This window comes from Phragmites australis, chromosome 2 (genome assembly GCF_958298935.1).
Source record: "Phragmites australis chromosome 2, lpPhrAust1.1, whole genome shotgun sequence".
NCBI lineage: Eukaryota > Viridiplantae > Streptophyta > Magnoliopsida > Poales > Poaceae > Phragmites > Phragmites australis.
Genome location: NC_084922.1, coordinates 6,676,414 through 6,746,670, shown reverse-complemented (window position 1 = coordinate 6,746,670; position 70,257 = coordinate 6,676,414). Strand labels below are relative to the sequence as shown.

Here is a 70,257-nt window from a genome sequence, read left to right as displayed (position 1 = left end):
CGTTCCATCTTCGGTTACCGGCAAGCTATCCTTAGAAAACAAAATAGCTGGCAAGGTATGTATCTCGTCCAACCTTCAGCCTTGACGCCTATTGTTGTTTCAAATCTCCGTAGTGATGTATTCTCTTTCACATCGATGTTCTTTTATCAGTTAACTGGTAGTAATTTAATTGGATGCTTGTTCATGCCTGCATCCTACGCTGGTATACTTTCTTGAATTCCAATGTCTTAGTGCAATAATTGTATTGTGTTAACCCAGATTGCCAGATTGTTGGATTGAACTCTGGATGTTGCCTGCTAGGTTATTGATGAAGTTTCTGAGGGAACTTCGCTCTTGTTTTGTTCAAGCTGCATGTTAAACAGTTAAAGTGGCTGCTTCGAATGTGGAGTCATTTGAAATACATGCGTCTAATTTTTGGGAGCAGCCATTTTTCATGTTTCACTTCATGATTTATTTGTGGGATTGGAAACTCATGGTGCTTGAAGCTGTGCCTTATTTGAGTTAGTAGCTATAGTGTGGCTCTATGTCCGGTGAGATTTAAGTTCTGAGTTCTTCCAAAGACACCTGGCCTTTGAAATTTTAAGAATGTGCATTAAGGCATAAGCTGTATATGGTATGCCCCTGCCGTGGAGCTTTTAACATTGCATATATTAAGAAGGTAAAATATGCACACATTTCCATTTTTTTTGACTGTTATGCAAAGAAATACTGATCCCAGAGAGGGATACTAATACAAACACCATGCATGCCTTTAATCATTTCAGGTAATAACATAGGTTTACATAATAATTTCACGTATGCCTTTAATTGCATAAGTCACTTTTCCTGTTTTATAATGTGTGATTTCCGGTTTTGTAAAAGGGATTTTTCAATTACGGGCTGATTCGACGAGGTTGGGTTGGCCGGTGCGTTAAATAGCATGGCCCTATAATTATTTGAATTTATTCCACATCGTATTTCGGGTTCATGCCAAAATTGGTGTCAACATCTTATTGACAATTCTTTATAAATAAAGGCTTACTAACAACTGGTAAAACTCTCCATTTCTGATCTGATCGACACATTTACAAAATATCCGTTACACTTGCACATACTTGATGCAACTAATGTAGAATGATAGGATTTTGACTCATACATCTTATTGGCAATTCTATAAAAAGAAGATGCATACTGACAACAGATAAACCCTGGGTTTTATCTGCTCAACACATTATATTTACTAACGTGTTGTATACTTGCATATATTCATGGTAAACAAGTGCAGATTTTTAAGAAAAGAATGATAGAGCTGAAGCGTTCATCTAAGTGGTCATCTGCAGGCATCATGCCCATTTTCAGCTCTACTTACTGTTGTTGCAGATCACGGCATAGTAGTTGCCACTCCTCCATGTTCCACCACAAGGGATCTGGCAAACATGAGGTATGAATCTCTGATAGCATGCATCTCAGTGGCTGCGTCCTGTATCGTTGTCCGTTCTCTAGGTTGTTTCTTCGAGCATGATATTCCGAGAGCAATGACAGAAACCAAGCAATTCTCAACTCTACTTCTTGTAGTGCTTTCATAGGCATCTGTGTGCAGCCACATTGCCGTATCGATTATCTCCCAGATTCTCCCGGGAAGACCGTCCTCTGAAAAATTGTGCAGATCCAACGATCCTTGGAACATATCATCTGTTGGCCTCCTTCCTGTAAACATCTCAAGCAGCAATATGCCGAGGCTATAAACATCACCAAGAGTTGTGATGGAAGCGCCTTCGCCGTACTCTACAATTGTGCAAGAAATTGTATTGATCAGCATGCCATGTTTATACAATGGTTAGAAATAATCAGCAAAAACAAATACACAACAATTTCAGTTACCTGGAGCAACATAACCAATGGAGCCTCTTATTCCAATTGTGCTATTCGAATTTTGCAGAGTTTTACTTGCGCTCTCTGGAAGGATTTTTGATATGCCAAAGTCCCCAACTCGAGCACTCATGTTTTCTGCGAGAAGGATGTTGCTTGGCTTGAGATCGCAATGAATGATTGGTGGCTGACAATGGTTATGAAGATAGTCCAAAGCATCCATGATGTCGACAGCAATGTCTAGCCTTTGAGCTAGGCTGAGAGTATTGCTCAAGTTGGGCATGTCAGATTTTGGATGGAGCCAATCATTCAAGCTACCATTTGGCATGAACTCAAAAACAAGTGCTTTGAACTCCTGACCTTGTTGATTGATGCTTGAGCAACACGTGATGATCTTTACGAGACAGCGATGGCGCACCCTTCTCAGTACCTCACATTCAGCCACAAAACTTCTAGTGGATCTGGATTGTTCAAGGTTAAAAACCTTGACAGCAACAATAGTTACCTCATCTTGAAAAGTGCATTTATAGACTGCCCCAAAGCTTCCTTTACCAAGCAAATTGGCCTCTGAAAATCCGTTGGTTCCATTTGCTAATGCACGATAAGAAACTCTTTCATATTGTTCCTCAACTATTGATGGTAGGACTGGGTTCTCGTGCTTTCGTCTAAGCTTCTTATAGATCAAGTGATTGAGTGCAATAATGAAAGATAAGAATAAGAGTGCACCGGTTGTTGCCAGAGCTATTGTAAGAGACTTCGAATATCCTTTTCTGTTCTTTTCCACTGAATTTGTCTGGCATGGAGCTAAATGGAGCTCAGGTATTCCACCACAAAGCTCATTGTTTCCGGTGATTGACAAATTAGCCAATTTTTTGAAAATGCCCTCCTTTGGCACTTCTCCTTGCAGATTGTTGAAGGACAGATCCAATTCTAACAATGATGTCAAATTCTGCAGCACTGTTGGTATTGGCCCTGACAAATTGTTGTGTGCCAGATATAATTGTTGCAGGTTGCGGATAGTACCAATGCCTTCTGGAATAGTACCAGACAACTTATTCATTGATAGGTTGAGTGCAATCAAACCCTTAAGATTGTTCATGGATTGAGGTATGTTTCCCTCGAATAAGTTATTGTCCAACCAAAGTCTTTGCAGTACGGTGCACTCCCCAATACTATTAGGTATCTCACCTGACAATTGGTTTCCAGATATAGCCAGGCTGTTAAGGTTCTGCAGGCTACCCACTTCAGAAGGAAGAGGTCCTGATAGTGAATTGTATGATAAGTCTAAGTACGATGAAATGAGTGGCAGTTTGAAAATCTCTTTGGGAATCGAACCGTTCAGACGATTTAGGTACAAACCAAGGGATATCAGATTCTTCAGGTTTCCTAAGCTACAGGTTGGCATTTTGTGCAAATAGTTCAACCAAGTTTGAGAGATTCCCGATAGATGAAGGTATTAGGCCTGACAAGAAAGTGTTGTACAAACCTAACTCAGCTAAGTTTCCCAGCTTGCCGATGCTATCTGGAACCACTCCGGATATAGAAGTATCCCCGACACCGAGGAATTGGAGGCCGACCAGATTGCCAATGGCTGAGGGAATGCTCCCCGAGATCCCAGTAGACTCCAAGTGGAGGATTTGCAAGGTCGTTGAGAGATTCCCTATCGAATTTGGCAACTGCCCAGTGAAATCGGTGTCAGCGATATCTAATTCCTGGAGCTGGCTGCAGTTTGACAGCGAAGCGATGAATTCCCACCCCTCTTTGTTGTTTGCTTCTACATCGTTGCTGTACAAGAATAGAAATCGGAGAGCTCGTAGTCTCCCCAGTGCTCGAGGCACATATCCACTGAGCCTATTTTGAGAGAGTTCGACTCGTTGGAGTGTAGTGAGGTTGCAGAGCGACTCAGGGATGGATCCGGTGAACTGGTTCCAAGCAAAGCTAAGAAACAGCATGCCAGGGAAGCTGCTGCCGATGTCGACAGGAATGCTTCCACGGAGCATGTTTCCCTGGATCTGCAATGCTTCCAACGAAGACAAGTTGTATAGGGAGCGAGGGGGCTCGCCGGAGAGCTGGTTCAAGGCGAGGTCAAAACTCTTGAGGCCGGTGATGTCACCGAGGCCGCGAGGGATGGTACCCTCTAGCTGGTTGAACGAGAGGGACATGATACTAAGCGATGACAAGTTGGCCAGGGATGCCGGGATGGTACCAGTGAGGTTGTTTCTCCGCAATATGAGTATCTTGAGGCGCGTGAGCTTGTTGCCGAGCTCGGGAGGCATACGCCCGCGGAGCTGGTTGGATTGGAGGCGCATGACCACTAGGCTGGTGCAGGAGCTCAGGTTGGCAGGGAGCTCACCGGAGAAGGCGTTGAAGCTGAGGTCGAGTGCATGGAGGCGACGCAGACGGCCGAGGCTCGCGGGGATGTCCCCGATGAACCCGTTGTTGCTCAGGTTGAGAGTCCTGAGGAATGACAGGTTGCCGATGACCGGGGAGAGGACGCCTGTGAGCCCGTGGGAGGGCAGGCTCAGCGCCACCACTCGCTGGTGATGCCTGCCCCCGCACCTCACCCCCTCCCAGCTGCAGAACCAGCCGGCGCTGCTACTGTTCCACGAAGCAAGCGTGTCGCCATAGCTGCCGCTACTGACCGCCGCGGCCTTGAAGGCGAGCAGCGAGGCCTCGTCACCGGCTCGTGCGGCCGCGAGCGTCAAGATGCACACGGAGGAGGATAACAACAGCAGGAGCAGCAAGCTCACTGAGTGCATTGCCATATCGGTCGGTGTGGTACGTAGCGGGCGATCGACGATTAGTGATTGGGTGCTTAGTAATTGATTGGGTGCTTAGTAATTAAGTAGTTGCTGCATCATGTGCTATTTTTATATTGGATCCCGTGTGATCATGCGTCGCCACGACATGCATGTACGTACGTGTGATTGCCAAAGCGGTGGGGACATGGCGTTTACTCTTGACTTGGAGTCAGTCTCGGCGTGCCCTCTTCCGCTCGGCACTAGTTTTTCATTTGGCAGGAGCAAGGAGCTCCCAGTTCCATTTTCTTTTGACGAATAAATCCTTTTATTTTGATGCCATTTTCCACACGGCATTGCATGGCTCATCGTTTGGCAGGAGCAGCTAGCCTACTTGCACGACGGCTCGGAGACGTACTGGACCAGGTGCGGCGAACGCGCGCTTTTGAAGCGGACCGAGCACGCGGTCTTTTAGCTAAAACCTTGAGCGATCGGCACACCGGTTCCATGTGACCACGTTGACAGGCTACTCTTCATTTGCCACGGCCACGAAAGTCCAGCTCGGCTCCGTGATGGCAGGTTAGGAAGCTTCAGCCGAGAGTCTGGCCGGAGCTCTTCAGGAAGTAGCGGCGTAAAAACGAAACCGCGCAGCAATCCGACGCCGATCTCACTTCAATCCATGCATGGTCGCGTGCAGTCTGCGCGGCAATTGGACGTACCGAGAACGACGATGAGAGGGGTGAACATACGCCTCATAAATTTCTTTCAAAATTGATGATTTCCTTTTATTATGATCCTTCAACGGATTTTAAAACTAAATCGGAAGCAAAAACGGGAAAGAAACAAGTTACTAAGAAATTTTTTCAAGAAAGAACACGGCTCTTATGGATGTATATGAATCCTAGATTCTATTGATACTTATTCTATAGGTCATCGTCACAAAAGAAAACAATTTGAAAGAAGAAACGTTTGATCCAACAAAAGGATCACCACAAGAAGAGATTCTTCAAGATGGTAATTTAGAGGTAAGTAAAATCAAAACTCACTTGTATATATTTATATATAAATTTTATGCCTCTAGCAGCAAGAAAAACAACTTTTAAAGGTGTGAAATTTTCAGCTCATTAAACAAAAATAAAAACCACAACTAAAAAGAAAAAACTCGCAATTACGTAAGGGAGCTAAAAGATGAAAATTAGAAAGAGATGAACATAAGCATCGAAGAAGGTGTCAGCGGTATTTCTTTCGAAACTGATGATTTTCTTCTATTATAGTCATCCAACGCATCTTAAAACTAAATCGAAAGCAAAAATTGAAAAGAAATAAGTTGCTATGAAATTTTTTCAAAGAAGAACATGGCTCTTATGGATATACATGAATCCTAGATTCCATTGATACTCATTCTATAGGTCATCACCATAAAAGAAAACAACTTGAAAAAAGAAACCTTTGATCCAACAAAAAATCACCGAAAGAAGAGATTCTCTAAGTTGATAATTTAAAGGTAAGAAAATTCAAAATCCACTTGTATATATTTGTATGTAAATTTTATGCTTCTAGCAACAAGAAAAACAACTTTTCAAGGTGTGAAATTTTCAGCTCATCAAACAAAAATGAAAACCACAACTAAAAAGGAAAAACTCGTAACAAAACAAAGGAGCCAAAGAGATGAAAACTACAAGTAGATGAATACAAGCATCAGAGGAAACATGTACTTCATTTCTTCAAATATCAGCCCTCTTTGCGGCAGATTACAAGGTATTTCTCTTATAAAAAGCTACCACCTATTACAAAGACTAAACTCTCCTCTCTTCTTTCCTCTAAAACCCTAGCATATAAACTCAAGTGACTGTCTCAACTCTCCCACACAACCCTACCTCTCCATTTATAGGCCTACAAAGGTAACTTAATCCTTAAGTTTCATTGTTCCCAAAATACTCCTCTCTTCCAATAGTCTCCTACCTACCACCGGGACATTTTGATCCATTTTTCGCTCCTTTCATCGAACGGCCGTGACTTCTTCATGACTTAGCTTCGTCTCGACGCAAATTTCACGATGATGCCACGTGAACTCCATCCATTCACAGTTTTGAGATCAAATCGCGAAACTGCCTTGCACGCTTATCAAAGCGTGACTTACTGCCACTTGCTTAAGCCTTAAGCAAGCATCCCGATATCGACACGTATACTCTATTTTGTGATCTTGACCGCCGGCAAGTCTCTTCCGCTCCTGATCCCTCAGGTCGCCTTATCACTTACAGTGGCATACCTTTCGCTTGACTTTGTCAACATGTTATCTTCATCCACCTTCACACATTTTACTTGACTTCCACGTGCACAGCTAAGATCACCATTGACTCTGTCCGGCCTCTTCAATCGTCCAACACCAAGCTCCCCACTTAGCCCCGATCATCCTGCCGTTGGCCATCAAGTTGCATTTAGCACCTACACAACATAGGACAAGCAAACATAGATTAGTCAAATTCAAAATCCTGAATTGAAAGCACAACACAGAAAAATCGTGTACGCTGGATGATCCAGTGTTCACACCTCTGTGCGCCGGACCATCTGACGTGTGCTATATCCTCAACCAAGCTGTCTGCAGCCTCTGTGGACAAATTAGTCCGACGTGCTCATCATCTCATCGCTGGACCATTCGATGTGTGCATGTCAACCTTTTTACAACTCTCTGCAACAAAAAGGTCCAGTAAAGCATCCAGCGTACATGCTGCTCATCGTCGGACCATTCGAAGTGTATAACAACTCTAGACACGCTTTGCAACCCCTCTGGAAAAATTGATCCGGCATGCATAATGTCCCATCGCCGAACCATCCGGTGTGTACTTCAACTTTTGCTTCTGAGTTGAAATGCTCTGGCATGAAATCTCCCTGAACGCCGAACCATTTGGCGTGTACAAAATGTCCAACACCAGACCATCCGACGTATGCAATTTTTCTAAATTCAAAGATAAAAACACGAACTCTATTTTCTCTACAATTTTGGTTAGTCGTGATCATAATTACAATACACAGACATGTTTATGAAATCCATAAATCATCAAACCACCTCAAAGATCTTGTTAACCACTCATCACATATAAACCAAGGCATATTTTAACTTGGTTTCTTAATCTCTCTCTTGATGAGTGCATTGACAATTCTCGAAGTACAAAAGTTTTGATTTGAAAATATTAATCAAGAAAAGCTCATCGAAGTGACCAAAACTCAAGAAATAATAAAAAATATCACTTAGCATAGGAAAAATTGCATAAGCTAAAAAGAAGCAAGGACAAGTCAACTTGGGTGTGCTGGTAATTGTCGAATGTTACGGTTTAGCATAAGCATCACTAAGATTATCAAGTTAAATACAAGATCAACACACTAATACATGTTTTTTTAACGAGGTTCAACCATTTTGCCTACATCTTTAGAGCATGATCCGCGAAAATCCTCTTCAGCGTGCGCTCGCTCTCTTCTCCCTTCGCGCACCACTCTGACGGCCCAAGTTGCGGCCCTCAAGAGCCCACTCGAGACAGCCCAACTGAGCCTACTGGTGTCCCAATAACTTTTTTTAGTAATTTTTTCTCGATAATTTTTTTCAAAACTTTTGAGTCAAACTTTTTTCCTATCATTTTCCCTATCGGAAAGGTGCGCGATGAGGGCTGCTTGTGCGCGTATGAATTGGCAGCGTCCCATGGTCTGTTTGTCGTACCTTGCGGTTACATAGTGGCGTCTAATATTTATAGACACGAAAATACCCATATTCAGACATATATCTTAACATGGAACGTGAAGAAGAACCAGGTCTTTGATGGCCTCGGGGTTGACATCTTAGCCGAGGAAGGGACTTGTGTGACTGGAGGGGCACAAGAAAACCAAAATAAATTTTCCAAAACAAAAACAATAAACAAGTTGCTGACAATATCATTAGGTAAAGATACATACTAGTTCGCTTCGAAACAACACCAACAAGGGGAATCTAATGTATCATGTTACAGAAAACTTCTCCAGAATAAAGTTCACAAAGACAGAACTTAACCAAGCACACTTCGCAACCGTGGAGGCATCCAATCACTCCCAATGGTCATGCGATTCAACAAGAATAGTTATTACAAATTCACAATATATAACACAAGGAGGGCAGGAGCAGACCTCCTTTTAAGCGTCCGATTCTTATACTCACATACATGGACGTAATAGGTCTACACCGTCAATTCCGACCTTGAAAGAAGAATGCCATCAGTATCAGCATAGAGCCATTCGCCGTCGCAAATTCTTGTTCCTGCAATGGTCACAGGGACATGCTTCTCACCGACGCCCTTCTTGCTTGGCTTCATGGGGTGCGAGTTCAGAGCTCGGACACCAATGTCGCAACCGTTGATATCATCTACATCCCTGATACAACCATTAACCACAATGCCGGCCCAGCCATTGTTCTGTGCCAGCTGGGAAAGGTTGCCACCCAAAAGGGCGCGGCACATGCTCCCGCCGCCATCAACCACCAGGACCCTGCCATGACCTTTCTCCTCAAGGAATTCGCGGAGCAAAACATTGTCCTCGAAGATCTTCAATGTCACAACAGGGCCAGCAAAAACCTGCCGCCTTCCGTAGATACGGAAGACAGGCTGGAGGGCACGGAGCTCGCCATTCATGATTAACTCGGAATTACCATCACATATTTCGGCAGTGGCCAATGGCAGGGCAGCCATGTTAGCTTTAGTCCTGTTTGTCATCAGAAGAAGAAAAACATCACAGAGCAGAAGTAATCAACAGAAGAAGGCCATTCCTTACACAAAAATAACAATAAATTCTCCAACGAAATGCACCTTTAAACTTATATAAAACTAGAAGGAAGACAGATGGCAACCTGAATTATTAACGGTTGTCACATATAGATCTCAAACGAAAAAAAATGTTGAAATTGCACTTAATGAACATCAGCGAGTTTTCCCATGATTTAAAGTTTCACACTGCTACGGTGCACAACAAGAGAACCAAAATATTGATTCAAACAAAATATCAGCACAGGGAGCTTTCTTTTTATTTCTCCAACAAACAAAATATCAATAAAAGAAACATGAGGTTCAGTGTCCATGAAAAACATCAACCACCAAACTAGCCTCAACTGAGAAACACAAACATATCTGCTTCTTTAGCAGACGAAAAGGCAACTGAACAAAAAGTTTAAGCAAGCTCACTAATATGAAACATCACTCCAATATTATATGCAACATGGGCATGGACCTACCACCACTTAGGCTCTGTATCTTCCTGTAGCTCAGATTTGCATGCAGAGCTGCAATTATATAGTTCCAGCCCCAAAATCCAAAATGTGATGTTCGCCTCAGCCTAAAACCCTGAAGCTTATATCACTTTGGGAGAGTCATGGTAGGATGCAACATCTCTGTAGTATGTGGACTAGAACTAGAGATATGACTAGGTGAAAACCCATGCATTGCAGCGGAAACTGCAGGGAAAGAATTACACAGTCCAGCAGCAGGAAAGTACTGCAGGTAATGAACTACTAAGTCCAACAGCAATGGTTTTTAGCTAGAAAGGAATATTGAATAGGCTGAGCTATGTGCATATTTAGTCATGCCTTTAACTAGAAAAAGAAAACATACAATAGGTTGCTGGACCATGTGACTATGGTTCTAGTGGAGATTTTGTCAAGTAGATCATGCAGTACTAACATGGAGTCTTATCTGTTTCAAATATAAAATCCTGAACAACAAAAACAGTTGGACATGAGAACGATATGGTAGCAATTTCTGCCAAACATTGGAAAGGCAGTTGTTCTGCCTGTAGCATTTCTGTCAAACATTGAAAAAAATGAAACAGCTTGGGAGCATAGGGCCGGTGGAGAACATGTACAATCAAGCAAGAAAATGGCAACAATAAAAATAAAGAATCCATAGGCTGTTAATGCTTAATACGATTAACCTATGCAACATTCAGTACAGGCTTTCAGAAAACCAATGGCACCAGCATATACTTGTTTGGTTTAGGATTGTATGTTACGGCAAGAAAAGGATTATTGCCGTACTAATTCATATTGTCATATAGTACAACGTGAGTACAAAATGCATGACCACATCAATGTTTTGCCTAAGTGATCTGTAGCAGCAGCGGATATTTGGGGAAGATTCGGCATCAATTTGGAAACGAAATGCAAAAGCACTGAAAATGAATTATGAAATTAATCAGCAGCAGATCGGTTGGGAGTCTGGGACTGTCGTCGGGAATCGAAGGAGGCTTGAGGCCAAGTCAAGTCTTGAGGAGAAGGTAGAATCTGGGCCTGCACGAGGGGTTGGATGGAGCGGCCGGGCTCGGCTCGTGACCGCCGAAGCTTGAGCTGCTAGGCCCTGAAGTCGATTGGTGGAGCGGGCATGCACGCCTCCAGCAGTATACGCGGCCGCCGCCGGCGATAGGTGCGGCCGGAATGGACGGGAGAGCTAGCCTCCCGTACGTGTTGTCTCTGCCGCTATGAATCAACTGGGAAGCTGCGGAGGGGGGAAGATGAGAGGGAGGATCGATGGGAAGAGCAGGCATCATGGCCAAACCTCGATCGACCGCTCGGCTGGCCTCGTCGGTCGCTGGACGCCGGAGCGGTGGCGGTGGTTTATCGATTTGTACACAACTGAGACGTGCTTGTAATATCTAGTGTATCCGATGTCGTCTACCACAGATTTGGAGGGTGCGAGCGGCCTGCCGAGGATTGAGCTTTACAAGCATTAACTGCAGTTAGCGGACTTTGACTATATAAAGATACGTAGATTTTAATTTATTTTAAGCAAGTGTTCACTAAGGAATATGGGAATATTTCACACTATCATGATTTATCTCTCTAGCACGGTGTGGACGCCGTCGGCTCCACGCATGTTCTCGACGTGTTCTGCTTATCGCTGATTTTTCACAGGCGTCATTGCGTTGGAGCTGATCAAAAAATTCTGGAAGACCTGCGCGTCCCTTTGTATCAAGTTCTTTATCCGGTTAGCCACTCACAATAGATACTGGATAGCTGATCGTCTTGCATGTTGAGACCTATAACACCTGTCATGCTACCGTTCTGTGATCAGACGGATGATACTGTGCTAAAGATGGCCAAGTAGATCAGGTCAAATGGATCAGCACGAGGCACGGCTATTTTGGTCCGTTCTAGACACGGTACGGTACGACGACTAATGGGTTGGGCTGGCATGTCATGACGACTTAGGCCATACCTGGGTCAGAGCCGCGGCACGACGGGTCGGCACGGCACGATATGTTTAACTATTTATATTTTTTAGTATTTTATATAATTTGTTTATATCTAATAATATATAGGATATATGGTGCAATGGTAGTGTGTTTGACTTCCAAGTAGAAGGTCGGGTGTTCGATTTCGAGTGAAAGCAAATTTTTGTGATTTTTTCTAATTTTTCGTGGACTGTCCAACACTTGCTCACGGAGTGCGTTTTCACGAGAGAGGTATGGTTCAAGGTGCTCCAAAGAGTTGGTCTGCAAGGGTTTGTGTCGAATGGATTCATGGTTGTCTTCCAGTGCTAGTGGTGACATGCCCAGCGGAAGTTCCCAAGACTACTCGTAAGGGTCTCAATTTTTTGGTGATCTTGGTGGCTTGATCTATTTAGAAGCTTCGTAACCGTTGTGTGTTTGATGGCGACTGACCTAGGGTGACTAGGCTATTGTGAGAGATCTTCGAGGAGGCTAGACTCTGCGGAGCGATCGGGACGAAGGAGTTGCGTATTTTGTTGTTGTGAGGGTTAGGGTTAGGTCATTCTTTTTTATTCAAGTGCATATGTAACAATATGCAAACAGTATGACATTGTAATGTGACGGTTTTTTATCTTAATTAAATAATACGTGACTCTCTTGCACGTTCTAGAGAAAAAAAAATAAATTTATCTCTCTACTCCTATAATATTCTAGGCATGCGCTTACTTTGTTTTGGTTTTGATTCCAATAGCCCCCTACAAGACGCACAACAAGTCATTGCCATCCAACAAATGCCTTCTATTCATTCCAGCCATAATTCCATTGTCCCACTGTATTTCGTACGTCTAGACCTAACTTCTCTTTTTCAATATAATATATAGCTCTCGCCGATTATTTAAAAAAATAATTGCCATATGTATTGCTCATATAAGAGGTGATAATCTCCCTAAGATATATTAGTCAGTAGGGACGATTGTCCTCCAGCCAACTAGGTTTCCATTCTCGCCGCTAGTTGAGTTTTTTTTTCCCTCACACAAGATGTGTCTCTTCCTGAATATGGGAAATGGCGGCAGCAGCAGCCGCCGCCGTTCAGATGGAGGCCGCTTGTTTCTAGCCCGCCTGCATCCCATTTCAACAATTAACTATGAACTGTTGTTTAGCGTGTATTTCTAAATTGTTGAGTTAGTTTACGCATAAAATATCCGTAAGTGCTTCAAATTGTTGAAAGGCATAAAATCCCCGACAAGTATTAGATTCGTATCCGTCGATACTAGCAAAGCCTGAGCCTATGGTCTCATGTGAAAGGCAGCTGCTTTCAGTGAAGACAACTCGCTTGGTGGTAGGACAGGCCATCGCCACCGTCCTCAGGAATGAACTCAGGGCAGCAACGAGCCGGGCCGAGCAACCTTGATTTTACTCAAAAGCTAGCCCACGCCAAATGCCATTTTCCATCACCTCAGCATGGCCATGCGTCTAGAGTTGAGTTGAGTCTAATGCAAGGCCTGGCCCGTCAATTGAGTTTCGAATAATCCGGGCGTAGCCGCACCCATCGGCGCAGGCCTGCCTTGGGCTGCCCCCATCGTCTCATCACTGGCAATGCCTCGAGCGCATGCGCACAGACGCGGCACGGTATTTGCTTCGATTCTTTTATTTTTAAATCACATATCTAACCTATCATTACTCGATTTTATAGCCTCAGAAAATTAAATAATCGAAGAGAGGAAAATCTCACTTGTTCATCGGACGAGATCAAGTTCTCACCCGCTGAACAGCTGAGATTTTCGTGGCACCTCCACCGTGTGGGCCCTCTCAAAAGACCTTCGTGGCATCTCCGTCATGTGGGTCCTCCCAAAAGATCTCGTCCATTAAGGGGGCGAGATCTTGTGGGCATTTAAACTAGCATGGTCAGCTCTATTGACATCACGTCTCATTTATTTCCCGCCGAGCCGAGAGGAGAGGAGAGGTTAGGATGGGAGGGGAGAGAAGAGGGAACAATTGTGCGATGAAGTCCTGTCATAGGAAAAATGTATATTTTTTCTCTGATTTATAGATGAACAGAATGGAAGCTACAACTAAAGCTGAGAACAAGAGTGCACCTGTTGTTGCCAAAGCTATTGTTAGAGACTTTGACTGCGCTTTTCTATTCTTTTTCACAGAGTCCATGTGGCATGGAGCTAAATGAAGCTGAGGTATTCCACCACAAAGCTCATTATTTCCAGTGATTGACAAGTCAGTCAAATTTCTGAAAATGCCCTCTTTTGGCACTTCCCCTTGCAGATTGTTGAATGACAGATCTAACTTTGACAATGATGTCAAATTTTGCAGAACTGTAGGTATCGGCCCTGACAAATTGTTGTGTGCTAGATACAGTAGTTGTAGGTCATGAATACTTCCAATGGCGTCAGGAATAGAGCCAGACAACCTATTCATGGATAGGTTGAGTGCAATCAGACCCTTTATATTGTTGAGAGATTGAGGTATGCTCCCCTTGAATGAGTTATTGTCCAGCCTAAGTTGTTGAAGCACGGTGCACCCCCTATTACTATTAGGTATCTCACCAGAAAATTGGTTTCCAGATAGAACCAGGCTGTTAAGATTTCCCAAGCTACCAACTTCAGAAGGAAGGGGCCCCGATAGTGAATTGTATGTTAGGTTTAAGTAAATAGAAATTACCGGCAGTTTGAAAATCTCTCTGGGAAGCGAACCGTTCAGACGGTTCATTGATAGATCAAGTTTTAACAAATTCTTCATGTTCCCTATACTTGCTGGAATTGGTCCCTCCAGGTTGCCCTGGTGTGCATCAAGGGTAACCAACTTTGAGAGATTTCCGGTATCTGAAGGTATTTGATCTGACAAGTTTGTTTCGAACACCAGGGGTAACTAACTTTGAGATGAAGGTATTTTCCCTGACGAGTTTGTTTCCAAAGAAGGCAAGATGTACAGTGAGACGGGGGGCTCGCCGGTGAGGCTGTTAAAGGCGAGGCTGAGGAACTGGAGGCCTAGGATGCTGTCGAGACCAGGAGGGATGGTGCCCTCGAGCTGGTTGGACGAGAGGTCGAGGATACTTAGTGATGACAAGTTGGCCAGCGACATCGGAATGGTGCCGCTGAGGTTGTTGTACCACAGTTGGAGCCTCTTCAGGCGTGTTGGCTTGTCCCCGAGCTCGGCGGGAATGTTCCCGCCGAGATGGTTGGACTGAGCCTACTGGTATCCCAATAACTTTTCTCGGTAATTTTTTCTCAAAACTTTTGAGTTAAACTTTTTTCCTACCATTTTCTCTATCGGAAAGGTGTGCGAGGAGGGCTGCTTGCACGCGCGCGAATTAGCAGCATCCCATGATCTGTTTGTCGTATCTTACGGTTACATAGTGGTATCTAACATTTATATGCACGAAAATACAAATCTGAATAAAATTCAATCTCTATCCATCCAGTTTAAACCTAAGTCTATATCTGTAAATGGTCATGTGATTCAACAAGAGTAGTTATTGCAAATTCACAATATATAACACAAGGAGGGCAGGAGTAGACCTCCTCTTAAGCGTCCGATTCTTATACTCACAATCATGGACGGAATAGGTCTACACCGTCAATTCCGACCTTGAAAGAAGAATGCCATCAGTATCAGCATAGAGCCATTCGCCGTCGCAAATTCTTGTTCCTGCAATGGTCACAGGGACATGCTTCTCGCCGACGCCCTTCTTGCTTGGCTTCATGGGGTGCGAGTTCAGAGCTCGGACACCAATGTCGCAACCGTTGATATCATCTACATCCCTGATACAACCATTAACCACAATGCCGGCCCAGCCATTGTTCTGTGCCAGCTGGGAAAGGTTGCCACCCAAAAGGGCGCGGCACATGCTCCCGCCGCCATCAACCACCAGGACCCTGCCATGACCTTTCTCCTCAAGGAATTCGCGGAGCAAAACATTGTCCTCGAAGATCTTCAATGTCACAACAGGGCCAGCAAAAACCTGCCGCCTTCCGTAGATACGGAAGACAGGCTGGAGGGCACGGAGCTCGCCATTCATGATTAACTCGGAATTACCATCACATATTTCGGCAGTGGCCAATGGCAGGGCAGCCATGTTAGCTTTAGTCCTGTTTGTCATCAGAAGAAGAAAAACATCACAGAGCAGAAGTAATCAACAGAAGAAGGCCATTCCTTACACAAAAATAACAATAAATTCTCCAACGAAATGCACCTTTAAACTTATATAAAACTAGAAGGAAGACAGATGGCAACCTGAATTATTAACGGTTGTCACATATAGATCTCAAACGGAAAAAAATGTTGAAATTGCACTTAATGAACATCAGCGAGTTTTCCCATGATTTAAAGTTTCACACTGCTACGGTGCACAACAAGAGAACCAAAATATTGATTCAAACAAAATATCAGCACAGGGAGCTTTCTTGTTATTTCTCCAACAAACAAAATATCAATAAAAGAAACATGAGGTTCAGTGTCCATGAAAAACATCAACCACCAAACTAGCCTCAACTGAGAAACACAAACATATCTGCTTCTTTAGCAGACGAAAAGGCAACTGAACAAAAAGTTTAAGCAAGCTCACTAATATGAAACATCACTCCAATATTATATGCAACATGGGCATGGACCTACCACCACTTAGGCTCTGTATCTTCCTGTAGCTCAGATTTGCATGCAGAGCTGCAATTATATAGTTCCAGCCCCAAAATCCAAAATGTGATGTTCGCCTCAGCCTAAAACCCTGAAGCTTATATCACTTTGGGAGAGTCATGGTAGGATGCAACATCTCTGTAGTATGTGGACTAGAACTAGAGATATGACTAGGTGAAAACCCATGCATTGCAGCGGAAACTGCAGGGAAAGAATTACACAGTCCAGCAGCAGGAAAGTACTGCAGGTAATGAACTACTAAGTCCAACAGCAATGGTTTTTAGCTAGAAAGGAATATTGAATAGGCTGAGCTATGTGCATATTTAGTCATGCCTTTAACTAGAAAAAGAAAACATACAATAGGTTGCTGGACCATGTGACTATGGTTCTAGTGGAGATTTTGTCAAGTAGATCATACAGTACTAACATGGAGTCTTATATGTTTCAAATATAAAATCCTGAACAACAAAAACAGTTGGACATGAGAACGATATGGTAGCAATTTCTGCCAAACATTGAAAAGGCAGTTGTTCTGCCTGTAGCATTTCTGTCAAACATTGAAAAAAATGAAACAGCTTGGGAGCATAGGGCCGGTGGAGAACATGTACAATCAAGCAAGAAAATGGCAACAATAAAAATAAAGAATCCATAGGCTGTTAATGCTTAATACGATTAACCTATGCAACATTCAGTACAGGCTTTCAGAAAACCAATGGCACCAGCATATACTTGTTTGGTTTAGGATTGTATGTTACGGCAAGAAAAGGATTATTGCCGTACTAATTCATATTGTCATATAGTACAACGTGAGTACAAAATGCATGACCACATCAATGTTTTGCCTAAGTGATCTGTAGCAGCAGCGGATATTTGGGGAAGATTCGGCATCAATTTGGAAACGAAATGCAAAAGCACTGAAAATGAATTATGAAATTAATCAGCAGCAGATCGGTTGGGAGTCTGGGACTGTCGTCGGGAATCCAAGGAGGCTTGAGGCCAAGTCAAGTCTTGAGGAGAAGGTAGAATCTGGGCCTGCACGAGGGGTTGGATGGAGCGGCCGGGCTCGGCTCGTGACCTGGTGTGGCGTAGTAGGAGGGCACAGCCACCGCCGAAGCTTGAGCTGCTAGGCCCTGAAGTCGATTGGTGGAGCGGGCATGCACGCCTCCAGCAGTATACGCGGCCGCCGCCGGCGATAGGTGCGGCCGGCATGGACGGGAGAGCTAGCCTCCCGTACGTGTTGTCTCTGCCGCTATGAATCAACTGGGAAGCTGCGGAGGGGGGAAGATGAGAGGGAGGATCGATGGGAAGAGCAGGCATCATGGCCAAACCTCGATCGAGCGCTCGGCTGGCCTCGTCGGTCGCTGGACGCCGGAGCGGTGGCGGTGGTTTATCGATTTGTACACAACTGAGACGTGCTTGTAGTATCTGGTGTATCCGATGTCGTCTACCACAGATTTGGAGGGTGCGAGCGGCCTGCCGAGGATTGAGCTTTACAAGCATTAACTGCAGTTAGCGGACTTTGACTATATAAAGATACGTAGATTTTAATTTATTTTAAGCAAGTGTTCACTAAGGAATATGGGAATATTTCACACTATCATGATTTATCTTTCTAGCACGTGTGGACGCCGTCGGCTCCAGGCATGTTCTCGACGTGTTCTGTTTATCGCTAAAAGAATCAAGCTCAGCCTCCCAAATAGACTTACAAGAGCTGGGAGGTAAGGAGTTTTGGCATTTTTTAGACAATAAAAAAAAGTTTCGACGTTTTACATCATGTGATACATACAAACTTATTTATTACTATATCATCTTAGCTCCTAATTTAATGTTGAAAGGGAATAAATCAAACAACAGCCTTACATACCTGCACTTAAACTTGCCTGAATCAAACGACATGTAAATCAGTGATCACACACCATACTGCGGCCATGAATCAAACAACAGCCTTACATACCTGTACTTAAACTTGCCTGAACTTGTGGCAAACTATGGCGATGAAGCAACAATTGCTTCCCAAGTCCTAGAACATGCCATGGTCCAACTATACTACTCGCGACAAAAATCCAAAATTAGATACTATATGTGATCGTATTTGTCGAAATAGACAACATATCAGCGTATTTATAATTTTAGCATCCGTATTCGACACACGGTGTGCCGAAATGGCACTGTAGCATCATTTTCGGCACACCATACTCCGAAAATGAATAGCACCGTGCATGAACAATACCGCGCACTGCTGTTACTGTTCATGCGCAGTACTGTTCATTTTCGACGTATGTGTGCACCCGTTTTTTGCCGAATACGGTGCTACAGTGTCATTTTTGGCACACCGTGTATCGGATATGGTGTGCCATTTTCAGCACATCGTGTGCCGAATATAAATGTTAAAATTATAAATATACTGACATGTTATCTATTTCGATAAATACGATCACGTATGTTGTCTAATTTTGAATTTTTGCCGCTCAACCAAGAAGGTAGACACCGAGTAATTAATATGCAGAGCAGAGCAGCAGCAGCAGCAACAACAAAGCACCGAGCAGTACACGTAGTGCTAGCTCTGACACTGACAGTAACGAAAAACCCGTTCCATTCCAGAAGAACCAAGCAACGGCCGGCCCAGGTCTCCCATCGTATCCGTCGATGCTACCAAAGCCTATGGTCTCATGTGAAAGGCAGCTGCTTGCAGTGAAGACAATTCGCTAGGTGGTAGGACAGGCCATCGCCACCGTCCTCAGGAATGAACTCAGGGCAGCTCCAGCGTTGCAAATAACAGAGTGCTAAGGGAATCTTTTTGTGCTAAACCATTGCTATATATACCGGAGAGGTTGAGTGTTAAATAAAAAAAAGCTTGGAAGAGGTGCTGAAGTTAGCATCCGGTGCTCTAAATAAACAAATCTTGTTTGGGAGAGATAAACCGGGATGGAGGAGGAACTGAGGAAGCACGAAGAAGACATCCATGAGAGAGAAACAGCAATGAGCCAAGAAAATTATTTTTTCTATTATTATTTAAATCATGGTAAGTTTCACTTTGATTTGCTATAAGTTGTAGCATTTTTTTTGCTAACCAGCACTTCACCTATGTGTCTCATTTTAGCACATTGGGTGGTGCTATACATTGTAGATGGGTACCGACCGTGGGTGGTAGTTGCAGTCCAGCGCCGGTAGCATTGCGCTACACAATGCAATTCTTCGGCGGAAGTTGTATATTTAACACCGACGAGTAGGAAAATAAATCAGAGTGGTCTAGTGTATTTGGAGTCTGGACACTAATTTATAGTGTGAGATGTGACAATTTATTTCCTTTATGATTTCATCACATATGATTTATTTGTTTTAATTATAAGTTTTATGGTAATTTTTATCACCTGTCACATTAGATCTAAAATACATGAGCATGTCTGTAGGATTATTTTCCCCGACGAGTATTCGATTTGGTCATTACATCATTCCAAAATTCCAAAGCAACTACCAAATCTGAAATGCTCTCATTTCAAAAAGTAGCTTATTGTGCGGCCTTGTCCTGTGATGGGGCCGAAGTAGGAGAGAGGTTAGAGGGTGAAGGTCGTGGAAGCGGCCAAGGAAGATGGTGTCTGAGGCGATACGGAACCAACGGTTGCAGACAAGGGCCAGCAGTACTGGTGATGAACATGGGAAATAAAGCCAAGACGAAGGAGGATCTCGTGCAACAAATCATCGTTGTTGAGCACTATCAAGGCCATGGCCACTGCTTCCGGCAATAGGCACAGCTCATGATCCCCTTTTCCTTGCTCCTTTGTCTCCTCCATCTTCGACTATATCATTCTTATTTTTGCTATTTCTCATTTCTTGTTTCCCCCGGATGCATCTACCAATATTGTGGGTGTGGGTGGGTCGGGGACTCTAGGAAGAGGAAGAGATTACTAGACATCCGAGGAATAGGAGGCCATATGGAGGAATTGAATGATACGTTTGGATATTATATCTACCTTAATACACTTGTCACTTGTAAAGTATGATCTGAAGTGATAAGCAACATGCTTATTCAAACCTAGACACTTCAGTCAGTTTGCACACGAACGCCGCGCACAATGCGGAAGCAAAATGGTGAGGGAATCTACTTTGTGCTTCGCAAGCTTGCGCTTGTAGGCGTGCGGTGTGAGATGAGCTCAGAAGAGGGAGGCGGAGATCACGGAGCAAGATTCACTGCTTCTAGTAAGTCTCCTCACGAAAGGGGTCCCCCATCCCATCTGCTCCCAAGCCAGCTCCTCTGCTGGCCGCGCTCTCGCTCGTCGTGCCTGCTCCTAAGCCTATCTTCGTTGAGTTGTAGATCCGGCCACAATAGCTCGAGTTCGGATGGTGGCAGCGGAGATCCAGGTCTGCGAAGCTTCGTTGGCTAGAAGGCGAAGGGGTCTTATGGCAGGGTGTAGGATGCTCGGGAGCGCTAGGGTAGCGGCGAAGGTTCCCGTGAGGTCGGATCCAGGCGCAGCACCGCTGACCCCCTTTGATATGTTGCGATGCCACCCTAGCCCTTCGCTCGACGCAGCGCTGCTGATCCATAGCCTCCTCTCGCATCTGCATGCCTCCTAGCACGACGTGCACCTAGTTGCCTCCTTCACCCGAGCCATGATGACCAGATGCAAATCTAAGGGAGGCCGCCGTCGTGCCACATCCGAGAAGACAAGACCGACAACATACTCATCCCGCCATTGCTCTGCATTGTATGGTGTTGTGGCTTTGCTTCGTTGCCCTCCATCAGATATAGCCTTCGCGCATGCTACAAAGACCGTCGCTTCCAGTACCGTCGACATGTGAAGCGGGGTGATGACGACCTCCTCTCTGGGTGTCACTGATGTGGACATCTAGGCGGGCACTATGAATCACCCCTATGAGGTGCCATGGGTGTCAGTTGGCTCTAGGGGTCAACCCCGTCGCCCTCATTGTGACCCATCTCAACGCGCCACGTTGAGCAGTCGTCGTCTCTGCCGCACACGTCAGAGTCGGAGCACAGCCATGCTTTCAAAAGGTAGGCTCACAGTAGATGCTACCGCTGCCTCGCACATGACCACAAGGTCAACTCTTACTAAGGACCCTTCCGCTGCATTTGCTGCCGTCGCCCTAGACATCGAGAGCGACACTACCGCTTTCAGGACCCATCTCTTGTCGCGTGCGCAAGCTCTCCATCAGCCTAACCTCCATCAACAAACTCACAGCTGGACGCACGTCATGGCCACATCTCTACCAAGTGGATGTCACGCTTCGCCTATCCTCTTTGCTATACATGGCAAGGATGTCGCCTCCGTCTGCCATGACAAGGAATGTGTTCAGTGTGGCTACCTCTGTCACACCTACCTTGGCTATGCTACCCTGAACCTTCAGTCCATGCTCGCACCTGTGATGGAGTCACTGCGTTCAGAGCTCCAACAACTGCTCGTGACCCACTTTGAGGAAGTGGTGCACCCGCTCAAGGATGAGGCCTCTACCACCAATGTGGTTGGCTTGTGTGGCTAACCACCTGGAACATGCAGAACTGCCTTGTAACACCCCAGGAGCTGCAAAATCTAGAACACGCAGAACTGCCTAGTGAGTATCTCGCCACTGCTAACATGGCCGAGCTCTTTGGTCCCTGTTCTTCGGTTCTACGCTCCTTGACATTGTCTGTCTTCACTTCATTGATGGCTCCACGCATGTCTTCCGAGGACTCTTTGCTGTGCGAGCCTGCTATTGCAACTACTACGGACCTGGATGTTCGTGAGTCTCCTATCATCAATGAGGTGGATGTTTTGCTCACAAGGACCTCCACCCAAGTTGTCACCCATGTCGACCCCTTTGACATCACAGATGGCTCTGCCTAGTCGACCTCTAAAGAGCGAACAACATCACATCACCCCTGCTCGCCCCTTGGTCCCCATTGCGGTTGGTGCTTTCCCATAAAACATTAAGGTGCGATCGGGGCTCATATTAGATCCCGTTGCAACTAAAGCTTAAACCACCAAGACAGAAGATTGGCCTAGCACTACACCTACGACCAAGACCCTTCCAAATTGTGAGCTGCTAGTTGATACTTCCTAGGCGACCACCGAGGATAGTGTGTAACCATTTGAAGCTTACCTCCCAAAGATTCCGGATCACTATTTGGATCTCCCTGTCGTGCCTACTCAAGACTTAACTCAAGTGCCTAGGCACCCTCCCTCCGTGAAGGCCGAAAACCCCCCTTGCACTCCACCGCAACCTCCCCCGCCAACGACGGCACCGGCAAGATGCAAGCGAAAGGCTTATGATAGGTCGATCGTACGCCAAAGTGATCATCTTGCCTTGAAGTACCTAGCCGAGTTCAATTGTTAGCCTTCAAGCTTTCCTTGTGCCATGAGTCGTCGACCTCGTGAGTCGATCGAGTGCGGGTCCAACCGGCCATTGTCGATTTTTTCTTTAGTTGCTTTCTCTGTTGCTAGTGCTGTTGACTTCTTTGCCTTAGTTGTTGTTGTCTGCTGTTTGTTTTACATTGCTTGATCTCTTTAGGGTTGTTGTACTGCTCAATCTAACCTTCTTCTTCTTTATTAATACAATCGGCAGCTCTCCTGCCCTGATTTGTTTCAAAAAAGATAAGCAATATTCTATGAAAATGTCATCTCGATCAGCGCACGTTCACTCCCTCTTTTTGTAGATGATGTGATCATATGTGGCCAGGCAACTCTGCATGAAGCTCAGGTAATCAAAGCAATATTAGAAAAACTTTTGCAAAGACTCAGGTAAAATTCCAAATTGGAATAAATCTTCCATTCTCTTTACCACAAACACCCCTAGTGACATTCAGGATGACACCAAGAGCCTCTTTCAAGTCTACTCGTCTTGGCCATCCTCTTTTCACAACTCACACTCCTAAATCTGAAGTCTATGCCTTCCTAGAAAACAAGTTCAAAGCTAAATTTAATGTGGAAGGTAACAGAATTTCTCATGCAGGTCGCACAGCTCTTATCAAAGCTGTTTTTTCTTCCATTCCCATTTATTATATGTCCCACGTTTTCTCTCTCCAAAATCCTTCACTGAAGAGCTCACTTATGGTGGAAAGGAAACAAACCTGACAATGGTAATAAACCCCTTTTCCGTTCAAAAATATATAGTAATAAAATCCTTTGTGTCACAGTTTGGATCAATTTCTGCATTCTTAAGGGTGCTAGAGACTTAGAATAAGAGTCTTAACAACTTAAAATGTAGCTCTCATTACACGATTAGCATGGAGGATGCTAAACGAACCAGAGGCTTTATGGGCCCAAATCTTGAAAGGTAAATATTTCCCTAATACTTCTTACCGGAGAGTAGGTAATCAAGGCACAAAATAATGGACATGGGACTCCATCCTTTAGGTAACAAAATATGGCTGATGCAGTTCAGCGGCAACTTTTTGATGCCAATATCTCGGGTGCATTCGGCTGAAAACTGCCTAATTTTTGCAAATTTTGCAAATTGCTCAGAAACGATGGCTAGAAGCTTTCAAAAATCTTGAAAAAAATGCACATATATAGGTGAGGACATGCTGTACATCCATATAAAATTTCAAAGGAAGACTCGATCTAATATTTGAGAAAAGAAAAATACAAATTTCGCCGGAAATATGTATGAACAGTACCTTTTGTCCTTTTGGGCTATCGTAGCCAAATTTTGTCTTTTTTGTTTGTAACAAACGGGACCGAGTTTGCTCTTGAAAATTTAAATGGATGTATAACATGTCCTCACCTATAGCTATGCATTTTTTTTTCAAGATTTTTGAAAGGTTCTAGCTATAGTTTTCGAGCAATTTGTAAAAGCTAGGCTGTTTTCAGCCGATATGCTCCCGCAATATCTCTATCTGGAATCAGCTATGGTGCCCTTGGTGGAAAAGTATATATGAGCATATCAGTCAAGATGCTGTGAACTCTAATCTTCCTATTGAAGTCTCAGACTTGTGGCTGCCTCAACCAAAAAGATGGAATTTTTCTTTGCTATCCTCTCTTTTAAGTCCACATTTTGCCAACCATGTTATGCAGATTCCTTCACCAATATACCCTAATTTAGAAGCCAAATAAGAAAGGAAGATGGACAGAGAAAAGTGCTTACAAAGTCCTTCACCAAGAAAGCATCCAACTCACGGTAAGTAAATTGAACCGGACCACTCATACAAAGGCTGACATTGATGTCATCTGGAAAAATAAAATAAAATAATTCTCCCCAAAGTCCAAATGTTTATCTGGAGGCTCTTTACAAACATATGTTGCTTTTGATCTTGGGCTAACCAACGCCCAATTCTTAAGGGAGTCTAACTCCACTACGTGTCCTGATCGGAGGTGCTAAACTGACTCGTGGTTTCAATCCCCTATTGCCGAACACAACATAAAAAGGGCAGCCGTGTCACACTATCTAACGATTGGCTGAGATAAGATTCGCAACAAACCCCCTACTCGTCCGATCGATCTAGTACTGGAGGCCACGGGAAGGCAGACACCTCCCTTGCAGGATGACGATCTGCAATCTCCGGGACTCCACCGTGACTTCACTAACACGTACATCTACATCACATCGGCAACAACGTCACCGACGGTCTGCACAACATCTACCCTCATCACCACACACGGCTACTCCTACATCACGCTCCTCACTGATCGCTAAAGCATCTCTAAACGACGGTATGTCCATATGCTTCCGCTTAAGGTTGTGTTTGATATTAGTGCTAATAATCTTATGTATTAAGACATAATTAAGTTTAATATTTGGCATAAGAGCCATAATTATCCCTAATTAGACCCAATTAGACGTAATGGATTTGTTTAGTGTTCTGTTGATGCTAATTGATGGTCAATTAGTTTTGTTTTGCTGCCGGTTTAGTAATTTGGCCATCAATTGAATGTTCTCCAGTATAATTGGACTCAGATAAGTAAGATTAGTTTATGTTTATGTGCATATGATCATGTTTTTAGTTGTTTATGCCTCGGTTTAATGCATTTCACGCAAATATGTTCATGAATTTGGGGTTTTGAGGCTCGAATTTGACATAATTTATGCATATATGTGCGTTCTTGTGTGCTATTTGAATCGATTTGAGGGCATGTATAAGCCTCGGGTAGCACTTAGAAGGAGGGGATTTTTGGAAATATGAAATAACACTAATGAAAAAGTAAGACAATTCCCCGATTCTCCAAATTCGAGCCCTTTCCCCCAATTCCGAAGACCTAAACCCGCAAATCCCCACATTGGAACCCTAGAGCAAGCAATAAAGGGAGGAGGTCTTACGGTTTTTAGCACTCTTCGTCACTGTCACACCCGTCGAAGCCTCGAGCTCTTCTTCTCCGATGGGATCTCCCCTTTTATCCCTTGATCGCGTGTGAATCATCCGGCCCGGACCTCCTTGTGCAACTGGAGCATGTGTCCTTTCTACCGCGCGCGCATGCTGTCTTCACGAAACCACCGAAGATCGGCTTGACGAAGTCGTGTGCAACAGCTCATGCGCTCTAGTGAGCTGACCCATGGCGGCTTTGTTATGCTCCACTCTGCTCTTCTTTCTTGCTTTCCTTTGCTGGTAGCGTTGCATCACTGGGGATCTCGCCATCGCTGTCGCTGATCTCTCTTTCGGCGCTAAAAAAATGGGGGCAAAATGATGTTAGGTTTAGGGCTTCCGGGGCTGGCCGCTAGCTTTGATCCGGTGAATTGGCCAGAGGACCGTCGGATTGAATTCGACGGCTCACATTTAGTCTCAATTTTTTGACCAGGCCGACAAGTGTAACAGCCCGGAGCAGGCGAGCTGGGTTGTCCCGTGCTCTGGGCTACATGCGTGTTGTGAAAGTGCATCTAGGCCCCTTGTGGATTTTGGATAATTGATGACAAACGATTAAGGGACTAATGGTTTTATCAAGTGTATGAATATGTTTTAGTCCCGTTGAAAAATGATAAAAGAAGTCCATAACCCTCAAAAAGAAAGGAGAAGCGATATGAAGAAACTCTTAGAATCCAACTAGTTTTTAATTTGAATTTGAGTTTTAGGAATGTCGTACTATAAAGAGGGATGCTTTTTGTAGTTTTTTAGTGTCTTAGTGCTCAAAATATTTTATAAAAACTAATTTTTGAGAGACACCATCACTCACGAACACCGGGAACAAAGGGTAGTTTTTGTCTTGTTCCGGAGTCTCCGAGTTGGTCCGAAAACTTCGGACTCTGTAGGTGTTCTGGAGTCTCCGAGTGAGACTCCGTGAAGAGCTCTCGGTCAGGCTTTAATTCTGTACATGGAGTCTCCAGGATAGCCCGGATACTCCGGACAGTGCAAATGTTCCGGAGCCTCCGAGTGAGTCTCCGAGAAGAGCTCTCGGTTTCGACTTATTTTTAAGCCCGGAGTCTCCGAGTTAGTTCGGATACTTTGGATGCTGTTAAAGTCATGGAGTCTCCGAGTGAGACTCCGAGAAAGGCTCTCGGTTAGCTTAGTTATTAGCCTGAGTCTCCGAGTTGGTCCGGAGTCTCCGAGGTCTAATACTTCCGGATCTTCCGGGCACCATCCGAACTAGAGTTCTAGGCGGTTTTTTCTCAAAGTGTTACACGGAGACTCCGGGTGAACCCGGATACTTCGGGTTAGTGTAACGGTTAGTTCTGACAGGTTATGTGCGTGATTTTCTGTACTACCTGGAGACTCTGGGTGAACCCAGAGACTTCGAGTCTGTCTGAATAGCACAATAACGGTTAGTTTTTGGGGGAAGAGTATAAATACCTCTTCGCCCCCTCTCATTCAAGGCTTGCTGAACCACTAGTTCATTTACTCTCTCTAGAGCATTCAATAGCCCTCACAAACCCCTCTAGTGCCCAATCTTTGCTAAGATTTGAGAGTTTGGTTTGGGTAGTGAGATTTGGAGCAAGAGAGCAAAAATAAATTCTTTGAGCATTTTGAGTTTTTACCAAGCTGTGAATTGCAATCTTTTCTCTTAAAGCGTTGCGCTTCTAAACGGCAAGAGGTCACCCGTTGAGTACCCAATCATTGTAGAGTGCCACGGGGAGTTTGTATTACTCACGATTTGAGTAAGAGCTCTAGCTCGATCTTTGCGGTCGCTTGGGTGAGGATAGGGTTGGAAAAGATCCGGCTCTTTGTGTGCTCCTCAACGGATATGTAGACACTTCTTTGTGAGGTGGCTAAACTTCGAATTTAAATCTTGTCTCCATTTAAATTCTTGCAAGTTATTCATTCAAATTGCTATATGAGGATTTGCCTCAATTGTATTGCTTGCGAGTATTTAAGTGTACCTTTATTGTTAATTAGAAAATATCCATCTTAGAAATACTGTGATAGCTCATAGTCTCTAGTAGATTCTCTTAAGCTTACTTTGTTTTCGATCTCCTGTATAGTCCGGATAATCCGGGTGAACTCGGAGTATCTGGATTAGGCCGGAGTCTCTGGACACTGTTTAATCCGCTGCTGAGTTTTAATTTTCAGAAACGACTATTCACTCTCCTCTAGTCGACATCAAGGACTTTCACAGAGGCACGAGCGCGTATGGGCAGCGCTTGGGCCAAGCTACCGGCTATGGACCGGCACACAGTGTTGGGCCGTGAGGCCAAATTTCTAGGCTTTTCCATTTAATGAAAATTTCCAGTGATTTCTAATGTTTTATTCATTTAAGCACTAGTTTAGTGATATAATTGCCCAAATAATGTCATATTATGTGCTAAAAATTCATGATTAATTCTCTAGACTAATTGGAACCAACGGGAATTTTTTTTGAGAATTTTATTATCAATTTATGTAAGTTCTTAGTTACTTTCTAACCAAAGTTGACTATAATTTTGCATCCTTTTACGTGATCATTTAAATTATTTTTCGTTTTCTATACAACGGTGATGTGGACTGGAGTTTTAATTTTTGTATGACTTTAATTAGACCAACATAGGGTTATTTTCGTGTAAATTATTTATTTATGATAAATTTTCTAATCGGGTCCAAAATTTCTCTCTCTAGCTCTTAACGTTTTCTCTGTTGGCATAGAGCAAGTTACATGGAATAACTTTTCCGCTTAGAAAGCTAAAGTGATTGTTGTTCTTGGAGTTTTGGACCTTAACTATGCATTTAGGGTTGACGCTCCCACTGCTCCCGCCTTTGGCATGGAAAATTATGATGAACTAAAGAAAATGTATGATGCATTTTTTGAGAAGTGGGAGCGATCCAACCACATGTCACTAATGATTATGAGAAACTCAATCTCAGAAGCTATAAGTGGAGCAATCCCAACCTTAGAAAAAGCTAAGATATACTTGACATCCGTGGAGGAGAAATTCAAAGTCACTTTCAAGGTTTATACTAGCACATTGATTCAGAAGCTTCTCAACACTAAGTATAATTATATGTCCGACGACATAAAAGAATATATCATGATGATGACAGACATAGCTGTCAAACTCAAGAGTATGGAAATGAAAATCTCTGATGGTTTTCTTGTCTATTTCATTATGACCTATCTCCCTCCTGAATTTTCTTTCTTTAAGATTAACTACAATACTTAGAAGGAGAAATAGACCATGAGCGACTTGATCACGATGTGTGTCCAAGAGGAAGAGAGGCTGAAGGTTGAAAAGAAAGATTTTTGTTAATCAAGTTAGTAGCTCCAAGAACAAAAAGAAATTCCAAGGAGATTTCAACTCTACGAAGAAGTTGCAGAGGACGTTCAAGGCACCTGCTCCTCCTGCTCTTACCTCTCAAGAGTCTAAGGATGACGGATGTCACTTCTGCCATAAGAAGGATCACTACCAGAAAGACTGCGTTGGTTTTCTAAAGTGGCTCACAAAGAAGGGTAATGATTTAGTAATATTCATTGATGAATCTCTTTATGTTGATTTTCACTTTAATTCCTAGTGGATTAACTAAGGTGCTACTATGCACGTTACCAACTCATTACAGGGATTCCTTACCGCGAGAACATTAGGAAAGAGGGAGCGAAGTCTTAGAGTGCCTAATGGGAAAAAAGCTGAAGTTGAAGCTATCGGATTCCTTCCATTGGTTCTTGATAGTGACTTCACTCTTAAACTAAATAATATAGTTTATGTTCCTACCATGAGGAGAAATCTCATTTCAGTTTTGATGTTAGATAATGATAGTTTTTATTGTAATTTTGGAGACAATAAGTACATTTTTAAGTTTAATTTCAGATATTATTGGTCTTACCATCCGACAAGATAGATTTTATATGCTTCCTCTTAATGAATCATCTGTGTCTATGAATGTTTATGATGTAAGCCATAAGAGAAATAGAAGTACAATTAATGGAACTTTTTTGAAACTGTGGTATTGTCGTTTAGGCCACATTTCGAGGGCGAGAATGGAGCGTCTCAATAAGGAATTCTCCAACCCTTAGGTTTCTCCGATTCTGACCACTGTATAGATTGCATTAAAGAAAAATATGTTAAGCAAATAAAGAATAGGGTCACTCGGAGTACAAGATTATTAGAATTAATTCACATGGACATATGTGGTCCTTTTCCTGTGACATCGGTGGATAGTTTTGATTCATTCATTACCTTCACTGATGATTTCTCCCGTTACGGCTATATCTACTACATTAAGGATTGATCTGAGTCTCTTGATAAACTCAAGATATTTAAGACGGAGGTAGAAAATTAGCATAACATAAAGATTAAAGTACTGAGATTGGATTGAGGGGGGAGAGTATTATGGAAGACATGCCCCTTACAGGCAAATCTCTAGTCTTTTTGCCAGATTCCTTCAGGAAAATGACATAGTAGCCTAATATTCTACACCTGGTGAACCTCAGTAAAACGGGATAGCTGAGAGATGCAACCGCACGCTTATGGACATGGTGCGAAATATACTCAATTATTCTAGTTTACCAGTTGAACTATGGATGGAGGCACTTAAGACAGTCGTGCACATTCTTTATCGGGTTCCCAGTAAATCAGTTTCAAAAACACCTTACAAATTATAGACTGGGAGAAAGCCCTCTTTGAAGTATTTGCACGTGTGGGGCTGTGCAACTAAAGCTAAAGTTTTTAATCCACATATTAGGACATTAGATTCTAAGACAGTTAGTTGTCACTTTATCGAGTATCCCGAGAGATCAAAGGGGTATAGCTTTTACTGTCCATATAGGATCACTAAATTTGTTGAAAAAAGACTGTATTTCTTGAGAATGGGGATTCGGAGCCTAGAGAAGTTGATCTTGAGGAAAAATAGGTTTATGTTCCTACACTGCTGATCCAAGAGCCCTACATCCATGTGCCCTAGGTGGTTGCACCTTCCGTAGAAACTAACATCAGTGCACCCCCTGTTGAGGTCTTTAAAATTCCTAATGATGCACCTAACAATGAGCCTCAGCGGTCCCCTACAGTATCTGGTCTTGGTCCTGCAGTGCCTAACAAATCGATTAGGAGATCATAGTATGACAGAAGATCTGCCATCTCAAATAATTATGTTGTCTACATGAATGAGGATATTAATGACATAGGGAAGGCAGAATATGCCAACTCATATAAAGAGGCAATGAGTGAGCATTCACATGACTGGCTTAATGCCATGAAGGACAAATTAAAAACTATGAGTGATAACGATGTATGAGACCTAGTAAAAATCCTTAACGGAGCCAAAACAGTAAGTTATAAATGGGTCTATAAAACTAAACACACTCTAAGGGGAACATCGAAAGGTTCAAAACAGGGCTCATAGCTAAAGTCTTCTCGCAAAGAGAATGAATTGACTATAATGAAACTTTCTCTCTTGTATCAAGTAAAGATTCTTTTAGAATAATTATGACGCTTGTAGAGTATTATGATTTAGAGCGCATCATATGGACATAAAGACGATATTCCTTAATGGTGACTTGGAAGAAAATGTTTACATGGCTCAACCCGAAGGTTTTATCATGGAAGGAAAGGAACATTTGGGATGTCACTTTAAGAAATCAATTTATGGTCTAAAACAAGCGTCTAGGCAGTGGTATCTCAAATTTGATGAAGTCATTAGAAATTTTGGCTTTAAATAAAATGAAGTTGGTAACTGCATTTATGTAAAGTTTAAAGGGGGGAAATTCACCATCTTAATTCTTTATGTGGATGATATCTTATTAGCTAGCAACAATAAGGATATGCTGTTTGAGACCAAGAGATTTATTTCCACTAATTTGGATATGAAGGATCTCGGTGAAGCTTTTTACGTTCTTGGTATTGAGATTCATCGAAGTCGGTCCAAAGGAGTATTAGGTTTGTCTTAAAAGACATACATTGATAGAATACTAAAGAAATACAATATGCACAAGTGCTCTGTCACGCCTGTTCATATTGTTAAGGACGATAAGTTTAGGACATTTCAATGCTCGAGGAACCAATATGAAGTTGATTAGATGAAGTCGGTTACTTATGCTTCTGTTGTCGGAAGCATTATGTATGCTTAAGTATGTATGCGCCCTGACTTAGCCTTCGTAACTAGGATGCTTGGCAAATATCAGTCAAATTCAGGACAGGACCATTAGAAAGCCGTTAAGAAAGTCATTCACTATTTGTAAGGCACTAAGAACTACATGCTCATATTTAGAAAATACGATAACCTCGAAGTTGTTGGCTATTCGGATGCAGATTTTGCAGGGTGTGTAGATCCAAAGAAATATACGTCAGGTTATATCTTCACCCTCGCTGGAGGAGCTATCTCGTGAAAAAGCTCCAAACAGACACTTATGGCACAGTCAATGATGCAAGCTGAGTTTGTAGCATATTATGAGGCTACCGAGCAAGCTGTATGGCTATAGAATTTTATCCTAAGATTAAGAGTGGTCGATAACATTTTGAAGTCACTTACATTATACTACGATAATCAACTTGTATTTCTATACGAGTAACAACAAGTCAAGTGGTGTTGCCAAACACATCGGTATTATGTATCATGTTGTGAAATATAGAATCCAGAATCGAACAATAAGTGTCAATTGTATATGTACTAAGTCAATGCTTGCAGATCCGCTCACTAAAGGCTTACCACCCCATATCTTTCGTGATCTGGGGTTATTAGAAAACCTATGATTATGGATTAAGAGGACCATTAAGCAAATCAACTCTTATTAAGCATAACAAATTTCCGTTTCGAGATGGAGTAGTGTAGTATAGATATTTGAGTTTTAGTGGTATTTTTTTAGCTGCTATAACATTTTGTCTTGGTGTGCTGTTTCATTGAGAGTGAGCTTATAACGTTAGCCTAACGATCAAGGGAGAGAACGTTGATGTTGATCTCAGGCTAACCAATACCCTATTCACAAGGGGGTATGACTCCACTACGCGCCCTTATCGGGGGTGCCTAAACCGACTCGTGGTTTCGGTCCCCTGTGGCCCAACACGACATAAAAAGGGAGGAGCCGATTGACTCACGCTATCTAACGATTGGGTGAGAAGGCTTATGCCTCCCTTGCAGGACAACAACCGGCGATCTTTGGGGCTCCACTGTGACTTCACCAACACGTACATCTAGATAACGCCAGCAACGACATCACCGACAATTTGCACGACATCTACCCTAATCACAACACACGGTTACGCCTACATCACGCTCTTCACTGATCACTCATAGTATCTCCGAACGCCGGTACGTCCATATACTTCCGCTTAAGTGAAATTTGATATTAGGACTAATGATCTTGTGTATTAAGACATAATTAAGTTTAATAAAATATAATGAAGGCTCAGCGTGTGCACAGAAAATCGAAGATATTACTGCTAACTGTGCACAATGCAACTTTGTTGAAAATGACGAGCCTCTTTCTTCATTGCTCTTTTGCAAGAGCTGTTGCTTCTCCTTTGGCCATTAAAACTGATAATCTCCAAGGCTCTTGCTCTAATATTTTGCATTTCATCAATAACTTGAGCTCATCTGATGACGCTGACCTAGTTTGCACCATCTTATGGCACATTTGGAAGGCAAGAAATGCCCTAAGATTCCGGAAAGGAGAATGGACTGTCCACTCTGCAATCTTTCAGGCAAAGGCTGCCCAAAAGGCACAATATGAAGCTTTAAATGTAGAGCAATATGAAAAAGAAATATTTGTATTACAGAACAAATTTCTTTCTCTTCTGAGTGCTGCTGCAGGACTGATGCTTCCTACACTCCAGGGAAGGAAGCTGGCTTTGGCATTTTCATTTCAAATCCTGGTGACCACCCCCCTTGGTCCCTTCAAATCCAAGCAAAAGGTCATGCTGAGTCTCCCCTCCATGCCGAGGCCCTAAACCTTTATCTTGGTATGCATGTAATATCTATTTTGCAGGTTCAAGGTTGCAACTTCCTCTCGGCCAGCTCTTCTATCATCTCCTCTATGAAGGACCAGCAAAATGATATGCTAGATTGGAGATTAAGACAAATCATAAGGGATATCATAGAAACCAACAATCTCATCAAAGGATGCTTCCACCACATTCCTAGAGAATCAAACATTATAGCAGACTCTTTAGCTAGGAATGCCCATGATATCATCTCTAATGATCTTGTTTATCGATGCTCATCATCAAAGGACTTACCCTATCAAAGAAAAACTCTGTATTTGGCTTCAGTGGGTTGTACTTTGTAATGTTGCTTGCATCTGAATGAAATATAGCCCATCTGGGCGTTTGACATTCAAAAGAAAAAAATTACCAGCTATTTCATTAAATAGCAGCGAGAGGGTGATATGCATGGTTCAAATCAGCTAGACCACAATTTCTTTAATCCTAGTTCGAAGAAAAGTTTGCTCTAGGATATTTTCGCCAGAATACAGTAGCAAAAACGATAAAATGCTGGAAATATCGACAAAGGAAAGAGAATGGCAACTCCCAAATGTTACAGGTTTAGCGTGGCAGAGTGTAATAAGGCAAACTTTTCTAGTGGAATTTTTTATGGTAGATTGGAGTTGCTCATAGCAAAAATCACCGAATAGAATAATTTAAAAGCTCAAACATGAAACATGTTTGGCTGTTGTTCGGAATTTTGTTTCTGGGAGGTGATCTGTGGTATTTCATATGATATCATGAAGATTTAGAGACTTGAGCTCCATCAGACAGTGGATGAGACCTGTATTCATGCTTCTAGAATAGGAATGCTAGCACTCACTATTGCGATCGAAGCTGCAAACAGAAGTCCATGGACGTGCAGCGTTGCTATGATTTCTAACTGCAAAAACTCTTGACCTGCTCCTCTCTAACCTGCCCAAAAAAAAAAAAAATGCAGAATCAACAAGTCAATAGAAGAACCTCACCACTACCAGATGATTGCTACTTTTTTTTTTTACATTTGTGAGTGTGAGTAAATGGTCCTACTTTGCTCTCTGAAAGAAAAAAATGGAAATCACTTTCGTCGTACAGTAAACACCGCGGGGGGGGGGGGGGGGGGAGCAGCATCCACTGTTTGGCAATACGCCAGTAGCCCGTCACGCATGCTATCGCTATCTATATGAAAATTGTTGTAAAAATGATCTCTTGTGCATCTAAAGTATGTAATGAAAAAGATGACAAAATGGGATACCATTCATAGTCGACAAACAAGTAGGATATGATCACCAATTTACAGACAGGGTAATCAGCAAGCAACTCAGACTAGCATGTGACAAGCTGAAATGTGAACTCACATTTTTACCACTGAGAACGAGATTCAAAATTCGAACGGATTGCCACAGAAACTCAGTAGTCAGTACCGTCTGACCATTGGTCCAGGCTCTCCAAAATGATTTTGCTCCCTGATACTGACCGATATACGTGTTTAAAGCTTGTTTTAAAAAATGTGATTAACTTAAAGCTAGATTATCTAAACCATGGTTGGTACTAGCTCCGGTCACAAATAATTCAAATTTTGGACAGTAAAACTGTCCCTGAAACATAACTATGACATATTTAATCACAATATATTTGTGAAACATAACAAAGTTGTAAAATATAAATAATACAAAAGTATATTTCGTGACAAATCTACTCATATCCTCTTATAGCCCATTCAAATATTCAAAGAATATATCATTAGTCAAAGTTAAATAGTTTACACGGATTCAACACAAAAACAGTTTATACATGTTATAGGGCATCACTTTTTTTTTTCTGGAGGGGTAGATACAGTTCCCTGATATTTCAAACCAGGAAGGGAAGTCTTGCTGGAGGTGTTACCACGATGTACTGGCAACAGTGCTAGCTACAGATTAGAAGTTCAAGCATCTACCAGTTACAGTATCCTGGATAATGATCACGCCACACTGCCACCTGAATTGCTATTTTTTTACAAGTATTAGCAAAACACTCCCTAAGATACAAAACTAATCTGAAAGATATTTCAGAATGCAGCACTCCATTCACAACTGTGATTAATGCGGATAACCGTGTATCCCATTCAGAACTGAGACTGACCTTTGATAGGCTGCCAGACCTCATGGACGCCTTGATCACTGTGTCATGTGCGCAGAGCTCATGAACTAACATTTTTCAGAGCCCGTGCCTGCACGTTTCTATGTAATTCCTTGTTGTCAGAGCCAAGTTAACCTACAAAGAACATAGCTATATATATGTGAATGAAGTTCACATTTTTTTTCTCAAACACACAGGAGAGCTATGGTCATTGCATTAAGAAAATTTAACTATATATATGAATGAAGTTCAAAAATGAGAAATGTTCTATTCAAGTGATATTTCCTCACAAGATCAACTATGTGGAGCTTGCATGCCAGTTTGACTGAAAAAACGTCCTTGTGCAAACGAACCTTTACATTACATATAAAGCAGGTTACTGAGAATGGCATCTGACAAAAATGCATCAGCATGAAGCAAACTAACTGTTTTACCTAACATCATATATATCCAAGGTGGCAGGTGCTGCTTGAACAAATTGCAAATATATTCATTATGCTTCATGCGTAAAAACTCATGTATATATCTTCACAGTCAGAAGTTGTAATCTTATTATCCATGAAAATGCAACCGGTTGTGTTAAACATAACAAGAGAGAATATTCACATCTATCTGGCATTCTTGTGGGTTAACAAAACATGAACAAAACTGAAGGATCAGGAACTCAATGTTTGTGCAGATAATATCCCTTATTCCCTTGTGACAAACAAAACTCAAGATCGTGTTCTGGGGGTTTAAGCTCATATATAATGTATCAGCTGTGGCTGGCTCCCACAATAAACTGATACTTTGCAGGGAGCAGTTTTATGTGTCTCTGACATGTCCCTTTCGTTGAGAAGAGAGAGATCAGCAGCTTAGTGGTTGAAGCTTCAAGTGAGAAATTCTTCTCATCAATTTTAGACAGATAAGTTCCAGCCCTGATTATTTCACCTTTCTCCAATAATACCTTGACTACAACATTTAGCAGACGAGAGTCAGGAGCACATCCAATCTTCTCCATTGATGCAAAGAGATCATCAGCCTCTGCCAGCAACCCTTCTTTTATCAAATTTGTCATCATTAAGCTGTAAGTCACAACAGAAGGCACCAGCCCATTGGCTGAGATAGCAGCAAACAAATCCTTAGCTTCTTCTATTCTCCTAGCTTTGAACATTGCACCAATCATAATAGTAATATTTACGGTATCAAACTTCGTGTTCATTGCACGTAATTCCTTGAACATCGTAATTGCTTCGTCAAAGCAATTATTTTTACAAAGTCCACTAAGAACTGTACTGTACGTGTCGTTGCCAACTGCTATTCCACTTTCAAGCATTTTACAATATTGCTCCTTTGCAGCAGTGATTCTCCCAGATTGAAATAACCCATCCAGTATGATGTTATACATGATAGTTGTGGGCGTAACTCCCTTGTGCAACATTTCTTTGAAAAGAGCCAGCCCATCATCGATCCTTCCATTCTTAAAATAGCCATTAACAAGTGTACCATACACTACAACATCAGGTTCAATGCCAGCTGACACCATAGCATCAAGTACTCTCAATGCATCCTCCATCTTGCCAATCAAGCAATATCCATCCATCAGTGAACCAAACATAAAAACATTAGGACGCAGACCAATATGCATAACGAAGTCAAACACATGTTGCGCTTCCATTACCTTTCCTTCTTTGCAAAGGTCATTTACAACTGAGCCGAAGAACCCAATGTCAAGACGCATACCTTTATTCATCATCTCTGTAACCAATTCCTTGGCTTTCACCAAACCACCATGGGTACAAAAACCCTGAATCAGGCAGTGGTAAACACCTTCGTCGGGTGGTACACCCTGATCAATCATCTGACCAAATATGTCCATAGCATCATCCAACCCGCCCATTCTGCAAAATGCAGAAATTACGGTCGAATAGGTGACCACATCAGGCTTCACTCCCTGCTGCCTCATATCTTTAAAGATAAGCATAGCGTCATCCATCATTCCGTGTTTAGCATACGCATTAATCAGTATATTGAAAATATGGTGGTTAGGTACAATGCCGTCATCTACCATCAAATTGAAGAGATTAGTGATATCAGCTAAACATCCTTCTGTGGCGTACGCGTGAAGCATAGTAGAGTAGGAGACGATATCAGGCTTTTGGCCTTTCACGACCATGGAGTCAAATATATCTCTAGCTTCTTTGCTTCTTCCATGCTTGCAAAGGGAAGCCATGAATGAGTTCCAAGTGAAAGTATTTGGTAAGATACCTCGACTAGTCATTTCTTTGAATACCCTAGCTGCCTCATTCCACTGGCCCAAAGTGGAATATCGATGGATTAGGTTAGTATATATCACGATATCTGGTCGAACACCTTTATCAACCATTTGTTGAAGGAACATCTCAGCCTTGTCCATTGCTCTGGCCTTGCACAGTGCATTAATAATGGAGCTGTATGTCACCACATCAGGTGAAATTCCCTGATGCATCATCTCATGAAAGAGATCACATGCTTTAGCAACTTCGCCCTCCTTGAAGAAGCCGTTGATGACTGTGCTGTACGCAACCACATTGGGTGAGCAGCCGGTTCTTCCTTCAGCCATCAAATGGAGTAACTCAAGCGCCCGCTGACTCCTCCTATCATCGCATAAGCACTTAAGAACTCTTGAGTACATGATAACATTAGGCACACAGCCCAGCTCAGGCATCCTGCGGAGCAGCACGTCCACAGCCTGGTCTGTCCGCCTTGCGTCGCAGAGGCCCTTGAGGAGGTTGCCGAAGGTAATCAAATTCACGACCAGGCCCGTGCTGAGGAGGCGGCCGAAGAAGGCAAGCGCCAGGTCTGGTCGGCGCGCCCGGTAGCAGCAGTCGATGAGGATGGCGTAGGTGCAGACCGTTGGAGGGGCCACCCGTGGGCCGGCGCCTCGGGACATGCGGTTGAAGAGGGCGACGGCGAGGGCGGGTCCGTCGCTGCAGGCGGCGGACGGCGGCGACCGGGCGAGCGCAGCGAGAAAGCCGTTCAGCGCGCGCTCGGGGACGGGGGTGCCCTGTCCCAGCAATTCGTCGAACAGGTGGTGTGCGTCCTCCGGGCCAAGCGTCCCGGAGCACGCGCGCTCCGAGGCGGCGGCCAGGACGAGGTGGAAAGCGCGTGGCGAAGGCGCCTGCGAGGAGGCGGTTCCGGTGGCAGCGGCGTTGAAGATGGAGGAGAGGCGGACGCGGGACGACATTGCTGGTTGCTGCGTTAGAGATTTGGGCTACGTTGTTCTCCGGACGAGGTCGACCCCGTGCTCTAGTGGAGAAATTGCAAGCGCAACCATCTTTGGTGAAGCCGGCTCGCCGCCGGCGGTTGTCGTCAACGTCGAATGGCCGTTATGGCCCCACCAGTAAGGAAGAGGAGGCGTGGCGCCGCGGGGATGGCGCGGGAGGAGGAGATGGATCTAGGCCGTAGGGTCCTGATCTGAGGGCGCAATTTCTTTGCCTTACGCCTAGTGGTTTTGGATTTTTCCCTTCTTACTAGAATGAGATCTACAAAGTTACTCGCTCGTTTTCTTTTTCCTAGCTAAGCAGTAGTGCGTTGTAATAAAAATATAAGTATTAAATATAATAATATTAAACATAAATTTAATGTATAAAAATGTGGATGTAATATGGAAGATTTACCGAGTAAATATGTCGGGAGCGGCGTGTAGTTTGATTTTAGATTGAATAAAAAAAATGATGAGATTATCTGCTAATTTTTTTTCTAATTTATTTATTTATTTATATTAGTAAACAAGTCTTATATCCACAGTCGATAACGAGATAGGGAGACTGAATGACGAGGGTAAATGTTAAAAGTTGGTAAATTATTTGAATTTTATGTAAGTTGGTAAATTATTTGAATTTTATGCGTTTTTATTAGATGGGAGTAGAGTAAGAGAAAATGTGATACGGAAATAACAGGTGTTTTATGTTTTCTTTTTATATGACGTATTAGGATTTAGAAAATTTAAAATTCGTATATTTTGATTAATAATTAGTCAAACTATATACATGTTTGATGTATAAATGTCATATTAATATATTTGTATTCATAGATCTTTAATAAAATATTTATTTTGTAACAATTGATAATATATTATAAGAAACATTAATTTATTAAAATATATTTTTGAAAAGACTTTTCAAATTTGAATATGCCATATAAAAAGAAAAGGATAGAGTACCAGGCTATGCCGATAAAAAAAAACGCAAAAATTGCTCCTCAACTTTGTTGGCATTAGCAATTTCACGCCAAACTTTCTCTAATAAGCTAGGTATCATTACAAAATCGTGGCTATTTGTTACATGACACCATAACCATTAAAATAGTACTTTTCTTGGATTTATGCGCTAATTTTTTCCAATTTTTTTTGGAAATTCATCACTGGAGTCAAGTATATTTACACTCTTATGGGTACATGAACTCCAACACTTTAAGAAAAATCTCTAAAAATTGTATACATACATCGCACACTTGCCAACGAAGTTTGTGCAGAAATATGTTTATTTGTGCAATGTGAAAAAGAAGGAAGAGATAATGCATGATAGTGGACAAAGGACAGGTCATATCTCCTTTTTTCATGCACAAATGAGTCTACTTTTGTAAAAAAAAAAAAGGCGTGCATGCTTTAGCATGATGTTCAAAAAATTCAGCCCCGCTTTCCGTATGATTTTTTGCGTTTAATTTTGTGGTGCTTTTATGTTTGGCTTTGTTTTTATCTTAAACAAGATCATGAACAGTCGATTTTCTAGTACCTTTTTGGTTTTTAAATATATAATATACAGCAATTTTAGAACGTTGACGGGATAATTTCTAAAGAAGTAATGCAGTATTTTAAAGAGCTGGTGCAACAGCGACTAATGCTACAATTTTGAAAATGTCTACGAAACAATTTGCAATGTGCTAATGCAACAAATTTGAAAAGCTTACCCAACACTCCCAAGAGTGCTCGAGCAGCAATTTGCAAACTGCAAAGAGCTAATGCAACAATTTGTTGTGTAGTAGCATGGAACATGGATCTTGTAGCTCAAACCCTCCTCCCCTTCTAATTGCTTCCTTCGCAGTTCGCATGCTCATCCCCAAACCCCAACCGAGCGGTGGCATCCATGGCGGGTGGCGGCATGGCGCCCAAGGCGGAGTAGAAGCCGGCGGCGAAGAAGCCTCGCTCGCAACAAGAAGAAGCCCACCATCATCACCCCCCGCGAGATCCAGACCTCCGCTGCTGGCACTTTGTTGCTGGCAAAGCATGAAGGCTGCGCATCAGGCAGCTGACTCTTTCTCTGTCGAGCTGACAGCGGTGTTGGACGCTGCCTGATCGTTGAAACTGATGCACAAGTTCTTGTTCATGCCATTCAACGAAAAGAGCCTGATTCATCCCTGAGGGCAGTGTTGATCCAGGAGGCCAAGATCGCTGATGGCAATTAGTTGTATTTCCTGTTCGATTCAATGCTGTAAACGTTTATGTAATAATTCGGTAGCTCATGACCTGGCCAAAACTGGGTCATCGTTGGAGGTTACTAGTCTAGTTACTGGGATAGTCAAGTGCCAGCATCCATTGTTGGGACTAGGATTGTAAAAGTGCTGGTATTCCTTATTTCCTTTCCTTAAAAAAAAAGATTAAAGTTGGGGGTGGTGGGTTCTATGACTTCTATCATCCACACTTGAGGATTCTCTATGTAGAATGGATCATCTGCGCACAGTTGTATTCATGAGGTCTATGGTATTTATCTATTTATACTAATGATCGTTCGGACGTTTTACATGATATTTCTTGATTTAAGGATAATTGTTCACATAGTTGCATTCTTGAGGCTTATGATATGTATCCATTTAAACTGATTATCGTTTCGGCATTTTGCACGTACGTAATTTCCAAATTTAAGGATAATTGTTTGCGGATGATGAATAAAAGATTACCTGGTAGACTTTAGTTTTATGTCTCCATCAAGAGATCACCATTTTATTATTATTTCACATACAAAGAGGTTCAGAGTAAATTAAATTTCTCCAAATGAAACATGCTGCACTATATGATCAAAGTTGTTATTTCAAAACACAGCGAGTGGTGTCTTGCTTTTCTCTCCCAGATCCCCATCCAGCGAGTTGGCGACCATGAGGTACGCATCCCTGATTGCACGTATCTCCACAGCAGCATCTCGCATCTGCATTCGCTCTCGAGGCTTCTGCTTTGAGCAGGACACACCAAGCCCAATCACTGAAACCAAACAATCCTCACTTCTGCTTCTCACCATGGTAGCAATGGCAGGATCTTTCTCCTTTGCGTCTTCATGCAGCCAAATTGCTGGGTCGGCTATCTCCAAGGCTCTGCTGGGGAGAGCCGCCTTGGCAAACTTATGAAGGTCCAAGGAGTCTGTGAACATGTCATCAGTAGGGCTCCTCCCAGTGAACATCTCAAGCAACAATATGCCGAGGCTGTAAACATCCCCGAGAGTTGAGACTGGACAACCCTCACCATACTCTGCAGTAATTCAGATTTCAGACATTATTTGATCAGTAGATTCAGTACAAGCTGTGTATGTAGTAAGCACATGCAGGTATAGGACATGATAGAATGAAAGTTAAGACTGAAGATAACAATATGAATAGGAGTTCTTGTTACCCGGAGCGATATAACCGATGGAGCCTCTTAGCCCGGTGAAGCTAATTGAATTTAACAGAGTTTTGCTTGTGTTATCAGGAAGGATTTTTGATATGCCAAAATCTCCAACTCGAGCACTCATATCTTCCGCGAGGAGGATGTTGCTTGGTTTGAGATCGCAATGGATTAATGGCGGCTGACACTGATTGTGAAGGTAGTCCAAAGCGTCCATGATATCTACAGCAATGTCTAGTCTCTGAGCTAGGCTGAGCGTATTGCTCACAGTGTGTGTTTTGGATGCTGGATGCAGCCAATCATTCAGACTACCGTTGTGCATGAACTCAAAAACCAGTGCCTTGAATTCTTGACCTTGGGGATCGATGCTTGAGCAACAGGTGATGATCTTTATGAGACAACGATGGCGCACCCTTCGCAGTGCCTCACATTCGGCCACGAAACTTCTTGTAGACCCAGACTGTCGTATGTTAAACACCTTTACAGCTGTGGTAGTACCCTGATCATGTAAAGTGCATTTATAAACTGCACCATAGCTTCCTTGCCCAAGTAAATTGGCCTCTGAAAAACCATTAGTTCCACTTGCCAATGCTTGGTAAGAAACTCTTTCATACTGTTCATCAATTACTGTGGGAATGAATTGGCTTGCCTGTTTCTTTCTGAGCTTCTTGCGGATCAACTGAATAAGAGCAACTACTAAAACTAAGAATAAAAGTGTGCTGATTGATGTTAGGGTGACCATAAGGGATTTTGACAGCTGCCTGTTATTCTTTTCCACAGCAGGCGTGGAGCATGGAGCTAAATGAAGTTGAGGTGTTCCACCACAAAGCTCATCATTTCCATCAATTGACAAGTGAGTTGCATTTGAAAAAACACCCCCTTTTGGCACTTCACCTAGCAGATCATTGAAGGACAGATCTAGTTTTGACAATAATGTCAAATTCTGTAGAACTGTGGGGATCCGACCTGACAAGTTGTTGTGTGCTAGAAACAATTGTTGCAGGTTGCCAATACTAGCAAGGGCATCAGGAATACTACCGGACAACTTGTTCATGGTCAGGTTCAGTAAAGCGAGACCTTTTAAGTTCTTCAGAGATTGAGGTATGCTTCCCTCAAATGAGTTCTGGTCCAGCAACAACCGTTCCAACGATATGCAATTCCCAATACTATCAGGTATGGTGCCTGACAACTGGTTTCCTGACAGAATCAGTTGGTTAAGGTTTGCTAGTCTACCAATTTCAGTTGGAAGTGGCCCAGATAATGAATTGTATGATAAGTCCAAGTAGAAAGAAAGTTGAGGAAGTTTTAACACCTCTCTGGGAATTGAACCATTGAGTCGATTCGTCGACAGATCAAGGACAAACAGATTCTTCAAGTTTCCAAGGCTTGTTGGAATTGGCCCCTCCAAATTGCCATAGTATGCATAAAGCCTATTCAACTGTGTAAGATTTCCTAGTGATGGAGGTATGAGGCCTGACAAGGTAGTACTGTAAAGGCCTAACTCAACCAAGTTTTCTAGCCTACCAATGCTCTCTGGAATCGCTCCAGATAGGGAACTATTTGCCATCTCAAGTGCTTTCAGACCAACCAAGTTGCCGATGTTCGATGGAATAGCCCCTGAAATCCTATTGTCTCCCAAATAAAGAGTTTGGAGAGTTGTCGACAGGTTTGAGATTGAACTAGGCAATTCCCCACTAAAAGAGTTGTTGCCAAGAACCAGGTGCTGAAGCTGGCTACAGTTTGTCAGCGAAGTGATGAATTCCCACCCCTGCCTGTCGTTCGCTTCTAGCCTGTTGCCATTCAAGTACAGGTCAGTGAGACCTTGCAACTTCCCCAAAGCAGGAGGCACATATCCACTAAAACTGTTCCCTGAGAGGCCAAGTTTTGTGAGAGCAGAGAGGTTGGAGAGCGAAGACGGGATCGCTCCACTGAATATATTGCCAGAAAAGCTAAGAATTTCAATGCTGGGGAACCTATCGCCGATATCAGCAGGAATAGTTCCAGAGAGCATGTTGAATTCTACCTGAAAGTTCTTTAGCAAGGACAAATTGTACAGGGAGTGGGGAAGCACACCGGAGAGCTTGTTCTCGAAGAGTTCAAGGACCTGCAGGCCCCCCATGCTGCCCAGTTCAGCTGGGATCGGACCCTCGAGCTGGTTTGTAGTCAGATCAAGGAAGTACAGGGATGACAGGTTGGCTAGTGATCCTGGGATGGCGCCCGTCAAGCTGTTGTTTGCCAGTGAAAGCTTCTGAAGGCTTGTGAGCTTGTCGCCAAGCTCGACGGGGATGTGCCCACGGAGCTGGTTGCTGCTGAGCCTCAAGAACAGTAAGCTGACACAGGAGCTGAGGTTGGCAGGCAGCGTACCGGAGAACGCATTGTAACTCAGATCAAGCGTCTGCAGATACACCAGGCGGCCGATGCTTGCCGGGACCTCCCCTTGGAACCAATTGGAGCTCAGGTTCAGCGTTTGCAGGCCCGTTAGGTTCCCGATGGCCGGGGAGAGGGCACCGGTGAGCCCGTAGGAGGGCAGGCTAAGTGACACCACCCGGCCGCGGCTGCACCCCACGCCCTCCCAACCGCAGAGGCCGGTGCTGCCGTTCCAGGAGGGGAGCACGCCGGAGCCGCGGCCGGCGAGCTCTGCCTTGAAAGCGAGCAATGCACCAGCCTCGTCGCCGCTGCCGTTCGCTCCCCAGGAGGCCACTGCGATCATGACGGCGATGGCGGAAGGCAGCAAGCTCAGGACACGCATTTCCATGGTGGAGGCGTGCTGGTGCGTAGCAAAGAGCTTGCTGCCAGGCAAAGGACTTTCGTGGTTAGAGCAGGGGAGCAACTTGGTATTGGTGTTTATTCCAAATCTGGTTAGATGTAGCTGCTTCACGCTGACTATATGCCTTCAGCTTTTGACTCTGGCATGTCGGCTGCTGCCGGTGGACAGTTTTTATACGGCTTCCTTGGTTTGGGCTTGGCCCTTTGTGCCCGTTTCAGGAAATCTTTCTAGAAGTTACGTGCCAGTCTATCACATGCAGAGTGGTCAAACTTGAGCTATCCGCGTATCGTATCTGTTTCCAATCCAATGCCCATGGCTGCCTTTGTAAACAAACAACGTTGCTTTGGCCCAAACTAAATTAGAAAAGCTCACGATTTGGCTTACTGGTTGCTCATGGTCAACCTAATTAAGCATGGAGCAATAATGCTATTTTCCTGCTCTGAAACAAAGTTTTGATTCGATTATATTCACAGGTTTACCCAGCTCTGCTCAAAAGTTGAAGCTTGACATCGTGAAGTTAATTCAATAATTCCAGTTTTTTGTTGAATAAACTTACTGAGTTTTGTTGGCCAACTTAGTGAACATGTAGATGCCCCCAGCCAAAACCATAACCATGGTGGTTTAATTATTTGTTTATTTTTGTAGCTGATTTGCACTGTTTTTTATAGCTGAAGGGTGTGAAGCGAACAGTTTGGTAGTTGATGGTGGAATTTAGACTCTAAGAAGAACTGTGAGTTAAGAGTACTTGTTCCATGTAAATAGCTCTCCTAAACTGCCAATTTTCTTATAATATATTCCTTCTTCAGAGTTGATTCGTACATTTTTTTTAGGAAAAAAAGAATCTATCATTCCTTCTCATGAACTATACTCTTCAAAGTTTACAAACAGAAATTGTTATCTGCGATCAACTACTTCTCACATAAGAACACCAGAATATCAAACAATGCAAGGAAAAGATGCCATGATATGCATAATAGGAGACAGTGAATTAACAGGAAAGAGAAGTGGCGGGCAGTCAGTGGCAGCAAGTTATGAACAGGCAAAAGCTTACCTGAGAGCATTTGCTGATTGGCAGCGTGGAAGTGGCCAAACAAAAATCTGGTTCTGTACTACACATGTTCCTGTGTAACCAAACCTTGTACGATCTATAAATCCAACAGAAGAAAAAGGAGGTATAAGTTAAGAAAAAGGTCGTACCATCAGTTCAATTTGTAATTGTTTTACATGTGAAACCAGCAATACTAACAGTGTTTTCCAAATTCTACGGAAGATTTGAAAAGATCCTTTCATCTATAGTTTGTGTCCAAAAGTTGGCAACTAGACATAACACGCATAACAGATGAACAAACATAAATATGCATATATTTCACATATACTTCAGAATACAAGCATGTAAAACAGTACATGCAATTGGATCATATCAGACATAAAAAAAAACATATTCTGCTATTGCACGTTTGGGAGCAAAACTTTCTGGGATATCATAATGTCAATGACTCTTTGCCAATGATTTGTTTTTAGCCCAAGATTTGGCCATTGTGATATGGACACTGATGGACAATAATTTTTTTCAGCCGATAAACCTATGTGCCCAGCATCCTCTGTTAGGATTACAAAAGCAAGGTCTGTAAGTGAACTATTTATTAACAAGGAATAGTCTTGAACATGGATCCAGTTTTAGATTCTTCCCTGTCATACTTGGAGACTGACCTTCTGTGGCATCCCCATCTTTCTTCATATGCATAGCCTTCACCAGTATCTTGGTTCTTGGTTCTGAAATCATCCCTCTCGACTTTCATTGTTGTGTAATATTGCAGAGCCTCATCGAGCTTTCCTTGGGAATGAAGTCCATGAACCATAATAGTAAATGATCGTTGATCTGGTCCAGATCCACTCCTCTCCATCTCATCCCATACTTGTTGCACCCCCTTCTCATATTTCCAACTGATATAAAGGTTCAATACTAAGTTATATGTGTCAGAATCCAATTTACAACCTGATTCCTCCATCCTCTGCATCAAAGAGAAAACATCTTTGGGTTTCTCAGTTGTCTTCAGAATGTAGGAGTATGTCCTATTGTTTGGAGAACAGCCCTTTGCTTCCATTTCATCCAAAAGCTCATAGACTTTCTCCATCCGCTTTATCTTAGACAAGTGTTTTATCAAAGTGTTGTAGGTAGCCACGTCTGCTTGGCAACGATGGTCGTTCATCTCACCAAAAATCCGAATGTGGAATCTTTTTCTTGAAGCAAAATTGGTCAATGATACAGTTGCAAATCGCCACATCAGGATTAATCCCTTTCTCCCACATTCTGTTAAACAGCTTCACCGCGGCACTAATCCTGCTCTTTAGTCAATGCATTTATGAATATACCATAAGTGAACAGGTCCCGTTCAACCTTAGATGCAATGATCTCATTCCAAATCCTTTGAGCATCTCTCAAGCTTCCCTTGACACACCAACCATTAAGTATGATGTTCCAGCTCTTTATCTCATGCGGGAACTCATCTTTCTTTTCGCGGAACAGCGCCTCCGCCTCCTCAACATGCTTGTACCGACAGAGTGACATCAAAAGTATCTAGAACCCAACTAAGTCAAGCTCAAACCCAAACTCATTCCTCTTGTAGAACATCTCAATCGCTTCCTGCACCTTGTGCACACCTGCATACCGATTCAACAGGACGGTGAACATCCTGTTTGTCACAACGACCCCACGGCGCTCCTCAGGAATCTCATCAAAAAGCTCCCTCATGTGCCTGACCTTCATCCCCCCAAGAATGTCTAGCATCTCTGTGTAGGCCCTTGACTCATGGGTGTACCCATGCAGCCCTATCACCCAGTTGAAGTACGCCAGCACAACCTGCCAGTTGGACCACTACTTCTGGAGGACCTTGAGGACAACATCCTCATCCATCTAATCTGTGAACTGACGGAGAGCATCGGCAAGCTCAGCGTCATCACCACTACTGGACTTGAGAATTCTCAGAATTTCACTGGCATAGACATCCCTGGAACCCTCTGAAGCGCCGACGTGGCAAAATCTTAACGATCCAAGGACACGTCCACTCGGACGGACACCTTGGGGAAACCGTAGAGGCAAGCCCACCGGAGGCAGCCCCGCTGAGGCATTGCGTCGAACAGTTGGTGGGCACGACGACCCAAGAACGCCGAGCCTCCTAAAGACTGCACATGGTTCGTGAGCATCCGCGGCTGAGTTAGTCCCCGTCTTGAGAAACCAGAAAGGAAAACAAAATCGTTGTTGTTGGACAGAGGATTGCATCGCGTGAGGGTCTCATTGGAGAGAAGCGTGTTCGGGCAATGAGAGGAGGGAGGAGAATATGATACGTACGAGCGAGGGGCTTGCTGAACCTGCAGGCGGCGGAGAAGATGGCGTACCCCAGCCGCTGCGGCGGCATCGTCCCAGCGTTGAGCGCGACGGGGGCAGAAGCACGTGCCGGGTCGGCGGAGGGGCGGCGCACCTCCCACAGCAACGCCCCGCAACCTCCCCTAATGCGGATCCTGTAGGCTGTAGCAGCGGGACAAATTCACCAGACCCCAAGCAACCTCCCGCGCCGCCGCGCCGGCCCTCTCCCGTCGCGTCCCGCGCGGTGCGTCTCCCCGTGCCGGCCGGGCGACGTGGACTCCTCTCTGCTCAGTCGCATTTCAATTTCCATTTACAATGTTTTTCATAGCCAAAAGGATCGAAATTTATAGATTTTTACCGAAATATTGATTATTTCTCGTCATCTTCTCTGTAGTCCTGTATATTAGTAAAAAAAACAAAATTAGATATTTTATTTCATTTGAAATTCATGAATTTCATTGAAATTTTAATCCCTGAGCGGTGCCGCCGAGGCCAACAAAGGATCTGGGGCCCTTGCCAACGTGGCTGCCACGTGGGCTGACATAGCCTGCTTACGCTGGCTAATGGCTCACAAACGTACTACCTAAAACATGCTTACTCTCATAGGCGGACTCACCAATAAGGTGAGGTAGGGCTGTCCTACCTTTTCGACGACGAGATCTTCACGTTGATATCTTTATATCGTATTTTTCATCCCTGACGACACTAATTTATGATAGAATGGGTGACTTTACCGTACCTATATTTTTAGATTGAATTCGCTGCTGCTTACTTTGCAAGTGTGATCACCAGCCAGCAAAAGACGGTCAACTCGTTACAAATTAATGTCCTGCTTGGAACACACGAATTTCACAAGAAAACACTGCAGCTCAATTTTCAGTATGAAATGAGGGGGGGGGGGGGGGGGGGAATCCCTGCATTTCAGCAAAGAAACGAGCAAGCGGGTATGCCCTCTATCGTGGGATTGCATGAAAAAAGTTAAGCGCCCTCTAAAACGGGACAGAGGGAGTACATCATAAATTACAGATCAATCGTGTGCCCATGCATATTTGGTTGTAGCCAGGCCACGCTTTGACAAATACGTACTATGTTTTTGCTAAAGGTAGTTCGCCGGGCAAATCATCACCCGAGCCGGTTCTTCTGACGCAACGACACTAAGAGTTGGTCTACGTATTAACAGCGACGATATGAATGTAGTTACGTAAAAGGATCTCATCAAGCACCCATTAGGATTTAAAAAATCGTTGAAAATCACTCGGTATCCGTAAATATCGACTAATTCAGTCCATACCGCATATAGAAATCGATCGTTTTCAAATTTGAATTCAAAAATTGACAAAAAAAACTCTAAAAATACTAAAGACAATTCTAAGACCTTTGGTAAAAAAAATTTCAAAAATAATGTCGTTTCCATCATATTTTATGGAGAGAAAGTTTGAAAAAGAAAAAAATTGCTAAAGAAGGTGTTATGAACATGATGATTTGACTCATCACATAAATAAAAAAGTTAACATCTAAACATATTTTAGGGCATATCTTAAAAAGATCTTTAAAATTAGTTTCACTTTATTTTGAATTTTATTAATTTCTTCGTGATTTTTACAGTTAATAAGCATAAAGTTAACATGTTAAGAAACAACATGGTAGTAATCTTTTCATGTCTACCATTATTTTTTCTACATAAAGCATAGTATAAGTAAACTAATAAAAGTGGTTTCTCTAATTTTAGAGGTGTGATATGTAAGTTATGAATTAATCTAGTTACAACACATTTACACAATCATGCATGTTACAATAACTATTTTATGAGTTTATGTATTTTTAAAAGACATAGGATCATGTAAAAAGACTAAAAAATTGGTTTCTAGATTAGCAAAGAATTAACTATGCATTTAACTAGGTTTCGAAAATATTTTTTTCATAGAAAATATTTAACTTTTTATGAGTACAAATAATTTTATCATATATATCATGTTACAAAGAAATCAGCAAAACTTGTTTCACTTGCTTTGAAGCTTGGATTAATTAGTTACTGATTTTAAAGATTGAGCTATTTTTTAGTTTTTTTATTGAACTTCACTCAAATTTGAGAAATACGCTCGACAAATCGGAAAATTCGACTGGTTTTCGATGAATCCGTTCAAAATGTGGTAAATGCAGAAAATTTGCTCGGTAAATTGGAGAATTCCCTCGATTTTTCATGGAATTTGACCGGTTTTTGCAGACTGATTCTGTCGGTTTGTCTCTAATTTACAAATTTGATCATGTGAGTTTATTCGAATTCTCACCAAATTTTGATAGATTCTTTTATTTTTACGAATCTTGGAAAATCGTTGAGTCTCGATTTTCAGTATCAAACGGTTTCGTAAACCATGGCAATCATGCCCAAGTTTTCATGCTTCAATTTTATAATCTTATCCTGTTCGGGGTAGAGCAGTTGGGGCCTGATTGCGGAGCAACACAAGTGCCACAGCTCACCAACTCTCCCGCCAAATCCTCTTCACCCAAACCAGCAACATCTTCTATATACCTCGGCGCTCCAAGAATCCTCGCAACTTGCGATCGAGTACGTCCACGGCCGGCCATGGCGTTCCCCTCCCTCGCCGGCTTCCTCGCGCGCCGCCCGCTGCTGCTCTACGCCGCCACGTGGACGGCCGTCGCCACCATGGCCGTGGCCGTGGCCGCGTTCGCGCCGGAGCTCGCGTTCGTCTGGGCGGTGACCCCCGGCGCGCCGCTCTCCAGGGCGTGCCCGGGTGGCGGCGATGGGATCAGCGTCGGCCTGCCGCTCGACGGGCCGCCGTGGGACGTCGTATGCGTGCCCGTCGGCATGTTCGGCCGGGCCGCGCCGGACATCGTCGTCCCACTCGCGTTCGCCGTCGTGGTGGTGGCTGGCGCTGTCTGGTTCACGACGGCCGTTGGGGTGTGGGAGGATGACGATGACAACGACGAGGCACCAGCTGCTACTGTAGAACAAGTGTAGGCTGTGATGCTGGATCAGTTAGGATGAAACAGTGATATTTTGTGATGTGTATATAAATCTTGCATCTTGCTGTCTAGTTTCTGATGTTTCAGTGGCAACAAAGTAGAGCAGCTAATGTTGTTCAGAATGTAACAACATGTACTGTCATCAGAGTTCAGACACCGAAAGAAGAGAAAGTTTCAGGCAAAAGCAAATCTGAAAGTAGGTTGGTTTCCAGGCCATACTACAGTAATTTCAATCCAGAACCTGAACTGCACATATATTGGACAGATATTAACAAGAGTACAGGTTGATCTTTGCCAGGATCTAGGGAAGCATGGAGATTTATTTGTGAACAGTATGAGGTCCACCATTAGGCAGTTCCTATGACCACTGCTACATATTAACCAGTCATCACTTGCAACACATGCTCAGCAGTATCAGAACACTTCTCTGATCCAGCTTTTTGGGCACTCATTCTGCAGACTTGATGAGCTCTTCGCTGAAGTCCCAGAGTTGCTTTGCCAACTCCTCGCTTTTCGCTGGTTTGCTCGTCTTCTCCAAGTTGCAGTCAGCAAAGTACTTTCCTGTCACACCCCTGAGTTGTGGGTGGAGTCCTACATAACAAGTAGTTGCTGCTCCCTGAAAAAATATATAAAATAATAATTTCAGAACGGAAATTGCAAAACAATGTTAAGTTCATTTCTTTCACCCTGTGACAATGTTTTCGAATACAGTTACAGTCAATGTTAGCATTATGAGGAAGACTTGGTTAGAAACATGAATTGCTAAGATCCGGTCCCAAACCTGGGGTACATTCTTCCACAGTATGTAAGTGGCAACTTGAAGTACCTCTGCAAGTGAAAACAAGGTGTTTCAGAACATTATTGGAACATAAGCGTTCCTAGCTAAGACCTGAGAACATAGATTCTCTGTGAGAAAAAAAGAGCAAGAGAGCATACTCATGAGAACAAAGGAGTGCCTCATCAAATTGGTCATGATCAATCCAGGATGAACACAATTAACTGTGATGTTTGCTCCTTCTTCCTGTTTTCGTCATAGAATTAATGATGCATCAGAATGGGATAATGAGCAGGATGGCACAGAATTTGAGAATCAGGAGTAGGGTTAAGAGTTCTAATAAGTGTCCACTGGTTGACAAACACTCAGCATACATCACAATGATGAAAACTTTTTTAGCATGTGAAAGAAGAGGTTGAATGGAATGCTGATACAGATCAATATCAAAGGGAACTAGAGCCTAGATAATCTCTAAAGGTCATAATAATATCCAACACAATTTCTCAATGTCTGAAGTTATTTGATTTCCAATTTCCCATAGTTAGATTGGTATTGCTTACGAGTTGCCCCTTATGATTAGCACTTCATATGTTTGTTTCAAAAAAAAAATGATTAGCACTTCATAATCCGCTTTCATCAAAGGTCATCACATTCACGACAATTTCAAAGCTGTCAGTTTGGGAGCCAAGCTCCTTCACCGGAAGAATCGGTCATGTTTGCTTCTGAAGATTGGTATTGCGAGGGCTTTCGATTCAGTTTCTTGGATTTTCCTTTTCGACATGTTCGGCGTCTTGGCTTCTCTAGGCAGTGGATTAATTGGGTCATGCTGCTGCTGTCAACCGTGAGCACTAAGGTGCTGATCAATGGTCAGCCTGGGTGTAGAATCTGCCATGCCCGTGGCCTTCGCTAGGGCGACCCTCTTTCCCCCCTTTTGTTTGTGCTCGTGATGGAGGCTCTCAACGCCTTGATCTCCTGTGCTGACAGTTGTTCGCTGTTCAAAAACCTGGGCGCACCGGAAATCAAGAACAGGGCTTCGCTATATGCGGATGATTTGGTGGTTTTCATATCCCCTTGTGAGCAAGACTTGGTCTTGATCAAAGGCATCTTGGATGTGTTTGCTGCTGCCTCCGGTCTCCACTCCAATCTGAACAAATGTCAAGTGTCTCTGATACGGTGCTTGGAGATGGACCTGGAGTATGTGCAGCGTTTCTTCCCTTGTCGGATCTCTGATTTTCCAGTTAAATATCTTGGAGTGCCTTTGTCTTTGGGGAAGTTGCGCAAATGTGATATCCAACCTCTTGTCGATGCCGTGGCAGACCACCTGCCCACTTGGAAAGACTACGGCTGGCCGCATCGTTCTCACAAAATTGACTCTCACGGCCATCCCGGTCTATATGTCTATCGCCGTGTGCTTGCCACCATGGGCAATACAAGCTATCGACAAGCTGCGCCGAGCTTTCATCTGGCGCGGCACCGATTCGGTTTCTGGGGGTTGCTGTCTTGTTGCTTGGCTGAGGGTTTGCCGTTCGCTATCGCTTGGCGGGCTGGGGATCCATGAGCTCTCGTACCTTGATCTCGCGCTTCGTCTACGATGGGAATGGTTGCGACGGGTGGACAACTCACGCACTTGGGTGTCTCTGCCGGCGAAGGGTGATCGCATCATCAAGGCAATGTTTGAAACCTCCTTCTCGGTGGAGATCGGCAATGGTCTCAAGGCCCTTTTCTGGACCGACAAATGGCTCGCCAGAACTTCAATTAAGCTTATTGCGCCTCACTTGTTCAGTGCGGTCATCAGTCGCAACGCACGTTCCCGCACTGTGGCAGAAGCTCTTTGCAACCGCCGCTGAGTCCGTGACATTACAGGCTCTCTCTCGGTTCTCGTCTTGGTCGAGTTCCTAAGGGTGTGGGACACGCTGGACACGGTCGTGTTGTTAGAAGTACCGGACAAGTTCGTTTGGCGTTGGTCTGCGAACCAACAATACTCGCCATCGTAGGATTACAGGGCCTTCTTCCTTGGACAGACGGAACTCCCTGGGGCCAAATAGCTATGGATGTCCAAGGCACGGGTAAAATGTAAGTTTTTTCTTTGGTTGTCTCTCTATGGCCGGTGCTGGACGAATGATCACGTTCAGCATCACAACCTCAGGAACGGAGGTCCCTGCTCTCTCTGTTGTCATGCCACAGAAACCATTCATCACTTGCTCTTGGGATGTGTTTATAGCCAAGAAGTGTGGTTCCATCTGTTGAGGCCGGCACATCTTCAACATCTCGTCCCTACAATGGATTCCGATTTGGTCGGCTGGTGGCTTTCGTCGCGCAAGAGGATTCCTAAGAGCTTGTGCCGTGGTTTTGACTCCCTTTATTCTGGCCTCCTGGTGCTTATGGAAGGAGAGGAATCGCCGCGTTTTCAATCGTTCGACGGTTCTGGCGGGCAATTTGAGCTAGGCAATTTTAGAGGAAGCTCGGATCTGGATGATGGCTGGCAACACCGGGTTGCTGAACATCTTGCAGCCGCCTTAGCGCCTTGTCCGAATGACCGTCGCTGTTGGATCTTGGCCGGGAATGATCAGTTGTTGCAGTTCCTTCAAGTTTAGTTCTGGTAGTAGCTGGTTGTAGGTCGCCCTTTCTTATTTTTGTAATCGCAGCTCAAGGCTTTCTTCGTTTCTTCAGTTTGCCTGCTTGCCTATGCTTCTTGCCGTTTGTCGGACAAGGAACAGGCCGTCTATAACCTCTATTTCAGCTTTTCCTCTTAATGAAAAAACATGCCCAGGCATGTTCTCGAAAAAAAATAAAAATAGTGCAACAGGCAAAATCATCATGGCCATGATGGACAAAACGTTTGTCTTCAGGTTTCTATCCTTCTGGAAAGAGTAAAAAAATGGAGAACATTAGGAGAACAAAATAATACCTTAAGCCGTCTAGAGAGCTCCTTTGCATGCAGTAAGTTTGCCAGCTTAGATTGTCCATAAGCCATTTTATCGTGGTATCTGCCAATAAAATATCGTTATTTGGAGTTCCATCAATAGTTGATACCTACAAAGAACCATAAAAGCACATACATTTTCTCATCGTTGAGTTTATCAAACTGAATTCCATTTGGATATGTATGGAGGTGGGCAACTGATGACAAGTTCACAATGCGACCCTCAATACCCGTAGACTTAGCAGTGGCTTTCATATTATCGAGGAGGAGATTGGTAAGCAGAAAGTGTCCTGAGAAAACAAATGTCATTGCCAGACAAGCAATTTTTAGCTGTTTCAACTTTCAAGAAAGACATGTTAACAGTGCAAGAATACCGAGATGATTGGTGGCAAATTGCATCTCAACCCCATCTTCAGATAGTTGAAAAGGGCAAAACATCACACCTGCATTGTTTCTGCAGAGCAAAGAAGGATTCTGTAAGGCTTTATTCAGTGTAACTTAGACAAGGAAAGCGCTAAAAATGATGTGTAACTAATATACATCTAAGCTGAAAAGAAATTTAACCAAAGCACAGGAACTTTTCATATCAAAGTAAGACAAGTGTAACAAGAGGTGAAGAGGGTTACATCAAGATGTTCAGAGGAAGATTCATCGAGTTGAACTGGTCCGCAAAAGCCCTGACAGACTTGAGGGAGCTCAGGTCAAGCTTCAGAACATCAATATGTGCTATTGGGTTTGTCTCCATGATAGTCTTCCTTGCTTCTGATGCAGCCTCTGTGTTTCTCGCGGCAATTATGACATGGGCTCCTCTCAGGGCGAAGACTCTTGAGGTCTCCAGACCAATGCCACTAGCTCCTCCTGAAAGATGTCAGTCACAACTTTCAATAACAGTCACAACTTTCAATAAATTTAGCACGGGAATAGATGTTCGACATCTTAGGAACGAGGACTGATAGTGATCAACTTAGATTTTACTCAACTAAATTGATGGCAGGTGAAGACTGTATTTTAGGAAAGGGAATGGTTACAAATGCATCCCTAGAAGAAATTATTCTGAGCTTCGTGAATAAGAAACAGAAACCCATGCCTCATGAATAAGAAATATTAACTAGTCCCAATACAGAGCCCTCTACATGTTGGTACCAGATTTTTCGACTCTTAATCAGTTATGTGCAAAGGTTACTGTCCACACTCAGGAATTACTGTTCATGCGCATGAACAGTGCCCGGCGGCCTTGTAGTGCAAGTGATGTTATGGCAGGAGGTCAAGTCTTGCCATTTAATTAAGAGATAAGTTTGGTAGAAGTTAGATTTGATTTGGATTAGGAGATAGAGTTTGATTAGTTTTCAATTAAGCTAGAGATAAATTAGGTAAGTTAGGATTTAGAGTTGATTTAGGATTGTAATCTCCGCTCTCTAGGGACATCCGCGCATCAATCAAGTAAGAAAAATAGATCTAATTCTCAATCCCCTTCTCTAGTCTCCCCCAATATGCTGTCTTTCCAATCTATAGCCTAATCTCTCCCCTAGCAACCGATGCAGTTCGGCTATCCTCCCAGTAGATATTTACCCTAACATTTGGTATCCGAATCCAGCTAGGGTTCTATTGCCAGAGATGGATCTCTTAGTTAAATGACAAGCCTTTGACCTCCTGAGCACTCTGACACCCTTGACTGAAAAATCCTGAATTACTCTCCTTCCATACATCCCAACACACATAAATGGTAATGGTATCAAATTTACTCCCACAGAAGCTTCCAACATATCCCTCCTTCTATAGCAACTATTTTTATTTGCAGTTTCATCAGTAAATGAATCCTCATCATGTAGATACATGTGTATTTACTTTTTTGAAAATTAGAACATTAATCTAAAGTCTTAAACTTCTAGGAAAGCTTCCATGTAAGGTTGAACTGGCAACCAACTAGGATTGATTCTCAATAAATGCAAATAATCAACTGGCAACCAACCATAGGAAAAGGGACCAAATTTCCAACTTTTGTGAAATTCAAGCAAACAACTAAGCCCCCAAAACAGTATAGTGAAATGAAAAGGATAGAGGATGATAGCCATCTAACTGAAAGGATCCCGCCACTGTAGACCTGGTTACACTTGCAATAGGCTTAGAGTTACATGGAACGGCATTGCTGTGAGAAATTATGTGCGAGAAAAGGAGAGATGGAAATGTGCCTGCCAATTCATAAATTGTGGTCTCATCAAAATAATGATACAAGGACCCAGGTGCAGAGTTAGTGCCACAGCATCTCAGTTCCCCTCAACTTTTCTTTGTACACGGAGAAGTAGTTATATTAATAAAAATGTGGTACTTAAGACTTAGGAACTCAATAAAATAGTACAAGATTATATTAGTGTGATGTTACTATTGGTGAGATGCTTGCGATTCTGATCAAAAATGCCTTTTTACCATGAAAGCACAAGATGCATCTCAACAAAAGCAGGTGTAGTTGCCAGTTAGTGCTTGTAAAAAGAACAAACAACATTACTCTACAGACAATTGATTCAAGGTCACACAAAATAATTGTACTTAAAGACCACATGGACCCTAGCTCAAACTCTCCTTTTCCACACAAAAAAGAAGAAATATCCAGATTCCACACACCAGGAAAAAAAAAGAAAATCCATTAGCCCACTGCAATCTAACCACAATGTTGAGCAGGAAATCATCATCGACATAACAACATTGAACTTTGATACATAGAAGTCCTTTATTACTTGTGCATCGAGTTCTCATGTAATTTTACAGTAAGATATAGGTCGTTGTGACAAAGAGATGTTAATTGGTAGTCAGTTCACTGTTCACAGGAAGACTGAACGTCCATCTCAACTAGGATTTGTGCAGTTGTAAGAAAACTAGTGCCAACAACACATGGTTAGCAGTCAACTACATACGAAAGGATATTGCAGCACCGTCATAAATCCAGAAATAAACCCACCTTTCCGACTATCCAACGCACACACCGAAAGAGATTTTTGTTTAAAAGAAAAACTGCTGATACAAAAAGGGCGCTAGATGGTCACTAAAATTACACACAAATCAAACCAAGAAACCATTACCCAGTTTAGTATTACTTGGCAATTACAAAGCATTGAATTTTCAGTTGCAAGTTCACAGCATCAGTAGAGATCTAAGCAGCAGCATTAATCAGGACACCATGGCGTCGAGCTTTCAACAACATAATCATCGCACATCCAAGATTTCAGAGACAAGGCTGCACATGCAAGTATATCTCAACAACAACTACCAGCACAGCTGCAAGAAAACCGATGACAACAACACATAACCAGCAATTAAATCAGGGTGCACGGGTGACATGCCAAATAAATTAGGGGCATTTGCAAATACTTCTCTGGTTTTTTATTTTTTTAAAGATATCACTCGAATGACAGTTTGAATAGTATTTTTACAATTTTTTTATGACAAACTAACAATAACATCAGGACCAGTTTTAATAGTATTTTTACAATTTTTTATAACAAACTACCAATAAATTTCTTTACAATTGTCCTAATAAATTAGCAAGTAAAAGAACTCAAACTCACTTCACCTCCCCATCCGACACTTAATAAGGGATAGATGGAGGATCCAAACCACCCCAATTACACAGGAAAACTGACGTTCTATCCAAGAAACATCAAAGCAGAAAGGCACGGCGTGTTCGCACCACCATTGGTCTCGTGTCATTAAAAAAGGAGCAAACTTTTTGAGGAATCTACGGGCTGATTAGTGATTAATGGTTTATAGGGGAAGATTAGTGATTAATGGTTACCTGTGATAACGACGGTGAGGCGGCTGGCGTCGACGCCGGCGGTGACTTGCTCCGCCGTGGACGCCGACCCGAACCCGCTGGCGCCCGCCTTGCCGGTGATGAGCGACAAGATACCCATCGACTCGACCCCTCAACGCCAACAAGAACTGAACCGGACTGAACTGAACCAAACTGCAGGAAAACAAACAAGCCCAAGAAAAGAAAAAAGGAAAACGTTAGCCAACAAAGTATAACCAATAAGTGCAAGAATCACGCAAATCTTGGCAATGCCACCACCTCGACGCGCCGCCGGATTGTTTATTGCGCCGGGGAGTGGAGCGGAGGGAGGAAGCAGGCGTGCATGGGGGGAGGATGGAGAGGGAGGGGTGAGGTTATTTATGGTTGGGGCGCGGATAGCAGTTTGGTTGGGAGTAGGAACGCAACGCCAACGCCAACGCCAACGCCAACGCCAACGGTAGTGAGGAAAGGGAGAGAGGAGAGGAGAGGAGGCCGGCGGAAAGGAATTGGAGTCGGATCGTATTGGTGCGTGAAATGATCTGATACTACTAAGTACGCACGCTTGCCTACCTGGGGAATTCTTGGACGCCAAGAGACAGAGTTCTCTAGAGAGAGAATAAAAAGTTATTCTATTTCAGAAAAGAAAACAAACGTTCAGACAGAGAGAGGTGTTCGTCGTTTCCCAGAGAATTTTACTTGTGGGATTGCTAGAGTTTTTCAGTACTCTCTCTCTCTCTCTCTCTCTCTCTCTCTCTCTCTCTCTCTCTCTTGTTTCTAGATTTTAATAATTTGAGTTTATGACGTGTAAACTTGGTAAAGGAAATGGATTAGAGGTCGTGCAGTGCTCTTTCAGGGATCGGCCAGGCGCGAAAAATCTGAAAATTGTACGAGAAATTTACAGTGTTGTAGTTCATCGACCTGAGTGACATTGAATTTGTTCGTAAATTCTGGCAAAATAAGTTGAAGTATCTGACAACTTGGCAAATCTCTTCCATGTATGATTTATTTGAGTGGGTACAAACTAGGCATAGTTAGTCTTGTTCGGGTTAACAGGAACATCAAACTAAATTTCTTTTTCTCCGAAGGAATTGGGTCTAACCCAATTCGAATTTGCCCTGAGTGTCCCTGTTCCCACTTTAAATGGTGTTTATTTCCTCGTTTTTTGAACGGAAATACAGCAGGGAGTGCCCTACTGTTGATTTTTATTGATAAAAAAGAACGGAACAAACAAACAAGCAAAATAGATTAACAGAGAAGAGAGAACAACAGGCCGGGGGGGCGGGGGGGCTATAAAGGGAGTAGCACCAAGAAGAACACGAAAAACTGAGGGGGCTAGGGATTTTGTTGAGATGCAGGAGGATATCGTTTACCAAACATTCTTCCAGCTACTGAAAGAAGGAGACTCATGTCTGAAGTTTTTTGAGTTTCTTTGTTTCTAAACCTCCCAAGCTGCAATGAGGAAGGCCTCCATGAAGAAAGGATAAGGGAAGTTACTCCTAGCTTGCTGAATCTGCTGAAGAAGTCAAGTTGATGATCCCAAGTAATACCACAGTAAGACCAACAAGCAGCACTGGAAGAAAAGATAGGTAGTTTCTTCCACATTGAGGCTACAGAGAATGCAGGTACTTTTACACATATCAAGCATTGAGTTATCTATTGTTTTTAGGATTTGGAGCATAGTTTGTTGGATTGACTCCCGCTTAGTTTCCACTCAAGCTCCGCCACTGGTTGGTTGTATATCAGAAGGGGCAAGAACAAGGAAACAGATGGCCCGGCTAGATTTCGTTCCATCAGGGAGACTGCTTTCCACATGCAATTGTTTCCGTTCCACAGAGTAGGCCAAGGAATTTAACACCACAGGGCTCCATGCTGCCATGTGATGAGCAGCAGCTGCACTACAGCATACAGCAACGCTCATCTCATCTTGGGGCTCACAGTCACAGTTCACTCCAATCTCCCCACCCCACACTAGGCAAACACTTCTTCGCAGATGATCAAACAGGCATGGCTTGCTGCCAGCTCCCAATCTAAATCCATTTTTTTTCTTTTTTTCTTTCTTTTTTGAAGCCGTGGCTTGAATAAACTTAAGAAGGAGGTGAGCATCCGAGTTCGAGCCCGGACAAGCGAGATGCTCGACAGCGTGCCCTGCCGACTGAGCAATCACTCGGTCCCCCTTCCCCTTCTGAGCTCTGAAATGCTTACACTGCTACTGCTATACATACAAGCAGTGTTATTTATACACCCGTGTTCAATTTTTTTTCTCGAATTGAACACCATGAATCCAAGTCAAATTCCAACACTCTCATCGAATTTCGAGTTTATTTTATATGTCTAAATTTTCTTTGCTGAATCGGATATTTGTATCTGAATTGAATTCGGACACCATCCATGTAATTCTGCATACAAGGGTCACTGTGTCTTGTCTTGTGGCGGGCACCAAGCTGCCCCTTGTGTCCATGCATGCATGTATAAGCATGTTGCAGATGATCTGCAGAGACGTTCCAGGGCTGGGAAGATCTCCCAAGTGATGGCGACCAGCACGGGTCTGAGTGGCCTCTTTCTACTAGCTCCTTGACCATGCTACTGTACTTGGTACGAATGGATGAAATCACTGGAGGCCGCCGGTGCCGCAGGAAGGATCGTGATGCTGCCATCTGATGGGCTTCAGGCTTCAGCGGCTAGCATGGCTCCTGCCTCCATCCGCATCCATGTGGACTACTGGGCCTGTGCTGCGTTGGTTGCAGCGATCCAATGAGGAAGAGCTGCTGCGTTGATTGGTTGCAGATTCTAAGAATCTAACACTGTTCAGGCTTCATGTGACTTGACCATGTAGATGCAATTTTTACTTCTGGTGTGGAAGATTTCAGACAGTGAAAAAAATTGTACCCTTGTATTACAGTGTACATTGCAGAGTAGAATTGACGAGCATTTTTGGATCCTGTATCTTCCAAAATCAAGAACCTACATCCCTTAGAAACAGTTCATCACTTTGGAGAATATTTTTACTCATGCATGGTTGAGGATGATCCTAGGGACAGGTGGTCATGCCAGCCATGCTGCCATTGTTGCTAGCAATAATAAAGCCCTATTTCCGTGGGACTCTCATGAGCAGCTTTAAGCTCACCTGGATCTGGAGCGAACACTAAATGGCTGCAAAATTGGGTGAAGAATGGAACAAATCTGAGTTTGCCTCACAAATCAAGAACACACGCCACTTATAGATAGAGCACTTTCAAGAACAATGTTGTTTAGACATTCAGGTGGGCAGTTACACCACCTACATTGTTGACCGCAGCTGTTAGTACATGTAACCAAATAATCACACTTATCATCCTCCAATTTTGGATAGAAACGAAGGGGAATGGTGCAACGTTATCCAATAAAACAAGCAGTGCACTGAATGAACGAAAAATTGGGTGAAAAGTAATGAAGATATGATTTAGGGCTGTCAGTGGCGCCCTCAAACAAGTCATTTCTCAAAAGACATTCTGACACTAAAATTAAAAGTAGAATGGAAAAGTTCAGATGCTGATGCTATATAAGCAAAGCTTTCTGCAGTAATAAGCAAGTTTGTTTGCAAGAGAACAAAAGAAAGCTAAAGGATACATTTGGACAAAAAAGGTTCAAAAAGGATGTTTAACTCAAATTGGTGTAGAACCAAAGTTGTATCTGATGACAAAGGTACAAAAAGGCAAATAAGACAGGAAAGGAAAATGTAGTGGAACTGTGGTATTACTACTGACCTGCATAAAATGGGTATTCTGGGCACGCATTTAGTTCGTGTCAGCACAATTAGGTCAAGCTGAGCCCTAAGGGTTTCGGCATAATTAGTTCGTGTCAGCAAAATTAGGTTTGCATGTGCGGCAGCGGTACAAAAATGAATTGAATGTTTCTGAGGTTAATAAAGAACAGTCGATTAAAAAAAAAGATGCAAGCTGCTTCAACATCATATCACATCTCTTATCCTTCACTCTTTTCCACTAAACATTTTTGGAGTAAAAATTGGTGATCATGTATCAGAGATTAGCTCAGAATTTATACTGTATATACCGAACATGTAAACTAGTGTCAGTGTAAAATCAAGTAATCGCATGAGAACACTGGAAGAAACACAGTTCAGGAAAGATAAAACATTCCACACTGGACGAAAATGCTAAGAATGCAAGAATGTGTAGCACTTCACTCTTGTGGCTCATTACCCATGGAATGTTGTCTGAGCTACTAAGGTCATCTCCAATAAATACTTAAAAATTTATTTTCTATAATAATATTATAGTATCCTCTAATTATATTATAGTACTCTATTTTTTACATCTTCAATAACTACCATATTTTCTATCTTTCATTACTCTATTTCATTCAAACTTACAGTCATATATCTGTGAACAGTGTTAAGGAATAAGAGAATACCTCAAATTTAAGATACCTCCTTCACACCTGCAACATTGTAGCACTAGATGTTGCCTCTACTAGAGTACAACAGGAGGCAACATAGACATCAAAAGTGTTTGCTACAATGATGCAGGTGGCGTTTGCTACCTCTATTAGAGATGGCCTAAGCAAATACTCTAAAAATTTATTCCCTATAATACAATTATATTATCTATTATTTTTTCATCTCTAGCCGCTACTGTATTTCCTACTTTCTATTACTCTCCTTATCTATTTAGACTTATAGTCATCTTCTCGCTACAGTATTGTCGCAGCTCCGGACATGCCGCAAATTTGTCATTCCCCTCGCTAAAGTAGCTTGCGTCGCATCAATGTAGTGACACTGTAGCACTCGATAACATTTCTGCTAGGATCCCATATCAGTTCCTGTAGCACTTGATAGCAGAGACTTCTTAAGGCCAACTCTAGTGCTACAGGAGCCATGCCGATGCCAAGCGCCCGCAAACGACTCCAGCGGAAGCCATTTTCAGTGCAATAGTGAAGCGGCCAAGCATCACTGTAGCACGAGGCACGACAAATTACGGATGTTGTAGGAATGCGGTAACACTACTCATGACAGATGACTGTGGATTCGAAGATAGAAAATAGGGTAGCTGCTGGAGATAAAAAAAATAAAAAATATTGTAATAGTATTAGATGATATTATAATAATGTTATAGATGATAAATTTATAAAGTATGGAGATAGCCTAACAATTTATTGCTTCCCTTTGTAGCAAGGTACTAACTGCCGGCAACAACCTAACCAGACCATGTCCTGCGAATGGATGATGAAGATTGTATCTCTAGATCTTGATCGTCAATCAGGATATACTCGACGCCGTCCAATAAATTTTGAACCATTGATGTTTTCTTGATCAAGTCCTGGAGTAGTGTCCAGCAACTGAAGCAAATCAGACAGCGGCAGGTAGTTCTATCTATAGTAGGCAATTCATCTTGTCTGACATCAAAATCTACCTTGCGATTCTCACTTCAATATTGTGGGGACTGACCATGAATTTTTATGGTCGCCAGTGCAAGCTGTTCATAGTCCATAGATGCTGGAGAGTGGTGGCAGGACACTGCAAGTGAGTAAATACCTGAGAAAGGAAGCCAGAAATGCACATGTTTCCCTTTCGTTTCCGTTGTTCTTTTTTGCCTTTTCTATAAACAACTGAACAAACATACAAGTTTGCACAGCAAGTGCGTTTGAACAAACACATGAGCTACTACTAGCCTACTACTGAAAATGAAAGAAAATAAACAACATAAACAACAACAACAAAAGATGCTACTGATTCGGCTGCCATAGAGCCATGTCGTCACTCACTGTGCATCCTTCGATGATTGGGCCGCCTCAGGTTCAGGATGTAGTAGTAAACAGTCATGACGAAGTTCCAGCAAGAGGAAGGCCAGTACCACGGATAGAGCAGCCGAAAGAACAGGCTTATCACATGCCTTGGGTAGCGACCAACCTGTAGCCAAGTAATAATCCATAAGCAACCACAAAGGCATCGTATTATCTTACGAGATTATAATGGCGAACGAAGAAATGAACCAAGTGGTTTAATCTTATCACATGCTGTTTATAGGTGACAACGGGGAGACAATAACATAAGTAACACAAGATATGATTGCTAGAGAGCTCTGCCTCTTCACCTATGATGTGCCTAGGCTCAATGGCAAGGTAACTAAAATTGTCCGGTATCACAAATCGCCGTATATCATCTACTTCAAGCTTTTCAGTAAAATATACAGCATAGCAGGTCTGCTGTACTGGTATAGACAAATGTATCATCAACATACATGTATTAAATAGCATCATATCATGCTTCATTACTTACAAGGTATACTGCCAAAGGAATCAAACTATAGTGAATTCACAACTGTTCAAAGCTTGGAGAAAATGTGGTACTCACAGGGAAAAGCAAATCCAATATATTCCAGGTTGCGTGCCGCACTGCTCGTGTTGGGTAGGGCCTCCAGGAGAAGTGAAGCTGTAGAGGCAGGCCTTTAATCTAGTGCTTGTACTCATCCTCAGTTCCAACCCTGCATGATTAATTTATTTCTTAATATTTTTTTTTACCTTGAAGCAGAATAACAGAAATGTAAAATTAGTGCATGTCTGACTTCTTTGGAAACTTGTTTAGGGTAGTACCTTGAAGTGTGGTCATGAGGGAGAGGTAATGCAGAAGTACTGGCTCGATTTTTAGCTTCTGAAGCTGCAGTAAAGAACAAAGCAGTTAATTTCAGATGATGGTATAACTCATCGTTAGATGCACAGAACAGCAGATCTATTTCACTAAGAGAATAACCTGGTCAGCGAGTTCAATTACAAAGTAATCTGCTGGACCACCAACAAAGAAAGAATTTGGAAAAGTGGGAAAATGCTCAAGGAAACTAGAAAGCAAGTGATCTGCATATCGAACATTGCAACACTTTAGTAGCAAACAATCAGCATTCAACATTAAGAAGATGCATAAAGGACACCTACCTTGATGCATAAAGGACACCTACCTTGATGCATAAAGGACATGAATCTAGACAGCAGAAGAATAAGGTCTCTGCCAGCCTGTGAATTAATAATGGAAAAGTAGCATTGGACATTGTTAGGAGAAAAGAGGTACAGTAGAACTCAATGAAAAAAAAAACAACCTGTAATGATATTTTACTAAGTCGGTCGGGGACTAGAGCAACGTCTTCAAGGAGATACTGTTTAACAAAGAAAGCAATGTTAGGGTTGTAAATACACATGGAAACTAATTTTAAAATGAGATACATCAAGAAGAAACAAACAAACGCTTACATGATACGAAGAGAGAAAGTGTCTTGTATTTGTTTCTATGTCAATCCTATTGAAAAACAATTTGATAAGCTCGTGGTAGTTTCGGAAGTAAAAAATGGGAACAACAGTGATATTTCCTCAACTGTTAGCAGCAAACAGTTGAAGTAAAAAACATTAATAAGAAATAATGCTGCCTTTTTATCATTGCAATCATACCAAAATACATTTGTAGCACCTTGAACAAGCGCAGAGATGCATCTTAGTGATATTTCCTTTCCACCAAAAGGGGCTTCAAACAACTGCATAATGAACTTGTGATTATTAAAATGAGGTAAAGATGGAAATTACTATAATTGGATAATCCTATCTTGTCAGAAGGACATAATAATCAATGGAGTGTAAACAGATTTTGTCCCATTCTGAAATTAACTTGTTTCACTTGTTATTGGTGTTAACATGTTAACCTGAGATGTAGTCTAGTTACTTCAGTATGAGCTTGGTAATGGATATAATATTCTTTCTCTGGCCTTGAATCAATTTAAATTTGGAATACGTATTGCCGATAACTTAGTCTCATGAAAACAGAATAAATATAGTATTTTTGGAGGGACATAGATATTTTTATACTTGTGGAGTATGTGCAGTAACGATTGATATAGCAAGAAGTAAAATACTGAAAGCATGTGCCCAAGAAAAACTGAAAGCATGCTTTTCTCAGGACTTGAATGACTACTTAAGAGGGCATCAGCTAGAAAGAAAACATGGTTTCTCAATAATGGAATTGGGCCTGTACATATAAAACATGGTTTCTCGATAATGGAATTAGGCCTGTACATATACATCCTTCGATTATTTATTAAACTGAGTAACACAGCATACCCATTTGTGGAAAAGAAGTGCAAATATATTGGCCGCAAATGACTGGCTCCAGAGTTGCACTATCAACTCAAGTATACGCCTCCCACTTTCAGGCACTCTAACAAAATGATTAGCAAGAATCTCATAGAAACACAACCAACCATCTTCTCGTTCATCTACTGGAGCAATGCCATCATCATTCTCGCTCAGAATTGCATCTGTTCAGAGTATAATGCAGTTATTTTTCATAAGTTTGAATAAACTGTGCAGAAGTTGTGCTATGGGATTTAAAACAATAAATTCAGCAGTGAATGCGGCCCAGATGATCTTAAAGAATGAATCATAAGAGGAAGTAGCAACCCAAAAGAAAGGAGTTAAACAGCAACCAAACATTGTCGCTTATTGATTCAATGAAATCCCATATGCAACAAATTCGTTACTTTTGTCCACATGAGAGATCGATTAAATTTCTTCCAATTGTTCTGCTCATCCAATGCGACAATCATATTTATTTACCGATTAACATGTTTATAGAAACCATGGCGCACATAGTCTGAGTTCAATCCTAGTAAACATAGATAATGATACAGGGTGTCACTTTCTGAAGGAGGAGGAAATAGTGCATGTTGTGACAGATCCGCCAATGTAAGAACATGAGAGAAGTGCAAAGGACTTACCAATCCATAAAAAAGCTACATTTTGTCATGGAATGATTAAATGATCTAGTGTGTCTATCTCAATATAACAATTTGGAAATCAGGAATTCACAATGAACTGGTACCATAACTTCTTGATAGATCAATTTGCAAATCAGAATGCAAGGGACTACGACTCAAGAAAGATCCAAAGAGGTAGTTCAAACACATCGACAGGCTGTTGGCTTTCGCAATATTTGGCAAAATGAAATTTATGGAACAGGAACAAGATAACTGTTTGGCCTGAATGCAATTTATGAGGCGCGTAGAAAGATCATAGATAATTGACATTAGGTCAAATCAGCAGTTCTATTATTCCCTCTTAACTCCCATAAGGCCATACTTGTAAGCCCATACAACTTGTGCTCTAGCTAAAAATTTAACAAACTTTTATGCACTGCATGACAAACTCGCAGAGTACAGTAATAGTCAATAGTAAGCAACTAATATTGATGGAAAGAAAAGACTAATTAGCAGCTGAAACTATGCAAGATATGGTACCTCGAGCGCGAACGTCCACCTTCAATGCAATATCGGCAAACAACTGCTGCAGTATCCGGGGACGCTGTGAGTTGGAGGTCAGAGCCTGCGTGAAAACGACAAACACACGGCGAAACAGGTCCACATTGACTATATTTAGGGGTGGACAGAAAACTCATAGCTCGTTAGTTGGCTCAACTCGTTTTTGGTTTGGCTCAGTTCGATTCAATTTTTAACGAGCCAAGCTAAAGATTTAGCTCATTTTTGTTAACGAGTTGGCTCGAGCTAGCTCACGAGCCTAGCGAGCCAAGCGAGGACAAGGTAGCTAGCCATGTTTGTCGCGTGATCGTGGGCCTGGAGGCTATACTGCTGGAGGCCCATGTCCTGAAGTGCGACATTGAGCGACATCCAGCCCTACCCGAAGCGCAGCCGAGCCAATTCGATCCCCATCGCTAGGGATCTGGACATCACATCTCTATTCGCTACTCCCACCCACTCAAGACGCTGCCACGCCTGCTCAGTCGCTCCCCGCCACACTCGCTCAACCACTCCCTTGCTTGTTGAAGCCCACGCATCGCCAAGGCACGGACGCTCCCCAGCCAACAAACGCTCACGCCCATGTAGCCATGCCCCTGACTGCCACCACTGCAGGTCGCCTCGCCCACAACGTGCACTCACTCCCATTAGGTTGGTTGTTTTCATGTCCAGCTCACAAACCTAACGAGCCGAGCCAGCTTTTTTTTTTTTCTCATTTCGTTAACGAGCGCCATTTTTTGCTCATTTCATTAACGAGCCGAGCCATTTTTTGCTCATTTCATTAACGAGCCGAGCTGGCTCGACATCCAGCCCTAATTATATTAACCAGCCAAATTTCGAATATAACCGGTAGACATGTTACAAATGTGTCATCCTTTAAGTGGGTTACTTTCCTTGCATACAATTGGTATCAGGCAAATAACATGGTCACCTTTTTGCCAACAAAATCATCATACAGCAAAAGAGGGAAGAACGTGAAAAGCCCACATGGTACGAGCGAACGAGGCTCAATTACCCGCGAGGAAAGCAGATTAATGGAAAAATTTAGCAACCCTAACCACACCGGGGACGGAACAGGCATCGCAAAGACGCCACCTTTACAAATCAGACCAGCAGCAGCGAATTCCTTGAGCCCCCTCCCACCCCGGGCGCTAGTAAACGGGACGGACGAGTTACCTTCTGCAGCTTGCGCTCGATCTCGAGGGAGAGCGCCCCGAGGCGGTCGGAGGGGCTCCGGCTCTGCATAGTCGCCGCCTTCCGCCCTGTGCGCGCGAGCCAGCGGTGATCGCCGGAGCCGGGACGGACATGGTGGCCCTTTATGTAAATCAAGCGGTGGAATTTGTCTTGGCAAAATTATCAAGTTTTCTGGATTTCCTCCCCGTTTGATAGAGGGATAGGGATGCAGGACCTGCTCCCATCGACACGTGTGAGCCGTCGGATGTACGATGCGTATGGGCGAATCGGTTCATTTATATTAAAATTCGTGCTGCTGAAAAAATACTTCGTAATCTTTACTATTAAAAATACGTAGTGATCCTATTTTACTTGTATGTGTTTATTTTTCGATATTTTTGATACTATTTTTCGCTCCGCTCCCCCGTGTGGACCTATGTCCCGTGCCTGCGTTTCCACAAGCTGTCGTCTGCTCTTATGTGAGCCCACCTACTGCGCACGCTCTTACGCTCGCTCCCGCATGGACCCACCTATCGCACGTGCTCCCGCCCGCACTGCAGCATGCTGCCGAGCGCTCTAGTGTGGGTCTACTTTCCGTGGGCAGTCGCACATCCACGTTAAGTACGAAACATGTGCACGTATCTTTTAAAATAGATAAAAAGAATAAATAGATAAATAAATATTATATAAAAACAATAGATATCGAGATAACCCGGGTGTCCATACTCATACGAAATTGATTTTCCCAATTGAGCTCGCGTCATTCTTCAGCCCACCAGTTAAAAGTAGCCATTTAAGCCAAAAAAAAT

The 70,257-nt window shown here is 42.9% G+C and overlaps 6 protein-coding genes and 3 pseudogenes across 8 annotated transcripts; 1 reads left to right on the top strand and 8 right to left on the bottom strand.

Annotated features, from left to right (window-relative positions):
* Nucleotides 1–1,017: 1,017 nt before the first annotated feature.
* On the bottom strand, nt 1,018–4,670 carry LOC133896658 (receptor kinase-like protein Xa21; annotated as a pseudogene).
* Nucleotides 4,671–8,557: 3,887 nt separating this feature from the next.
* LOC133896643 (putative 4-hydroxy-4-methyl-2-oxoglutarate aldolase 2) lies at nt 8,558–11,323 on the bottom strand. Of its 2 annotated transcripts, none has more exons than XM_062337247.1 (2): nt 11,150–11,323; nt 8,558–9,308 (listed from the first exon to the last, which is right to left on the bottom strand). In XM_062337247.1, the coding sequence occupies exon 2, from the start codon at nt 9,293–9,295 to the stop codon at nt 8,789–8,791; it is 507 nt and encodes a 168-aa protein (XP_062193231.1). In that variant the 5' UTR covers nt 9,296–9,308; nt 11,150–11,323; the 3' UTR covers nt 8,558–8,788. The 2 variants fall into 2 exon arrangements, with proteins under 2 accessions (XP_062193231.1, XP_062193239.1); XM_062337255.1 differs by lacking the exon at nt 11,150–11,323 and adding an exon at nt 9,835–11,131.
* Nucleotides 11,324–15,229: 3,906 nt separating this feature from the next.
* Nucleotides 15,230–17,943, bottom strand: LOC133896628 (putative 4-hydroxy-4-methyl-2-oxoglutarate aldolase 2). 2 transcript variants are annotated; one of them, XM_062337236.1, is made up of 3 exons: nt 17,552–17,763; nt 16,428–17,520; nt 15,230–15,901 (listed from the first exon to the last, which is right to left on the bottom strand). In XM_062337236.1, the coding sequence occupies exon 3, from the start codon at nt 15,886–15,888 to the stop codon at nt 15,382–15,384; it is 507 nt and encodes a 168-aa protein (XP_062193220.1). In that variant the 5' UTR covers nt 15,889–15,901; nt 16,428–17,520; nt 17,552–17,763; the 3' UTR covers nt 15,230–15,381. The 2 variants fall into 2 exon arrangements, with proteins under 2 accessions (XP_062193220.1, XP_062193212.1); XM_062337228.1 differs by lacking the exons at nt 16,428–17,520; nt 17,552–17,763 and adding an exon at nt 17,774–17,943.
* An 18,386-nt stretch (nt 17,944–36,329) lies between these two features.
* Nucleotides 36,330–39,247, bottom strand: LOC133896612 (protein Rf1, mitochondrial-like). Its single transcript, XM_062337212.1, has 2 exons — nt 37,441–39,247; nt 36,330–37,335 (listed from the first exon to the last, which is right to left on the bottom strand). The coding sequence occupies exons 1-2, from the start codon at nt 38,983–38,985 to the stop codon at nt 36,535–36,537; spliced, it is 2,346 nt and encodes a 781-aa protein (XP_062193196.1). The 5' UTR covers nt 38,986–39,247; the 3' UTR covers nt 36,330–36,534.
* A 2,438-nt stretch (nt 39,248–41,685) lies between these two features.
* Nucleotides 41,686–46,190, bottom strand: LOC133896601 (probable LRR receptor-like serine/threonine-protein kinase At3g47570). The gene is made up of 2 exons (XM_062337204.1): nt 42,400–46,190; nt 41,686–42,258 (listed from the first exon to the last, which is right to left on the bottom strand). The coding sequence occupies exons 1-2, from the start codon at nt 45,146–45,148 to the stop codon at nt 41,828–41,830; spliced, it is 3,180 nt and encodes a 1,059-aa protein (XP_062193188.1). The 5' UTR covers nt 45,149–46,190; the 3' UTR covers nt 41,686–41,827.
* Nucleotides 46,191–46,312: 122 nt separating this feature from the next.
* Nucleotides 46,313–48,812, bottom strand: LOC133896620 (putative pentatricopeptide repeat-containing protein At3g15200; annotated as a pseudogene).
* A 2,150-nt stretch (nt 48,813–50,962) lies between these two features.
* LOC133896591 (uncharacterized) lies at nt 50,963–51,522 on the top strand. Its single transcript, XM_062337193.1, has one exon. It carries the CDS (start codon nt 51,109–51,111, stop codon nt 51,502–51,504), a length of 396 nt encoding a protein of 131 aa, XP_062193177.1. The 5' UTR covers nt 50,963–51,108; the 3' UTR covers nt 51,505–51,522.
* Nucleotides 51,523–51,736: 214 nt separating this feature from the next.
* LOC133896580 (short-chain dehydrogenase TIC 32 B, chloroplastic-like) lies at nt 51,737–59,659 on the bottom strand. The gene is made up of 9 exons (XM_062337181.1): nt 59,271–59,659; nt 58,995–59,165; nt 55,834–56,065; nt 55,582–55,661; nt 55,344–55,497; nt 55,193–55,271; nt 52,446–52,530; nt 52,291–52,337; nt 51,737–52,125 (listed from the first exon to the last, which is right to left on the bottom strand). The coding sequence occupies exons 2-9, from the start codon at nt 59,110–59,112 to the stop codon at nt 51,958–51,960; spliced, it is 963 nt and encodes a 320-aa protein (XP_062193165.1). The 5' UTR covers nt 59,113–59,165; nt 59,271–59,659; the 3' UTR covers nt 51,737–51,957.
* Nucleotides 59,660–64,539: 4,880 nt separating this feature from the next.
* On the bottom strand, nt 64,540–69,646 carry LOC133896572 (uncharacterized; annotated as a pseudogene).
* Nucleotides 69,647–70,257: the final 611 nt, after the last annotated feature.

Bases quoted from the DNA above. Each gene is read 5' to 3' on its own strand.
- LOC133896580 (XM_062337181.1), bottom strand. From the start codon at position 59,112: ATGGGTATCTTGTCGCTCATCACCGGCAAGGCGGGCGCCAGCGGGTTC. The intron at 56,066-58,994 runs GTAACCATTAAT...GACATCTTTCAG, and splicing joins CCTCACCGTCGTTATCACAG to GAGGAGCTAGTGGCATTGGT. The intron at 52,531-55,192 runs GTATTATTTTGT...TGACGAAAACAG, and splicing joins AGCTCTCTAGACGGCTTAAG to GAAGAAGGAGCAAACATCAC.
- LOC133896628 (XM_062337228.1), bottom strand. From the start codon at position 15,888: ATGGCTGCCCTGCCATTGGCCACTGCCGAAATATGTGATGGTAATTCC.
- LOC133896612 (XM_062337212.1), bottom strand. From the start codon at position 38,985: ATGTCGTCCCGCGTCCGCCTCTCCTCCATCTTCAACGCCGCTGCCACC. The intron at 37,336-37,440 runs GTAATGGAAGCG...TTGATTGGCAAG, and splicing joins ACCTTTGCAAAGAAGGAAAG to ATGGAGGATGCATTGAGAGT.
- LOC133896601 (XM_062337204.1), bottom strand. From the start codon at position 45,148: ATGGAAATGCGTGTCCTGAGCTTGCTGCCTTCCGCCATCGCCGTCATG. The intron at 42,259-42,399 runs GTAACAAGAACT...GAATTACTGCAG, and splicing joins CATCGGTTATATCGCTCCGG to AGTATGGTGAGGGTTGTCCA.
- LOC133896643 (XM_062337247.1), bottom strand. From the start codon at position 9,295: ATGGCTGCCCTGCCATTGGCCACTGCCGAAATATGTGATGGTAATTCC.
- LOC133896591 (XM_062337193.1), top strand. From the start codon at position 51,109: ATGGCGTTCCCCTCCCTCGCCGGCTTCCTCGCGCGCCGCCCGCTGCTG.